Consider the following 72,089-nt stretch of genomic DNA (forward strand, 5'->3'; position numbering starts at 1 on the left):
GAAATTGTTGTGTATAATTACTCAATTTAATATTTATTGCATACCAATGCTTAAAAAAGGGAGCTTCAAATGGGTCACTATTAAAATGAGGCTTAAGGTATTTAAAATGACCACATGCTAAAGAAAAGTGACACTGATATTTAGGAAACTCATTAATATTAACTAATAATGATGTTTTAATCGTGAAAGATGTGCATAAGAAATAAAATTTACTTTTTACTAATAATTTTATTATTGCTCAATTTTATACCAAACTCAATTCCAAATAAAACCACCAACACAATATTTAAATTGTAAGGAAACAATATTTTAAACCACTCAATGAATGACCTTTATAAACTGGCCACTAACCTCGCTAGACAAGCAAATATCTTCTGTTCTCTTTTTATAAAAGAAGTTCTCCTTTTTGCTAAATATGGTAGGAAAATGGGAACATATCCCTTTAAAACACTCCCTACTGCCACCTCATGGTCAAACATGTGACACCTATTAGGTGAACAACAGGAAATCATCAGTATATGACCATTTTTGAATTAAGGAAGCTTGACAGTCTATTCTAGTTGAGAATATGGTAAAGGTCATTTCAAAATTGTAAGATTATATATAAGATTATTACTTTCTAGTAATGAATGTCATCAATAATTATGAATAGCATTTATTGAGAATTTATCAAATTCTGGGAATTTTTGCATTAACTATCTCTCTTCATGTACCACTCTCTAGTGGGTAAATACTATTATTGTCTTTATTTTACTAACCAAGAGAATTGACTTTCAGAGAGTTTAAATAACTTGACCTAGAGTATAAGCTATAATTAAGAATCAGTGTAAGTCTTTTAACTTATGTTATTTTTTTGTTATGATATTGAAACATTTTCTATATTTCTCCTGTAAATGAGGAGCCATGGTTCACAGTCATGGTAACCGATATTTTATTTTATATATAAAATGGAGGGAAAAAAGAAAACATTCTTCCCAAGACATGGAAGTCCCCAGAAGGTTTTCCCTCCTTTGGAAGAGCAGGACTTAATATTTGCAGGGAAAGACTCTCCCTTTGTTATGTAGGTACTGCTTCTGATTGGAATTAGCAGGCACCTAAGGCTAGGTCACTGTAAAAAAAAATACTCAGAAAAGTGAACTTCATTATTTTCGTTGAGAGAGTTAGGGCATTTCTAGGAGGGATTAATGACCAAGACCATCAGAAATAAGGGAGAGAAGCACTGTTTATCGAAGAAGAGCAGTAAAAGAGAAACTGGAGGTAGGGGGAAGCATCCATAAGGGGCAAGCTCCCAAATGCCTAGAAAACATTCTGGTCACTCCTAAAGGCCTAGATGCTAAGGAAGTGCCTTTCTATGACAGAAAAGAGCTCTGGGACCAAAAGTCAGTTCGCTTTTTAAAGTAATGCTCTAAATTTTATCTAGATCCTTTGTCATTCCCATTCAAGACAAGTGGCTGAGGAAGTGTTCTAAACATTGCTGGGGTTGACCTACCTGATTATCATTTAATACACATCTAACTTCATCTGTATTTCAGGCTACCAGGGGGCAGAGGATCTACTACAGTATTGATATTATTTACTAAGAGGATGTATAAAAATAATCTCTTCTGAAAGACAACTAGGGAAAAGGGGAAAATGAGTAAAAAGAGGATTTACATAAAACTATTCACTCCCAGTGACTATTTATGTACTTTCTCTTATAGTATTAATTCTCTTAAGAGCCAAACTTTCAGATAGATTTGTGTTAATTTAAATTTGCTTTATCTACCTGCTCACCTCCCATTCATTGTACCACCCTTGAAAATTTGGCTACTATACCTACTATAACTGCCAAAAATATTCTTGCCGGGTAACAATTTTTTGCTTTTTTTGTTTGTTTCGTTGGTTGGTTTTTTTTACTAAATCCAACGTACACTTCAGTTGTTACCTGTCTTGAAATCTCAGTGGCATTAACAACTCTCCTTGGAATATTCTCTTACTCAGGTTTAATAATAAATAAGTTTTCCTGCTTCACTTGACATTTCTTTAGCCGTTCCTTTTTTTCTATCCTTCATGGATAGATAGCACTTCCTTTCTCTCATCTCTTTGTTTTTCCTTTTGATTTAGACCCTCTTCAGCAAAATTCACCTAAGGCTATGGTTTCATTACATTTTGACTATACATTTCCAGCTAAATATATTAAACATCTTCACATGGATGCCTAGTGCCGCCTTAAACTTCATCTAAAAGAAAACTCATTATTTTCTCCATCAAAGCTTCTCCTCCAGTGTGTTTCTATAGCAGACTGATCTTAATCTCGTCCACCTAAGTTGAAAACAAAAAAATGCTCACAGCAATTTTGACTTTCATCTCTCTTTCTATTCCTTTAATAACCAAAGTCTGTGAATTTCTTTTGCTAAATAGTTCTCCAGTTTTCAACAACTCAACCAGTTTAGAGAGCTGTCATCCTTCATTGGAATTACTTCATCAGTCTCCCTCCAATATGGTCTTCCCGCCTCCAATTCAGATACTATACTGTATACAGAGAATGCCTCCAAAAACATGTATTTGAGGGGCACCTGGGTGGTTCAGTCGGTTAAGCATCTGATTTCGGCTCAGGTCATGATCTCACGGTTCGTGGGTTCGAGCCTCGCATCAGGCTCTGTGCTGACAGCTAGCTCAGAGCCTGGAGCCTCTTTCAGATTCTGTTTCTCCCTCTTTCTCTGACCCTCCCCTGCTCAATGCTGTATCTCTCTCTCAGAAATAAATAAAAACATTAAAAAATTAAAGAAAAACAAAAACATACATTCGACTGGATTACTCTTATTTATTTATTGGATTATTACAACATCCAAATGTGGCATGATCAGGGTTCTATTTACCTTTCCACTCTCAACTCTTATTATCATTTCATTTTTGCATATTTAACATCTATCAGTTATTAAAACATGCCACTGTTTCACCCTGGCTTCATCTCTTTGGAACACTTCTGCACTTTCTCTGAACTCATTGATGACATAGTGCTTATAATACATTTATTACATCATTTAGGTTTCATTTATTATCAAATAGGTATCATTTCTTCTCAGAATCCAAAGTCTTGGTCAACTTTAGGCCAAGTCTACCCTAGGTTAGAAGGCCTTCCAATGATACTTTTACACCCATTACACCATATTTTAGCTGTCTTTCCTTTCCTTGTTTGATCTAAGGAAATATCCATAGGAATATTTATCATTGTTGTACCTGATCTTAGAAAAGTGCCAGAACATTACAAGTATTCCGTAAATAAGTGCTGAATGACTAAATGACTGATATTAATATTTTTTAAAGATTTAGTAAAGCAGCATCAGGTAATTTACTTTTAAGAAAAAGAAAGTATTTAGCCTTTGTTAAAGATAAGTAAAAGGTTTAGTTTTCTTTTTAAGGAAGTACAAAAAAAATTCTATGCTGCTAAAGTGGGAGAATTATGCCTAGCTCTCCCTGTGGTGTCTAGAACATCAAACCAGTGAGCATAGACTCAGTCAGATTTTTAAAATTGCAAAATAAATAAATGAGTAAATAAATCATATAAACTAGATAAATAAAATCAAGGGACTGTCTGTATGTCTAAAAAGTACTCCACTAAGTTAATATATTATGAAGTTTGCAGTCTGCTTCCCTGAATGATTTCCAGGGAACTAAATGAAGAAAGCACCAACCATTACAAGATAAACTTAAGGATGGAACTTCAAACTATGAAGTGATGAAAAAGGCTTTGTAAGATTTATGGTTAAGATAGTATATATTGGTATCTTTGAATGCCAATTAAGTCTATAAAAACACATAGGAAAAAATGAATAGTCTATACAAGATGACTTTTCTGCTATGTATGTAACCAAAATATAAATTTTTTAAAAAAGACACAATAAATTTTGAGTCGGATCATTACCAGTTAAAATTACACACACACACACACACACACACACACAGACACACACACACACACAAGATGCTTAACCGACTGAGCGAGAGATCATACACACAGCCTCCAAATCTACATGTAAATGGTAGTAAAACTACGACTCAAACCAGAAAGAGTCAAGAAGTTCATATGCAAAGATAAAACATAATTCACACCACTGGGTTTTCCATGGCTCCATCTGAAATTCCTCCAGAGAATCTTAAGTCCATGTCTAGAAGCAAATAAGCCTGAGGAAACCTAAGATCCTCTTAAAAATGTTTTTAATGTTTTTATTTATTTTTGAGAGAGAGAGAGAGAGATACAGTGTGAGCAGGGGAGGGTCAGAGAGAGAGGGAGATACAGAATCAGAAGCAATCTCCAGGCTCTGAGCTGGCAGTCAGCACAGAGCCCAATGGGGTCTTGAACCCACAAACCATGAGATCATGACCTGAGGTGAAGTCAGATGCTTAACCGACTGAGCCACCCAGGAGCCCCAGGAAACCTAAGATTCTCTATCACCACTTAGGCAAAGGAAATACCACAAGACCACAGACAAAAGTGTAGACTAATCCTTCATAGCAACATAATGTGCAACCCTGTGTACTCAGGGAGTAAAATCTATTTAAAACTGCATTACACAACTACAGTATATCTACTCAGAAAGAAAACTATTTTTTTAATGGCTTGCTCACTGTCGCTATTTCCTTTAGCAACATACTTAGTAAAATTACATTTGTGATTATTACAAAGAAGTAAAAATATAAACACAGTCATCACAATAATAGCATTGAAAAAATCCTAAATTATTCTTTTTAGAGTAGAAAACACTAAAAATTGTGTTTTAAAAAAGGCATCATTCCAGTAAGACAAAGGTTTAAAGAAATTATAGATGTCTTTTCCCCCTTCACTTAATCATATTAGCAATCTAAGTAAAACCTTCTAAATGCTTTCTGGAGTTATTGATTCCCGTTGTAAAAATCTATCTGAACTATATCATAGAGTCATTAGCAGGTAATGTTATGCCTCACAAATTATGTACTGACAGAATTTACTGGTGAGGTAAGAGAATCAGGACTCATTGCCCATTCACTCAACTAATTGTTGCTACTGTGTGCATTTTAGTGCATGCAGTTTCTGCAAAACAGTTTTTAATGAGGCCATTAGTCTTTTTCTTATATTATTCCCCTAATTCCCTTCTATATTCTTTAAAACCCTAATCAGCAAAATCATTTACAAAACCACTTTATAAAGTGAAACAGTTAACTGTAATGTGGTATCAATGGACTTAAGTGTTATACCTTTAATATGTGTATATTGTACTATTCAAAGGGAGTCAAGTCCATATATTTATTCAGTAAATAATAATAATGGTCTTAATAAGGTATTATGCATATTTGATGAGCTTTTAATGTAAAACATATTTCCTAATATAGAAAATATACCAAAAGCCATCTTTCAATTCTAGTAATTATCTTTCCAAGAATCTTAAGAGCAGGAGCTTCCAAATTAATACTAATGAATTATACATCAATGAATTCTTTGGAAGAATCCCACACATCCAAAAGAGTTAATAATGAATATGAAATAGACATGCAAATGAACTGTGGTAAGGCATTAAAAGTATATAAATGCTGGCCAAAATAGTTAACTATTCCCAATGAAATAGGATAACTGCAACTCAACAGATTTAAATTCTAGGCCCAAGGGTAACAAAAATATAGATTAAAATAGGATGGTCTTCACTACAATTTTCAGACGAATCACTGTTTTATGAGATGACACTATACAAATAGTACTTCTAGGGCCTAATGCCATTAACAACCAAATAGCAAAATCTAGAGCCAATGTAAAACTCACATGAATACTTTATATTTTAAATAACACAAAATGCTTATAATCTTGGGTATTATGCTTTCATTTCAATAATATTGAAACTTCACTTTGGTTTAAAGTATTCCAGTGGGAAAATGTCTGTGAATATTTAAGCATTCATTAGATATGTGGACTCTGAATTCCCTTCTACATATTGAAAATCGAAATGATTTTACCTGAACATCCTAAACCCAAATACTATATGTGACTGTGTGTATATGTGTATCTGAATATAATATGAAGCAATATAATTATATTGTGCAACAATTGTGCCAATAATTAATAACCAACAAGTGAATTCTAAATCTATATATAACAAGTCCATATCTTTTCTCCAAGCTTTAGTATTGCATGCTCTTCATCTAGATGCCTTACCTATCTTCACCTTAACATATAAATGTTAAGGCCTCTTCACAGGCCTCCTATTTTGTATTCCACCCTTCTCCTTCTCCCATACATAATTTTTCACACAGATATTAGAATGAATAGAAAATTATATACGTATTTAACCAATATTTTGGCCAGAGTATGTGCAATTAAACCTACATTCCTGATCTTAGTCAACAAAATCATATAGGATTTGTCCACAGATGCTTCCAGTTTCATTTCCCTAGAACTCAGCCACAGCTATTTTAGGCCTTAGTTTCTTTGCAGATACTCCCCCTCCTTGCCTGGAATGCCAACCCATTTCCTGTTATTCTCTTCATAAATCATTATGCATTTTCAAGGAACACGATGGTCACCTTGTATACAGTATGTTGTCTGATACTCCACTCTCAGGAGAGTATTATTTCTCATGTAATACGGAATATTTATGTCTATCACATTAGCCTGTCAACTGCTTGATACTTTGTCTAGTTCACTGCTACCATTTCTGTTACATTGCCATATATATGATAACTGCTCAATAATTATTTTATAAAATATAGGCATTTTCACATTTCTTCCACATATATTCTATACTAAGGCCTGGAGGAACAACTCCAGGTTTAGGGGCTAAGAAGTTTTGGCTAACTCCTCAAGTCAATCACCTTCTGTGTCATAATGACACAGTGACTTTGATATTAGAAAAACTAAGCCTATCAACACATCACATTTTATGGCGATAGAAATAGACTGAAGAACAGACATTGCCCTAATACAGAAAAAGAAAAATTAAAAAGGTATTTTGGAGAGTTCTCTTGTGTTTATAACAGAGCTTCAGTAAATAATTCCATTTTCATATGTACAACAGCATTTGGAGATGCTGCTAACTTACCTATTCTATTACATCTAGGATTCGTTTCACTGAGTAAGCTTACATTTAAATTTAGCTTATTATTATTACTTTCACCAATTTCAACCAAAGAGAGCTGGAGAATCAATGGGCTGAGCTTACAATTTAAAAATAATTTCAAATACATGTCTTTTTTTAATGTTTCTATGACCAATCCAAAGTTATGTCCTCAGTGATCTACTTTTCCTTTCTGGACCACTTCTTCCCAAATTCTTCCCTTAAACATCCCCCAAATTAGTTCTGTCCTGATCCCTTTCTGCTTCATCTTAAATGCTTTACATTTTGATTTCATACAGCTGTTGTCATCATCACAAGGAGAAGTTCCATTTCCAAGGCAACTAAGAGTAGTAAAAAGACTTCTGTCTCATTTGGGTTTCTTCTACTGAACTGGTCAAATTCAGAACACCTCACGGGAATAATAAAAATGTCATTAGAATGTAAATATATTTCAGCATCTTTCTTGCTATTTTTCTGCTCCTCCACAAGATGTTTTAAGCTTGCCTAAATTTCTCAAAATAAATTACTATCTTCCAACTAAACTAACCTAAACTTTTATTAAATTTAAATAAATCTTACTCTGATTTATATTTTCTATTCAACAAATATGAGTCCAGCTTACTTTCAAGCTGGGCGTGAAGTTAACATACAGAAAAGGCCAAAAAAATTAGAATCGGTGTGAAACGGAGTTGGAAACTTGACTGCATATGCCTGATCACCTTCTCATTCTAAAATTCCTCTGTAATGTGAGTCAGTAAAACTTCTCTGTATTCTAACCCACCTCAAGTTTTGTTTTTCATTACCAGCAGTCAAAATTATTCCAACAAACACAATCTCAAAAATACTACCAGATAATAGATATACAGACGGATGATATAAATGTCTTATAGTAACACAATATCTGTGTGCCTTTCCATATCTTATCATTACATGTTTTAGGAATGGAGAAAACAAAAAATTATCTTGTTAAAAAGAAGACATAACATTTTTTTCAAGGACAGAACATTAAGAATTTTTTTTAATGTTTATTTACTTTTTTAGAGAAAAAGAGAAACAGAGCACAAGCAGGGAGAGGCAAAGAGAGAGGGAGACACAGAATCCCAACCAGGCTCCAGGAGCTTAGCTGTCAGCACAGAGCCTGATCGGAGCTCAAACCCATAAATGGTGAGATCATAACTTGAGCCAAAGTCAGACACTCAACTGACTGAGCCACCCAGGTGTCCCTGGGACACATTTTTAGAAGATTTTTAGGTTCCTTTTTATGGCCGAATGATATTCCATTGTATGGCCATACCGCATTTTGCTTATCCATTCATCAGTTAATGAACATTTTGATTGTTTCCACTTTTTGGCATTAGAAACAATGCTGCGGGGTATATCTGTACATTTTTGTGTGCCCATTTTGTGTTTTCAGTTCTTTTGGGTGTGTACCTAGGAGTGACCAGCTGGGTAATATGGTAACCATATGCTTAAATTTTTGGAGGAAATGCCAAACTGTTTTCCATAGTAGCTGCACTATTTTATACTCTGAGTAGTAAAATATGAAGCATCCAGTTTCTCTACATCTTCTCCAACATTTGTTATTTTTCATTGTTTCATTATTGGCAACCTAATAGGTGTGACACATGTAGAACATAAACTTTGAAAAAATATGCTAAGTGAAAGAAGCTGGACATAAAAGGTCTTATTTTATATTATTCTATTTATAGAAAATGTAGGTATTTTTATGTGAACAGATTTCAAAAATTTTTCTAATTGATATTTTCAAATAAATAATTTGTCCTTTATTTTTGTTTCTTTTTCTTTCCCTAATTTCATGTCATCTCTATATTTTCTATCTTTTTTTAGTTTGTAATGTTTACATTTACCCTACTAAATTGTATACTTACTTCTTATATTTTTAGCCTTTCTCTGATAATTAGCTAAATATTTCAGGCATTCCTTCTTAGGAGTGTTTTAGGCCATGTATAACATAGAACTTTCCATTTTTTAGTTGGTTATAGGTAAACTGCACTTAATTTCCTTTTAACTTTTGTATATTTAATAGGATTTCAAATTTTCAATAAGGTAGAGTTTTAAAATTTTGCTCTGTTTTTGTTACATTATGGTGAAAGAAAAATACATACATATGTGTACATATGTAATGTATATATATATGCATAGACTTTACTTTAAAAAAAGTTTCAGTTTCTCACCGAAATTGAAGGGAAAGTAAAGCTATTTCCCCAATAACTTCTGCCCCAACACATATACAGCTTTCCCCATTATACCAGGGTAGCATATCTGTTAAAATTGATAAACCTATATTGATATTCATACTCAAAGTCCAGAGTACATTATGATTCACTCTCGGTGTTATATATTCTATGTGTTTGGACAACTGATGAATGATATGTATCTATTATTATGATATCATAGAGTAATTTCAATGGCCCCAGAGTCTTCTGGGCTCTGCCTATTCATTATTCCCACTCCTCCTCCAATCCCTGGCAACCACTCACCTTTTTACTGTCTCCATAGTTTTGGCTTTTACAGAATGTCATATAATTAATATAGTATGTAGTCTTTTCATATTGGCTTCTTTCACTTAGTAATAATGCATTTAAGGTTATTCCTTGTCTTTTCATGGCTTGACAACTCAATTTTTTTTTGGCAACTCAGTTATTTTTATCATTAAATAACATACCATTGCCTGGTTGTACTCCAGGATATTTATCCATTCATCTACTGGAGGACATGTTGGTTGCTTCCAAGTTTGAGTAACTATGAATAGAGCTGCTATAAAAAACAATGTAAAGGTTTTGTGTGAACAATATTCTCTAACTTCTTTGAGTAAAAACCAAGGAGTAGGACTGCTAGATTGTAGGATAAGAGTATATCTGGCTTTGTAAGAAGCCACCAAACTATTTTCCAACGTGATGGTATCAGTTTTTACATTTTAACCAACAATGAATAAGAATTCCTGTTGCTCCACATCCTTTCCAGCATTTGATGGAGACAGGATTTCAAATTTTGGCCATTTCAATAGGTGTGTGGTGGTATGCCTTTGTTTTAATTTACATTTTCCTGATGACATTGGACATGGAGCATCTTTTCCTGTGCTTATTTGTCATCTGTATAACTTATCTGATGAGCAGTATATTAAGATCTTTGTCCTAGTTTTAAATCAGGTCACTTGCTTTCTTATTGTTGAGTTTAAAAGTTCTCTATTTTGGGTAATAGTCTATCAGTGTCTTTGGCAAACACTTTTCCAAAGTTTCTGGCTTTTGTAGGACAGAGAAGAAATTTTTAGTAAGTACAGTTTACCAATTATTTTTCTTAGCATTGTATCTAGTCATCATGTTATTTAAAATCTACATTTTGTCCTATGTTACCTTTAAGGGGTTTCATAGTTTTGCTTTTTAAATTCAGATCTGTGATCCACTTTTAGTTAATTTTTATGAAGGGTGTAGGCTCTGTGTCTAGAGTCATTGTTTGCATGTGGATGTCCAGTTGTTCCAGCCCCACTAATGAAGAAACTATCTTTGTTCCATTTTATTACTTTTGCCCCTTTGTCAAAGCTCAGTTGACTATATTATTTCTTGGTTCTTTATGCTGTTCCATTGTTCTGTATGTTTATTCTTGCAATAACACAGCACTGTATGGATTATTGTAGCTTTAAATAAATCTTGAAGTTGGGAAATGTCAGTTACCCAACTTTGTTCTTCTCTCTCAATACTGAACTAGTTATGTTGGGTCTTTGGCTCTCCAAATAAACCTTAGAATCTGTTTGTCAATACCCACAAAATAACTTCCTGGGATTGCACTGAATCTTGTGATCAAGTTTGGAAGAACTGATATCTTGACAATGCTGAGTCTTTCAACTCATGAATATAAAATATCTCACAGTTTGTTTAGTTATTTTATTTCATCCATCAAAGGATTATAGTTTTCTTCGTAGACATCTTGTCCACATTTTGGTTAGATTTATACTTAAGTATTTATTTGTGGGGAGTAGAAATGTAAATAATATGTGTTTTTAATTTCAAATTTCACTTGGTCACTGATGATATATAGGATAATATTTGACTTTTGCATATTAACTTTGTATCCTGCAACCTTGCTCTATCACTTATTAGTACCAGAAGTTCTTTGTTGATTTTTTGTTGTTGTTGTTGTTGTTTTGGATCATGTACATAGGTGATCATGTCATTTGTGAACAATGATGGCTTTATGTCTTCATCCCTCATATGTGTACTTTTTCTTCTCCTGTGGCATTAGCTAGAACTTCCAGTGTAATACTGAAAAGAGGCATTAAGAGGCGTAAGAGGCAAGGATGTCTTGTACCCGATGTTAATGGGAAAACTTCAAGTTTGTCACCATTACCTATAATGTTGGCTGTAGATTTTCTGTGTATATTCTTTACCAACTTGAGGAAGTTCCTGTCTATTTACAGTTATTGAGGGTTTTTATCATGAATGGGTATTGGATTTTATCAAATGATTTTCCTGTGCCTATTTTTATGACCTCTGAGGAAATAACTGCAATACCTCCTGAAGATTAATTCCTTCTACCTTATTTTTATATAAATCCATTAGAAAAAAATAACTAAATGGAAAAATGAGAAAAGAGTGTTTATAGGCAGGATAGAGAACAATTATAAAATTAAACAAAATAAAAATAAAGTTCTTCTAAATATAGGAAAATGCTGTGTCTCATTCATAATCTGAAGAATATATGAAATAAAATCACAAAGTACAATATTTTACCTATTAGAGAAAAATAAACTTTGCACACGTTTGGTAAAACCAAGTGTTTACTCAGAAATTAGACACTGCTATTCTTAACGTTGTCCATGTCCACTGTGGCAACATTTTGGAAGCTGATTTGGAAATAAATGTACCAGTTACAGGAGTAATCCACCAATCTAGGAAGAGGCACTACTTTGCCATGATGTAAATGAAAGAATATTTATGGCAGCATTGTTTCAATATCATCAAGTTGTAAATAAAAATAAATCTATCAAAATAGGACTAATTAAATTAACCATGGTACACGTTTAAATTAAAATACCATAAAAACTTTAAAGCAAATGATTCATACTATCTGTCCTGATATAAAAATTTTATAAAATATGTTATTAACTGGAAATCAGGTGACACAACAACATGTATAGTATTTTGTTTTAGCGGTACCTGGGAGGCTCAGTCAGAGGAACATCTCACTCTTGGTTTTGGCTCAGGTCATGATGTCATGGTTCATGGGATCGAGCCCTGGGTCAGGCTCTAGGATGAAAGTGTGGACTTGCTTGGGATTCTCTTTCTGCCCCTTCCCTCCCCAAAATAAATAAGGTATAAAATGAAATAAAATAAAATAAAATAAAAATTTAACATACATATATACAATTTCTAATTGAAAATGTCAGTGAGTTGATAAGGCAATTGTAGTATTTATTCTATTTTTTTTCTTTTTAGTATAAATTATTTTATTCCATTTTATACTATTAGCTTCTATCAATTTTATAAAATACAAATGGTGATTTAAAACTTTATTTAATTTCAATCCTTTTAAATTGCTAAGTAATTTCAAGGTTGGGATAAGGACTAATTGAATGCTTAAGTCAATTAAGTTTCCCCAGTTCATGAGCCGAACTCTCAAGATTTATTAAGACCCCAAAATAAGAAAAGCAAAAGACTACCAGGAAAATATTTTTCCTTGGAGAAATCACAAAAGTCATAACAATTGCTGGCAAATATGTAAAGATAAAGAAGGTATACACATAGGAAATTATCAAAGACTATTTTTTTTCTCCCCACAAGGAATATACTCTAATTACCTATTTAATATTAGGTGAAAATAAATGGAAATAGAACTGTAAAGAACTGGGAACACGAAACTATATATATTACTTATCATGAAGAAAGCTGAGTGACAATCATTAAAGATAACAGCATGCCATAAAGAAAAGGGGATTATACAAGTTGAGTCTTGGTATCATGTCACTTCTCTTTATCCTCTACAATGAGGAATGCAATCTACACACAAAAAAGACTCACAGTTTTAGAATATAAACTATCTGAATAGCTCCTTCCTCTTGGAAACAATGTGATAAGTGATTCAAAGGTGGAGATGAAGAAGTTGAAGATAAGAATGCTGCCAAATTATGCATAATATCTTGAGTTTAGCTTAAGAATGGTTAATATTATATAGAAAACAAAAAGACAGTTTCAAAACTCTGGCATATTTACTATAAGTAAGGAAATAATTTGAGGTTATTTCCCCTCAAATATCATAAAATATGAGGTTTATTTCTGCAGAAATAAGCTTCTTAGTATTTTTAACCTTAATGATTTTGTTCAAAATAGGCATATTTTTTATCAAGAAGCCTCTTCATAAAATCAGAAACCATCATAAATTCATCTATTTTCAAATATTATGGGTTGGCTAGTTTGGTTTTCCTAATACAGTATGAGATGCATGAGGAGTTAGGGAATCATTATTGATTGGCTTTCTTTTGTGAGAATTAACTTAGAACTGAAAACAAACATAGCTTACTATTTAGAAATCTTATTCAATAGAAATTACTACTTTCAGAAGCAGGTTTTTAGGTAGTTGACATTTGTAGAAAATTTATTTTGTTCTATGACATTTATTTTATTCTATCTCAGGCACTATATACATAAGGTGACACCCATTTGATTTATAACATGTCACTTATGCCTCTAAAAATCTTCTGCAGTAGGTAACATCATCCTTTATCACAGATGGGAAAACTGATTTAGAAAAGTAAGTAACTTTCCCAAAGTAATAATAGTGCTTGTAAGTAACAGTCATATTCAAACTCAGACCTTTCTGATTACAAGGCCCAAGATCTTCCCCTTGACTCTATAATGCCTTTTCCAGCGAAACAATTCTAGATCAGTAGATAAACTTATTAATAATCACCCATTGCTGATGAATGTTTTTATTTTTAAAAACATTTGTAGGGGCGCCTGGGTGGCTTAGTCGGTTAAGCGTCCGACTTTCGCTTAGGTCATGATCTCGCGGTTCGTGGGTTCGAGCCCCGCGTCGGGCTCTGTGCTGACTGCCAGCTCAGAGCCTGGAGCCTGTTTCAGTCTGTGACTCCCTCTCTCTCTGACCCTCCCCTGCTCACGCTGTCTCTCTCTCTCTCTCTCTCTCCTAGAAATAAATAAAACATTAAAAAAATTTAAAAAAAAAATAAAAAATAAAAACATTTGTATTATGGAAAATTTCAAACACATACAAAAGGGGAAGAAATAGTATTATTAATCCTAAGTGTCTACTATCACCTAGGGTCAAAAATATGTGTAAATATACACAGATTTAGTATTAAAATATTTTTTAATGTTTACTTATTTTTGAGAGAGACAGAGCATAAGCCCGGAAGAGCAGAGAAAGAGGGAGACACAGAATCTGAAACAGGCTCCAGGCTCTGAGCTGTCAGCACAGAGCCTAATGGAGGGCTCGAACTCACAGACCTGAGATGAAGTCGGCCACTTAACCGACTGAGCTACCCAGGTGCCCCAGATTTAGTATTAGATATTAAGAAATTATTGTTAATTTTATGAAGTATGCTAATTTCTTAATAACTTCTAGTATCCAATCTCTGTACATTATTCTAGATTTTCTAAAAAATGTCTTTTCTCTTGTTCAAATTTTTAGAATTTTTAAAAAAATATTTATTTATTTACTTAGTAGAGAGAGATAGGTAGAGAAAAAGGGAGACAGAGAATCTCAAGCAGGCCCTGCTCTGTCAGTGCAGAGTCCAACAAGGCACTCAGTTTAAAAATCGTAAGATCATGACCTGAGCGAAAATCAAGAGTCAGATGCTTAAACAACTGAGCTATCAAGACACCCCTAAATTTTTATAACTTTTATGTCTTAGGTCTTCCATTTACTCCACTTTTCTTCAAACCATTTATTAAAAAAAAAACAAAAACTGAGTTACTTTCTTCTAAAATTCCCCATAGTCTAGATTTGATTTCCTGTGTTCTTATGATATCATTTAATATGCCTCTCTATCTTTCATGTTTCCTGCAAACTGGTGGTTATAGACTTTATAAACTCGTTAAATTCTTTAAAAAAGAGTATTTTTTTAAATAGTATGTGTTCTTCCTAGTGTACATTATCAGAAAGCACTTAATATATGTCTGTAAACAGTTTGAATAACGTTCAGGGGTTGTCATACAAATCCATCTGTCATGAAGTTCTTCATCAACCTTTCACACAATAGTTTTAATAGCCATGATGATTTTACCTAGATGCATTATTTCATTACTTTTTTGAGGTATAATACACTTGCCATAAAATTTACTTTCTCAAGTGTACATTTTAACATTTTTAGTATATTCACAGGGTTCAGCAACTATCAGCACTTTCAAATTCCAGTTTATTCTAATGTGTTTTTGTCTCTATGAATTTGCCTATCCTGATTATCTCATAAAAGCAGAATCATAAGACATGTAATCTTTTCTGTCAGACTCCCCCACTTAGCATAAGATTCATGTTGGAGCATGTATCAGTACTTCCTTCACTTTTATGGCTGGCAAATATTTTATTGTATCGATATATCACATTTGGTATATTCATTGATCTGTTGAAAGGCATTTTAGTTGTTTCTACTCTAAGTTATGAAGAATGCTGCTGTGTATATTCATATACAATTTTTTATGAACATATGTTTTCAATTTTGGGGTATATACCTACTTGTAGAATTGCTGTGTCATAAGACAGCTTTATGTTTAACTGTTTGAAGAACTTTCAGACTCTTTGCCAAGTGACTATAGTTTTATATTATCTTAAATAATAAATCAGGATTCAAATTTTTCAAAATCCTCCTCGACACTTGTTACTGTATATCTTTTTAATCACGGCTATGCTAGTTAATATGATTGGTTTATTATTTGTTGATTTGCACTTTCTTAATGATGTTAAGCATCTTTTCATGTATCTACTGACCATTTGTAGAACTTATATGGAGCAATTTCAATTCAGATCTGTTGTACATATTTAAGAATTGGGTTGTTATCTTATTGTTGTGTTGTAACAATTCTTTATATATTTCAAAATACCAGTCCCTCATCAGATGTATGATTTGCAAATATTTCTCCCATTTTGTGAGTTGTCTTCTTTTTACTTTCTTGATAATGTTCTTATAGAACAAAAGTTTCTTTTCTTTTTAATTTTAATGAAGTCCAATTTATCTATTTCTTTTTCAGTTGCTGGTATTTTAATGTCATATCTAAGAAACCATTGCCTACTCCTTGGTCATGAAGATTTACACCTGTGAAGATTTAGAGTTTTGTTTTCTTATAAGATTTTTATAGTATTATCTCTTACATTTAGGTCTTTTATCTCAGTTAAATTTTTATAGTGTCAGGTAGGTTTACAGATTATTTATTTTGTGTGGGAATATCCAGTTGTTCCAGCATCATTTGTTAGAAAGATTGTACATTCTCCCAACCAATATTCATGGCACCATTGTCAAAAATCACCGACCATGAATGTATGGGTTTATTTCTAGACTCTTGATTTTATTCCATTGATTTGTATGTCTTTTTTTTAATCAGTATCATGTAGTTTGGGTACCGTAGTTTTTCCTAATTAATTTTGCAAAGTCTATAGTATTTATTGTGTGTGACGTGAAGTCTCTGCTTGGGTAGCTTAGTGGTAATCTAATGATTTCTAGAACCAATAAGTCTCCCAGTGTTGGCCTGTCAAAGGGCTGTGCGTGTGTACTTGGATATGCCTTTAATGCTCAGTCAGGTAGTTGACAACTATGCCTTAGGATTCACTTCCTACTTGTACAGAACCTCTCGGTCAATGAGACATAAGAGATCCACAGCTGTAGACAGGCCCTATTCAAACTCTATTATATACAGTAATAGAGGAGTTGGAAGTGAAGGAGGATCTACACTTACTGTATTTTCTTCTTTTCTTTTAGAAAGATTACACAAGCAGGGAAGGGGACAAAGGGAGAAGTGCTGAGGGAGAGCGCAAGAGAGAGAGAGCCTCAGGCAGACTCCACACTCAGCATGGGGCCTGATGTGGGGCTCAATCTGAGGACCCCGGGATCATGACCTGAACTGAAATCCAGAGTCAGACTCTCAACCATCTGAGTCTCCCAGGTGCCCCTCTACTTACTATACTATATTAAGTTCGCTGTTATCTCTACCTCATCTTCTGTCCTATGTGAAAAATGTGGTAAATGAGCAATTGAGAGCAAGTATTATGTAAAAGATTGTGATTCACAAAATATTGCTCATTGCTGTGAGTAAAACAAACTTGCAAATCATAAAACAGAGGGGAAGACATGTCCCTAAAACACTAATCAACTTGGTGAGCGTGTGTTTGAAACAATATTTTAAAGCAGAGGCTATGGACCATCACAACTTCTTAACTAACCCTATTTTGTGAAGTATACAGAGCTCATTCAAGGATACCCTCAAAACAGGCACCTTGTAGCCTAGGAGAATGGGCAGGTTTAGAAGAATTAGGGAAGAACTAGGGGAAAATTATCCATAGAAACAAAAAAAGATCAAAATGAAAAATTTATAGATACTTCCATAGATACTATAGATAAAATTTTGTCCTAAAAAAGTCTTAAGAAATAGTCACAGGCATTTAAAGAAGACAATATAACATAAATAAATACAGATGATACCTATCTCTATAGATAAATATAGAATAAAAAGCACACAAGTATTTTGACTAGTATGATATTAATTTCACTACCAACCATGAGTAAGCCCTTGTGGTGTAAGGTTTAAAATTAAGATTTAATATTAAGTGCTACTTTGACATGTTAGAGCAACATAGGACCCCAATGACCTAGCCACAAGTTACCACTTTTTACCAAAAATGCACCATTAGAAAAGGCTCTCCACTCAACTAGTTCCACTATCAACCAGACCAGCTATATACCAATAGGTCCTCAACCTAATGGGTATCACTTCCTTACCAGCCTGTGAAATTATTTAAAGAAGCCAGTTACACTCTTCTACAGAAACCAGGTATCACCTACCCTCTTGTTACCATAAAGCCAGTCTCCCATAATCCCTGCTTATCTACTTTGTTCCTGATTATAACCCCTGGTGGCTCTGCGTGGCTCCTTTTCTTCCCTGAGGCTGTGAGTATGTGTGCCTCATAAAACTGCTATTAATATATCCAACCCAGGTCATATGTTGTGTGTTCAGCCATCTCACACAATTTAGGGCAAGGAATCTTTAGCAATAGAATGAAGAGGATACAAACAATGCTGAGTGCTTCCGAGAAGACATACGTGTTTTGAGAGGAATATTAATTATTCTAGTGTTGTAGGTGATTGCTTGGTGTATATTTTTTATTTATGCTGACAAATCCTCCCCCATTGTCAATTATAACTGAAGTATTTATTTTTTTAGATAGAAAATGGGATATATAAAGAACACAATTTCTACAAATTCCCACCTTCCCATCTCCTTGCTTTATATACATATTCTGCCTGTGCCCTTGTTACTGTGGATGAGTGCTGACGATTATTAGAAAAAGCCAAGCTCTATACTTACATGCTACATTCCATCTCTTCTTACCTAATCTTCAGATTCTCCCTTCATATTTTCAATAAGCAAGCAAATATGTGATCATTTCTACCATGTTATAAACAACAACAACAACAACAAATTAAGAGTGTCTTTAGATCCTAATTTTCCTACCGGTTTACATCCAATTTCTTACATTCCCTTTATACCATTACTTTGCAAGAATTTTCTTACTTCAACCAGGCTTTCACTTCCATCAATACAGCTGTAATAATGATATCTATGAACTGCATGATGTTAAATGCAAAGGTCACTTGTCAGATTTAATGTTACTTAACAATATGGAACATGGTAGATCCCTCCTTCCCTGTTGCAACCTTTTCTTTACTTGTCAGACAAGATATCACATACCTCTTCTTGTCTTGCATATTGCTACTAGTTCCACTGAGTGAATCACTGATGGTTATTCCTTATCTTGCACTATCTGTGCACAAGGGCTCCAAAATTGCATTCAAATGTATTTTCTTTTCTATTTTAGTTATCTCATTTATCCGAGGGTATTAAAAATCTTTCATTTTCTGGTGATTCTCTAACTTGTATTTTAGGCTAGGATTTATCCAACAGACTTCAGGATCAAGTATCTGTTACTCAACATAGTCACGTGTATATAAAATAAACACTGCATAATTAAGAGATCCAAAACTAAACTTACTTCCCCCACTTCAGCCTTATCTTCACACACTCCCTTTTATCTCAGAAAATGGTAACCTAACACTTGTTTCTTTTTTACTTAAGTTTACTTATTTTGAGAGAGAAAGCATTAGTGAGGGAGTGGCAGAGAGAGAGGGAGACAGAGAATCCTTGCTCTATCAGCATGGGGCCTGAGGCAGGGGCTTGAACCCTCCAACTGTGCAACAAACCATGACCTGAGCGGAAATCCAGAGTTTGATGCTCAACCGAGTCACCCAGGCATCCTGTAACTGAACACTTCCAGTTAGTTTGGCAAAAAAAATAGAGCAAGAAATGAAAAATTTAGTCTTTCCTCAATCATGTTCTTTCAAAAATTCCCAGTGTCTCTACCAACATGAGGTAATTATATACTTATGTCTAAATTATTTTAAATTATGTCTAAATTATTTAAAATTTTTTATGTTTTATTTATTTCTGAGAGAGAGACACAGCATGAGCAGGAGAGGGTCAGAAAGAGAGGGAGACACAGAATCTGAAACAAGCTTCAGGCTTCGAGCTAGCTGTCAGGACAGAGCCCGATGCAGGGCTCGAACCCACTAACCATGAGATCATGACCTGAGCCAAAGTTGGATGTTCAACTGACTGAGCCACCCAAGCGCCCCCTTATTAAAAGCTTTTAAACGTACTCCATGGTTTGCATTCTTCCCTAACTCACTTTAATTCCTGTTTCACACTGTTAGTTAGATAGAAGAGATTTAGTCTATTCTCAGTGTTTGTTTTAAAATTTAAATCAGATGATCATTCCTCTCGTTAAAACCCTCAAATAAATTCCTATCATCTCAGATAATGATCCGGAGCCCTTATAATTTTATTCAACTCCTTTTATTTCCTTTAAGCTTGTATAAATGCTTAAAAGTATAAATACCTAAGAACAACTCTAACAAAATTGGTTTTAATGCAGGGCTATAAAATGACCAAACCAACAGTGTAGAAAACCCAGAAACAAACTCATACATATAAACAAATTTAACTTGCAATGGAAATAGTTAAGCTGTAATCCTTTAACAGGTCTTTTAGAATAAAATAAAACAAGAACATTTTAGTAAAATTTGTAACCCCCCAAAAGTGAAATAAAATTGGATTACCACCATACACACACATGCATGACCACACAAACCACACAGTTTCCTCATGGATTAACTTAAAAATAAAATTAAGATTTTAATTATAATATAATATCCTTATGAACTGATGAAATACTTCTAAAACAGAACACAAAAAATAGAAACCATAAAGAGGAAGTTTGATGTATTTAGCTATATTAAAATTAAGTTCATTTGTTCACCAAAAGACACTGTAAAAAGTCTTATAAGACAGACCTGATATTTTAGATACCTACCAATACATATAAATCATCCTAAAAGTAGTTTAGAAAAACAAGAATGTACTACTTTTTATACTCTCCAGTTTCCCAGCTGGAAACTTTTTTTTTGTTCTACATGGTCTAGCTAAAGTCACTCAGGCAATTTGACTTAGTTGGAAGCCCAGCTGGGATTGAAGCATCCTAGATAGCTATTCATCCTTCCGAATCTCTCCTCACTTGGCCTCTCCTCATTCTTGGATCAGTTTAGTTACAGCCGTTCATACTAGTCCTTATTTAGAGAACAAGTGATTATGCTACCTTTGCACGGTCAGGATACCGCAGCCATTTAACTTATGTCACTGGGCAGGCAGTGCCTCTAGCATGGCAGCTGGTATCCAACAGGAACATTGCAAAAAGACAAGTTCCCATGTATAAGTGTTTACCAAACCTCTGCTTGATAATATCCCATTGGCCAAAGCAAGTCAGTTGGCTAAGAAAAAAACAATATGGAAGGGTATTGTTAACATATGTGACTATGGGAGGCATCTTGCTGCACTACACCATGTTAACAGTCTATTGCAATCTTCTCTCTGACTCCTAATGACTCACATCTCTTCTACATATGCAAACTATACTCAATGCCCACACATTCCCCCAATATCTCATTCTACTGTGGCATCAGACATCATCCTGAGGTCTAGAATCTCATCATTTATATCATGTCCAGATGCAGACGACTTTTTGTTGTGAAATTCCTCAAGTGCAGCTCTCTCAGTATTACTTTGCAGGAGCAAAGGTCTTTAGACTGAGAAGGAAAAAGATCTCTGGCATTCTCATTTCCGACAAAAATTGATGAGTTTATGTGTGTCTGGGTGGCTAAGTTGGTTAAGCATCTGATTCTTGATTTTGGCTCAGGTCATGATCTTATGGTTGTGAGATTGAGCCTTGTATTGGGTTCCATGCTGAGCATGGAGACTGTTTCAGAGTCTTTCTTTCCCTCTCTCTCTGTCACTTGCTCACTCATGTGCTCTTTCTTTCCCTCTCTCATCTCTCAAAATACATAAACATTTTTTTTCTTAATTGATGAGTTCAAAACAGAATACACCATGATGGCTGGTAACCAGTAGGGAAATTTCCAAGAGGTTAAGTTCCCATAAGAAAGTGCTTATAAAACATATGTTTACATCATCTTCATTAATAACCAAGTTGCCAAAAAAATGCAATGGCCAAGCTCAGAAACAATGTGGAATGGCACTGCACATGGTATATAAGTTGACCGTATTTGGTACATGTATATACTAAACATACAACAAAAGATAAATGTGCAGAATAAAGAATATCTACAAAACAACAAGAACAAGCAACTTACTGAGAAAAAAAAAAACAGGTAGAGGAATTAATAGGAATTTTGAAGAATATATTAACACAAACTGTCCACACATGAAGAAATGATATTTAAAGTAATCAACAGTGGGGCACCTGGGTGGCTCAGTTGGTTGGGCATCTGACTTCAGCTCAGGTCATGATCTCATGGTTCGTAGGTTCAAGCTCTATGGGCTGTGTGCTGACAGCGCAGAGCCTGGAGCCTACTTCAGATCTCTGTCTCCCTCTCTCTCTACCTCCTGCTCTCTCTCTTTCACCATCTCTCTCTAAAATAAATAAAATTTTAAAATATTAAAGAAATAATCAATAGAAAACACAACACAGCGGCATCAGACATCAGTCAGTTAAGTATCCAATTATTGGTTTCAGCTTATGGCATGATCTCAAAGTCTGTGGGTACAGTCTCACTGTCAGTGCAGAGCCTACTTGAGATTCTCCCTTTCTCTGTCTCCCTCTCTGTCCCTATAGCTACTCACTCTCTCTCAAAATAAATAAACTTAAAAAAAAAACTAAAAAAAAAAAAGAAAACAATACAAACTAAATCTACAATGCAAGGGAGGATATATAAGATATATGATATATGAGATATATGTACTTTTCATCCCCTATTAAAAGGGAGTCAAATTTTTAATAAACTTTTTCAAAAAAATTGACATTACTTTATGGGTGAACATGAGCATATCCTAGGATTCAGAAATTATATTACTAGGTTATAATGACCTTTAACAACCTATACACATGGCATGGCCTAATAAATATATTTATAAATGTTTATATTAGCATTCTTCTAAAAAGTAAAATTCTTGGGAGAAATTTGAATATTCACCAAGAGTTAAGCACATTCTTAAAATATATGAAATATTTGCACAATAGAATAATATATGGCAGTTAAACTGAATGAACTATAAGGTATACTTTTATCAGTCGGTGCTCTCTTCACTTCAAAAATATAACATTGAGTAAAAGAAACATGTCCCAAATGAATGTGTGACATGAACTTATATATATGTAGTTGAAAATGTTATATAGTGCTTAGGAATAATGATATATGCAATAATCCTATAAAGAGACTTAATGAATCGAACACAATATTCAGAATAATGGTTACTTTGCAGCGAGGAAATAAGAAAAAAGCTCTAACGGGGCCTCTTAGATTCTAGGATATTCCACTTATCAGCCAGAATAGAAGATAACATAAATTTAAAAATTACTGCTCACTATTTCTCTATTATTTTTCATGCAAGTTCTTTTGTTTATCCTTTAATTCACAATCACACTATTTAAAATGATAGATTTTGAAGGCAAATAAGATCCAACATGTATATAACTGGTCATATTGGAAAGCAAAAGAAAATAGAATACACACATATATGAGGAGTTAAAAAGACAATAAGGACTTGAGATACGTCATACTGAAGTACCATTTACCAGGAAAATATGTAAAATTAAAGAGTTTAAAGTTATAGAACCTAAAAGAGAAAGAAGATTCATGAACGTATGAACAGGGAAAAATGTTATTTAAAGCAGGCAAAATTCTGGCTTAATTCATATTTCTCTACAGCAATATTCAAGAGCTATACTGTAAAGTAGAACCTATAGTGTTTTTTTTTTTAAAAAAACAATGTAAACCAAGAGTTTTATTTCCTACAACTCCATTCTAACAAAAACTATAGTATAAATACATAAAATAAATATATAAATGGTTGAATGAATAGATGGATAGACAGAAAGAAAGCAATTAAAATCAGCCATTCAAGTTATCGCTAAAAGCAAAGGGTCAGGGGTGACTGGGTGGCTCAGTTGGTTAAGCGTCTGACTTCTGCTCAGGTCATGACCTCATGGTCCGTGGGTTCAAGCTCCATGTCAGGCACTGTGTTGAAGGCTTGGAGCCTGGAGCCTGCTTTGGATTCTGCATCTCCTTCTCTCTCTACCTCTCCCCTGCTCACGTTCTGTCTGTGTCTCTCAAAAATAAATCAACATTAAAAATAAAAAAAAGCAAAGGGGAAGAGGAAACCAAACTGAAAGGATACTTGTGGTCATTGTATGAATTCAAATAACTAAGACTAAACAACTTTGAGAACTCTTTGATTATATAAAATATAATTCATTCCTGTTAGCAAAATAAGTAATAATAATAGAGTAATAACAGCAGTGTAAATCTTCTAATTTCTTCTTTTAAGAAACTGTAGTATTTTATAACTGTTACAAGCTTTTTAACATTAGCAGCTTTATAACTTTTTATAATATTACAAAAATCATGATTTTCACTATAACTTTCCCTGCTTCAGATCAGTCACTTTCAACTCTGGAACATTTAAAACTCCTGATAATACAGCCACACCCTCCTACATCAATTAAATCAGAACCCATGAGGGAAAAGCTCAGGCATCAGTAATTCCAGTGTTCCCTCTGTTGACCCAGTGCATAGCCACAGAGGTCTGAGAATGTTTTCTAAATTTAAATAGATTTTATAGTAATTGTATGCCTTGTGATAAAAAAAGATTTACCTGAAATTCATTAATTTCTGCACTTTGTCTTTAGCCCTTTGGTTTAAATGCAGTTGCATTTTAATCATTTTTTTCTAAAACAGCATTCTTTTTGTATATCTTTCTATATCAACCTATATTATCTTCATCTTGGTATCTCTTTATGTGCAGTAAAGAGATAGTCTTTATAATGTAAATGAATTTTGTCAGAAACTATCTTCAAGTGTTAGAATTCTGCTGTGAATTTTTAACTTTATGTGCCTTTTCCCTATTGCTTGACATTTTACAACACGTATGCTTCACTTTTAACAAAAGAATTGATCTATTTTAACTTTTATTTTTGAAGTGTTGAATTATTTCAGTTTCATATTGTATGTTAGGTAATTTCTCATATCTAAATTTACACTTCCAGTTCCTCTTTGAAAGATTAAATATCCACTTACTAATAACTGAAAATATAATTTTGTTAAAAGTATTTGACAGTAAAATATCTGTTTGTCTATAATTTGGTGTCTAGTTTTTATTTGCATGAAACTAGAACAAGGCAACAGAGGCCTGCAGTTTAACATTTCACAGCTTGCACTGGTGAAAATATATGTATCAATGATGTGATAGTTAAATGGGTATACATCAAGGCTAAAAGAAGGAAATGAATATCCATAATTAAATTTTTATATGTTATAGCTTGCGGTGGTGAAATAAATATCTGTCAGTGACATGAATGCTAAATGGTTATGTGTCAGCATCTAGAGTACAGAAATTAATATCCTCAATTAAATGTCTATATGTTATGTAATTTTGACACAGAAATTCTTTACAACTGGAAATTCCTTTAAGAGTCTTTCTATCTTAGAAAAGATAAGATCTGTGTAGTTGCTCCTTTTGAAAACATAGAAAGGGTGAAGCGCTGAGGGAATTGAATTTATAGAATGCTTGTGATTTTTAAACAGTAAATGACCCATAAGTCACTTCACATCTCCTTTATGATTTTAATTTCCTACTACACTAAAGAAGTTGAATCTCTTCCCTTTCATTTTTAGCTCTTTATATCAGTCATTTTTGACCATTTTCATTCCATGAAAAGTTAATAGGTTAGAAAAAGCTACGTAATATCATAAAATTAAGAAGAATCTTAGTAACAAAATTAATCAAGTTCTAATGAAAAAAAATGTTAGTATATTACAAACAATTTTTCTGTATAGTGTAAATGCTGTGAAGATAATTTAAAAAATTTTAAGATACCTTGCTTCTATAGAGAAATGATACGCAAGTATTAAAGTATCTTTCAGGGCTGCAGAAAACTGCTTCTCCCTGAGAACTCTAGTGGACATTTCAAATAGCCTCGCCAAAGGTTCAGTCACAACACAGAGATTAATCTAGAGACACTCTTTAGTTGATAATCTTTCAGAGTGTTGTCTATTTTAGAAATGGTTTGGAAACAGCAAATGGCAAATTCAGCTATAATAGGTTATTTAAGATTCTTCTGGAAATTCTGTAAGGGTAATGTTTATTAACTAGGAAAAACAAGTCAATTGTTACTACACTGTAAGAATAAGCAGGTATGAGAAATACTAGAAATAATGCAGTTTCATTATCTGCTGATCCAAACAATAAACACAAACGTTTAACCAGACATCAATTATGAATTGTTATTTATTCTCATTTGGCACTCACATTAGAAATATATATCTTCACAGCTAAATTTCAGTATACAGATGTACAAACATGCTCATACACATGTGCATGGTAGCAAGTTGCTTCAAACTTTGTTTTCTTAACTTACAGGAGAATCAGCATTTGCAAATTCTAGTTGCCATTATCAAATCCCTCTTCCCTCAAGATTTCTCCATTTGGAGCACAAATCAAGCTGTTACTTTGTGCTCACATCAGGCAGTGTGTGCACATGTATCCTGGCAACCACATGTGCTGTTGCACTGACCCCCTGAAGCACCGATGAGAAGAAATTGCTAAGGTCAAGAAACAAGTTGTAAGAAAAAACTGCCATAAGTAATAATATATTTCTGAGTTGTTTTTTTGAACCAGTAGCATTCCCACCAGCTGAATCAATAAATTCTTGATTTTAGAGACATTTGCCTTTACTCCCTAAATAATAATGAGGGATCACAAAAATGAAATGGGCTTTTAATTCTATGACAGTGTAATATAGCTCCATACCCCTGATATCAACACTTTAAATTCATTAGCTGAATATTTCTTTTACTCTAGCTTGGGGAGTTTTTCCATTATTATGATTCATATACCAACATATATCTAAACACTTTGAAAATATGAAATGGTTTGAATACACTGACTAGCTTGTAGATGCTGAGCATGCTAAACTGCTGTTGATACTGATCTTAATTACCCCAGCATCCACTCTGGACAGACTGACCTCTTAAGTGTGTCAATGATGATGAAAAATTATCCAGTCCCATTTTACCTTCTTATCCAAAATATACACTTCTCTGATTTGCTGCTTACAAGTTGGGAGGGATCAGTAAGAGACTGCTAAAATGCCTTCAATGGGCCACATCCTATTTTCAGTCTACCTACAAAACTAAAAAATATTCCCTAAGATTTAGCTAGACACATTTTTCTATTACCACTTCAGCCTGTGAACATTAAAAAAAATACTGATTACATGAAAACTGCAAATGTTAGTTAATATTTAGAAAACTTGGCTTTCAATGTAATAAAAAAGATAGAAAAGATAAAATAACTGAAAAAATTGGAAAGAGAACAGCGTAAAAAAAAAGAGATAAAATAAGGATAGAAATCAATAAAATAAAAAAAATCAATAGCAAAGATGTAAAAACAAAAACAAGTAGTTAAAGGGCCCATGGGTGTATCAGTCAGTTAAGTGTCCCATTCTTGATTTTGGCTCAGGTCACGATCTCACAGTTTCATGAGTTCAAGCCCCACTTTGGGCTCTGGACTGATAGTAGAAAGCCTGCTTGAGATTCTCCTTCTCTCTCCTCCTCTACCCTGCTCACACTCTCTCTGTCTTTCCCAAAAATATATACATTAAAAAAATAACTTAAAAAATGTAGTTGAGAAGATTAATCAAGTTTTTTGTGTGTTGTTTTGACAAGACTGATGAATAAAAAGTACAGAACCAAAAACGTCAAAATTACTGATACAATGATTTAAAATACAATAGTATGAAATTTATGTGTTAACAAATTTGATTAGCTGAAATGGATACATTTCTTACAAAAGTAATGCTGAAACTAGAGAAAGAATAATAGAAAGTTGCAATTACATAGACTTGAAAGCTCCTATTTTTTTTTAATAATTTAGGATTTTTCCTTCCAATTTACTATGGTTCTAATGCTAAAATGGACATGTTAATTTCTTAACAGTCTTTAAATTTCTGAAGCATGTGAGATGATAACCCTTTAATCTAGTTTGAACTTTACAAAGTATATAATAATATGTGTTTATATTTTGAATCCTATAATTAGTCATAGATAATATTACATTGCTCTTTCAAGACTTCGGCAGAGCACGGAAATAAATGTTGTATTTTAGAAAAATATATATGTATATATGTATATATGTATGTATATATATTTCTAAGTATATAATTGTTTCTATGTATTTGTGTGTGATATATGTCACATACATATATATACATATGTCGTNATTAATATTTTAGTTAGTACTAAGATATACTAATTGGGGCAGCCTTGAAAATACAATGAATGAGTAATCCAGCTGCTGCAGTTTAATATTCCTAACTTTTTGCAATTCCACGTTTTCCTAACTTTTGATATTCCACATTTTTGCAAGCACAGATTGCTGATGGGCTGCTCCCAGCCAGGATTCTGGTGCAACAGGGATACTAACACAAATCTGTTTCTCGTATAAACAAATTTCTCTACTTACCAGCATTGGCTTGAAGACTTCCTAAAGGCTTCGCCAAACCTGACTCAGATTACAGTAAAGGTAGATGATCCAACTTTTTTTTCTCTCTCTTGCACTCAGGATCAGACTTGGATTGTCCTCTCAGCCTGTCCAGACCTCTTTTTCCCTCATATAGCCTTTTTTTTTTTTTTCCTAAAAAAGTCCTGAAATATTTAATCATGTCTTGGTGTTGATTTCTCAGGAAAACTGGGTTAAAACTTGCTTGGTCTCACATGTACCACTAAGTTATGCTAATCATTACCAAAGCCCAATCAGAAGTACTTCTAAGTAAATTCACAAGAAAAAGATTAGCAAATGTGTTTTATCCAGTTTTTATTGCATTTCAAAACAGTTACTTGTTAATACAAAGAAGAATGTGCACTGAGAATTTTTTTTTTCTTTCTCTAAAGTTTTATTTAAAATTCCAGTTAGCTTACATATGGTGTAATATTAGTTCCAGGTGTAGAATGTAGTGACTCATCACTAATATACAACACTGAGTGCTCATCACAAGTGTCCTCCTTAATACACATCCCCTGGATCACCCCCCTCTAGTAACCTCCTAGTTTGTTCTCTATACTTAAGAGCCTATTCCCTGGCTTGCCTCTCTTTTTTTCTCCCCTATGTTCATCTCTTTTATTTCTTAAATTCCATATATGAGTAAAATCATAGGGTATCTTTTTCTGACTGACTTCACTTAGCATAATACTCTCTAGCACCATACACATCATTGCAAATGGCACGATTTCATTCTTTTTGATGGCTAAGTAATATTCCATTATATATACACGACATCTTCTTCATTCTTTCTTCAGTTGATGGACACTTGGACTCTTTCCATAACTCAACTATTGTAGATAATGCTGTTCTAAACACTGCAGTACATGTATCACTTTGAATTCGTATTTTTGTATTCCATGGGTAAATACTTAGTGGTACAATTGCTGGATTTTAGGGTAATTCTATTTATAACATTTTAAGCTACCTCCATTCTGTTTTCCACAATGCCTGTACCAGTTTGCATTCCTACCAACAATACATGAGGGTTCTGAGGGAAATTTTATAATGCCCTCTAGCATCAGTCTAAAGTTTACAACCACTTGGTATCAAGAAGTATGGATTGTTTATGTAAGCAATCTAAAGTTTATAATATATTATTAACTCTAAACACTATAAAATTAATTCAATATTCAATAAAAAGAAAATTAATATCACCAGTGTTCGCTAAATTGCAAGACCATCCTAATTATCATATAGTGTTCTCTTGAATTTTTGAAGATTATAATTGCCTTTGAAAATGTGTTGAAATTTATAGAACTTCTTAGAACTTCTTTCCAGAATAATGCACATAAGTATAATTTTTCCCTAGTGTGTGTGTGTGTGTGTGTGTGTGTGTGTGTGTGTGTGCGGGCGCACGCGTAGGGTTACACAGCCCTTTGTCTTAGAGATAGAAGCATACCTCTTTCTAAGTCGGTATTATTTTTCAATGAGTACATTATAATGATGAGTGCATTATACTTAAATAGCACCATTAAATTATATAAAGTATGAAATCAACTTTGTTTATTTAGCCAGTTTTCCACTGCAGTATTTTAAAAAGCTTTGGATATTATTGTAGTTAAGCATTTGAGTATATTAATAATTATTTGCATAGGATATATTTCTAGCATTAGAATTCCTACATAAAAATATGCTTACTAAAAGTATAAAAATACAAACTACCTAAGAAATTAAAATAAAGTACTTGTTTACCTGAGCCCTCAATGTCACTATTTATAATTTATTTTAGCATTAGTAAATTGAAGGTGAAATGTTATTTTATTGGTTAAATATGTATTTCATTGATTTTTAGAGAGGTCCACTTACCTACCTATTTTTTCCCATAGTATTTACTGTTGTTTTCCTTTGTGAATTTCCTCTGTACTGCATTTGCTCTATTTCTCTATTAATAAGTTGAATTGCATGAATGGATTTAGAACAATCTATTCTTGCCTCTATGGAGTGACTTCAATTGTCTATACTGTGTTGTTTAATTACATTTGTTAATATTTAATAAAGTTGAACATCCATAATTAGATTCATTTTTTATTTTTCAATATTTACTTTTGCTAGATTATTGCATTAGTGATTTGCTGGCTCATTAAAAACAATTTATGCCTTTAAAGGGTTAAATTTAGTTTCATTCATCCCTGCAATTTTCTCTGCCTGGACTTCTCTGAGAAGTATCATGTTGCTTATTGTATCTTTCATACTTCTACTTCTCTTAAATTTTATATTTTTTCATGGGTTCTTAAACCCTAATTTTCCAAAAGTCTTTCATCTAGATGTTACCATAGATTTTTCAAGTACTCTCTTCTCAGCTCAGGTTTATTTCTAATCTCAAGAACTATATTTTCCAATTTCATTAGAAAGTCCCTATAAATTGACAAACAATTTCTAAGTAATAACAAAACAAAATTCTGTAAATGTTAGAGTACTGTGAGTGAATTAAAACGGTGACATTTGATAAAAAAATTTGAAAACTATTTAACCTCATTGTTTTTAAATATTTGATGCTTACAAAGATTAGTCTGTGATTTAGTGTACTATAGTGTCTAAAATTAAAATGAGGCAGCATAAAATCATAGATTTCTGTTTGGTTCTGTTTCTCTTTTGTCACATCATAAGTTATTTTACTTATATACTCACTTATAACACAAAAGAAGTGAAGAATATAGTCTCTGAAGTGTTTTATAGATTTGTAATTGCCAGAGTTGAATGTCCCTAATTTTATAATGAAAAGTAAAATTAGAAGTATGTTCTAGATATAGATTTGTGTCATCTGTACTGATAGGATAGTAGATGGCTTGGTATAATATCAGTTCTTTGGGGAAAGCATAACAAAAGGATTGTAGATGGGCCTAGTATTCAGTAATACTCACACTATGGGAAAAAATAGAGGAAAGCTAGAAAAGGAAAGAATATGTTTATACGTTTGCTTTGATGCAATGTTAATGACATTAATAAAGCTCACCTTAAAGCATGTTTTTTCTTAATTTTTAAAAAGTTTTATTTATTTTTGAGAGAGAGAAAGAGAGAGAGAGCGTGAGCAGGGGAGGGTCAGAGAGAGAGGGAGACACAGAATCTGAAGACAGGCTCTCGGCTCTGAGCTAGCTGTCAGCACAGAGCCCGACGTGGGGCTCATACCCACAAAGCATGAGATCATGACCTGAGCCAAAGTCAGACACTTAACTGACTGAGCCACCCAGATGCCCCTAAAACATGTTTTTAACAAAGATGAATTATGTTTAATTAAGTCAGAAAATCAGATAACAGAGATAATCAATTCATGTTAATAGTTTAAAACTTACAATGAAAGTCTCACACTATTTCTTAGATTCATTTATTGATAAGCTCATCCTCTGCTATATTTTATATATGGATCCTATAGAAGATGTATGGATGTCAAGAGGAAAGAGGAATGAACTATATGACAGGAGACTTCCATTCTTTCTTTTTAAATTATGGAAACAATACAACTGATAATATTTTGCATTTAGGCCATTTCCCTTCTAAAAGCTTAAAGCAGGCACAAATATTAAACTGGATGTCCTTTTTCTTACCTATCCAACGAAGCACAAAAATATAGCAAAACTAAAAGAGATATTCTGATTGCTTTTCTGATAAATCCTAATCATTGACATACTGTTTTCTTCATCATAAAACAAGCATTATTTTCTTTAAAAACTGCAAATGTATGTTATCATTGTTCTCTAGTCACTAAGTGCAGGTATTTGACTACTGTCTTGGTTCTCGGCTGATGTTTGTGCATTTCTGTGTGTGTTGAGGCAAGGGATATTTGGAAGATGAAGTGTTGACAAAGGGCTACTGACATTCATCTTTAGAGCACCTCTAGTGTATTATTAATAGGGACATTTAACAGAGACCTGAGCTCTTATTAATCAAAATAGCATTCTTATCCAAAAGCTCTTTGGGAGAAGTTATCAATAAAGAATTTTATTGCAACAGAAATTGTGCCAGACCATTAATATAAAACAAATATAGATAGCACTTAACGACTGAAATTGGAAGTGGATGGGATGTCATTATGAGAAAATGGATTGAAAAATGCTGAATCTCACTAATCCAATTCTTGACAGGCCATAATTTGCAACAGTGACTCTACTTATAAGAGTGTTCTGTGGTAAAGTATAGATGGATGAAAAAACGTAAATTCTAAACATTTTCAAATTGTCATACCTAACTGTCTGCTGTAGCTTATTGCCTTAGCCTAGAACTCTACCTTGGCTTTTCCTCTAGAGATAAAACTTTTCTTAATATGAAATATTTACATTAATATATTTAAACCATAACTACGTGTTGCTTTCTAATTAACTGTTGCCTTATTCACTTAATCTGTAATCCTAAACTACTTGTTAAAACATTTATTCTATAATTATCACATGCACACTCTCTCTCTCATATCTGTATTTCACTAAATGAAGATTCTTTCTGCTGACAGTAACAGAAGCCTATTCAACCAACTTAATAAAAAAAGAGTCTGATGTTTTTCAAAGAACCTGACAAAGATGTAACTCAAATCAAAATCTACTGGGGACCACATATTTAGATGTCATCAAATCATTATTTCTTTCATTTTTTTCTTGATACATTTCTACTTCATTCTTCACTTTCCCACCGAAAGAATCTTCTACTTCTTAATACAGATGGCATAATAGTCAGAGGTAAGAAATGCTGTACTGCTGGCACTAAAAACAAACTTCTTTTTCTTGATCCATTTCTCTGTATCTGGTTCTCTTTCTCTCTCTGTCTCCATCTCTCCCCTTCTCTCTGTCTTGCCTCTTCTTCCTTCCCTCCCTCTTTCCCTTTTTTCTCTTCCTTTTCTCCATGTCTCTCATTCTTTCTTTCCCTCCATTCCATGGAACCCTTAAACTGGGGATAGGATTAGCTCAGATTGTGGCAGGTATCCTTGCTGAAACAATTCCAGAAAGAAAATATTGCTTAATTTTAAGTGGCTACTTCTTTGGGTAGAGACCAATCAGTAACATTTCTAAGACAAGGCAGATAAATTTGAGTGAAGGGACTGTTCTGCAGGCACAGCAACTAGTCCATGATTTAAATACATTCGATAGTGCTTTGTGAAATTTATACCCTTTTAAAAATATCCTCCAGATTTCTCACTTCTTCTGTTATATTAATTATACTAGTATATTCAAGTATATTAATTATAATTAAGTATATTATTTTTCAAAGTTATATATTAATGATATTAACTTCCACTTTTCTCTTAAAATTCTTATTTACTTACTTATTTTTTGAGAGAGAGAGACAGAGTGTGTGAACAGAAGAGGGGCAGAGAGAAAGGGAGAGAGAGAATCCCAAACAGGCTCCCTCCTGTCAGCACAGAGTGTGACCAGGGGCTCCATCCCATGAACCATGAGATCATGACCAGAACCAAAATCAAGAGTCAAAGACTAACCATCTGAGCCATCCAGGTGCCCCTCCCATTTTTATGTTAAACTTCAAAAATATACTTCTGGTGATAAATATTAAATATTTTATTGTTTCACATATGTCTTTATTGTCTTGGGGTTTTTCTCAAGTTCTCCAGTTAAATTTTCCTTTTCCTTTACAATTTTTGTTTTCTGATTTTTTATACTTCTTTCAATGCCCAAAGTGGTAACCTAGTGCATCATTTAAAATCCCAAACACACTGTACACCAACTTTGCTGAAGCTGCAGTTTTAAGATGAGCCTTTGGGGTATTTTTTGTTTTGATTTAACAGGNTTATGTTAAACTTCAAAAATATACTTCTGGTGATAAATATTAAATATTTTATTGTTTCACATATGTCTTTATTGTCTTGGGTTTTTTTCTCAAGCTCTCCAGTTAAATTTTCCTTTTCCTTTACAATTTTTGTTTTCTGATTTTTTATACTTCTTTCAATGCCCAAAGTGGTAACCTAGTGCATCATTTAAAATCCCAAACACACTGTACACCAACTTTGCTGAAGCTGCAGTTTTAAGATGAGCCTTTGGGGTATTTTTTGTTTTGATTTAACAGGAAAACTTAACAGGGTCATTCATGCAAAACTGTGCACACCAAACTAAAGATCTAATTATGCTTTTCTACAGCAAACTGTGCTTTGCTCCAGATGTATGCTCTTAAATAGCTCCTTAATGTTCTGCAACTCCAAGTAATGGCATTCTGAAACTTTCATTTTTTCCCTCATAAAGTCAGTTTATCAACTTTAGTCAAAGAATAAATGTGTCTATATCATGACACAATCTACTAAGTCAATCATGTTTATGCTTGATTCTGGGAGAAAGTCAAGCTTGTGTCACTTTGATGTTTAAGTGGCATAAGAACTTGCAAAGATATGAGGAGACTAAATCTCTCTGCCAATACAGAAATACAAATGGGAATATTTTCAGAACATTGCTATGGAGGTCATAAAACAAAATTTAAAAAAAATATCACACCAGGTTAAAATGCTTGGTGTCAGAAAAATACAAATAAGCCTCCACTGAATGCTTTTTCTTCCTTAATAAGGCATTTTAACTTGCAATGACCATACTTGTGTGTATATTTTGTGAGTGTGTGTGTATGTGTGTGTATATGTGTGTATGTGTGGTGGGTGTGTAATAGTTTGTTTCTAGTACACTATTGGTTCTTTCATTGGTTTTGCTCTTTGCATGTTTCAATATTAATCCACTATAAAATACAAATGATTTATTGTTACCAAAGTACTCTCCAATACAAAATTCTCTACTGTGACAATTTTGGAAATGCATTTAAATATTCCTGATACAAAAACCTTAGCAGTGAAATCAGTTAACCACAAATTGATCTTGTAATTATAAATGCTGCATGTAGAACTCAATACATTTTTAATGCTCAAATTAAGACACACTAATTACACAGTAACTGCCTAAATAAATGGCATATAATTTAGAGTTATGCCAAAGAGTGCTGCTCAGATTTAGATGCTTCTAATAATGGGGGAAACTTGTTCACTGCTGGTAAAATGTTAACTTTGATGAACAAACTGATGATTACCCAAGAAAAGATCTACTAATGGAAACACTGAGTTCATACAGTTTAAGGTGTCTTTTTTTTTTTTTACCTATTTTGAAGATTGTTTTTCAACTCTTTCAGTTTCTTATTAATTCATTCAGTGTTTTATAACAAAGGGGGATTCCAACTTTGAGTAAGATCTTTTCTAAAAAGTCAAATGGAAACAGTTTTTAACTGTTTTAACATTTTTAACATAATTAATTATGTTTAAACTGTTTAACATAATTAATTATGTTCCAGAGTGGGGTAAACAAATATCAGTGTATTTTTACATGTTGTTTGTGAAACTTACGAGTTTTTAATGCAAATCAGTGAAAATATTAAAATAGTAGAAATAAATAGAAAATTTGAATGGTGATATAAAAGTTACTATCAATTCTAATTCTTGAAAGATAAAAGAGTTTTTATTAAAGGAAAATAAAAGAGGTAGATGGAAAAGAGGTAGATGGAATAGAAAATGGTAGATGAAAGTAAAAGAGATTCAAAGGGGAAACTCTAAGCAACTTCAAAGTTTAACACATTTACTATCACATGCTTTTCTTTTTTAAAAAAATTAATGTTTATTAATTTTTGAAAGAGAGGGACAGAGTGTGATTGACGGAGAGGCACAGAGAGAGGGAGACACAGAATCTGAAGCAGGCTCCAGGCTCTGAGCTATTAGCACAGAGCCCGACATGGGGCTTGAACTCACAAACCGTGAGATCAGGATTCGAGTTGAAGTCTGAAGCTTAACCGACTAAGCCTCCACTTGCCCCTTCACACACTTTTCTTTAGGATTAAATTCACTTAAGTTATATGACTTTCATTTTCTTGATATATACTTGGCATTAGCTTTCTTTTGTGTTTTTCTCCTTAAGAGAGATCATTTTTTGACTCACAAATGGGATAAAGATAAAAGGTTAAAAGAGGGAGAGGTCCACAAAAACCTTCTGGGAATAACTAAAGAAAAACTGAAAGAGAAGGTAAATAAAAAATATTGTGCACATAAGTATGAAAAACTGCCTTAACTGAACTAATTTAATTGAATTGTAAGTGGATTAAAAAAGAAAATGAAGTAAATTTTAAGTGCAAATTGTCTTAGAATAGAAATAAAGTGGTTAAGAAGGACAAATTAAATAGTAGACAGGCCATTACTTACCAGAACCACTGAATTGTCCTTCAATCAGGAATAGGGATAGAAGGATCTCAAAATCCCCAAAGCCAGGGAAGGGTGGGATCATCTATTAATGAAAATGAAGATTATGTCAGATATTCATTCATTATTGAGTGTAGAGTGCTAGAATTATCAGTTTCTTTCTTATATTTTTTCTGAGCAGCTTCTGAGTGGAATTTCTGGGGGAGTGCATAGGGACCTTCAAGACCTAGTGTTTTGATGTTTTCCTTCAGTTGCAAAGTACAGAAATTCCTTCCAAATAATTCAAGTAATTAGGTAATTTATTGACCAAATGCAGAGAAAACCCAATATACTTAGAAGCAGAAAGAACAGGCTTCAGATTCTGTAATCATTTTCCATGCAGTTAAGGCCAGGATGAGGTCCCATGATATATTACCACTTGCTTTCATAAAAACTATGTATCAGACAATTTTACTAAAGAAAGAAATATGGATATTTAGTCATATTTCCTTCCTTAGTAAAATTGTCCGATACATAGTTTACATATCAATAAATATAGTTAATATGAATGCATAACGTTAAGAGTACATGACATTAAAAGTATCCAAATATCAAATAAGAGAGAATAGATTTAATTACTAGCTTTAATTTTTGTAAATGTTAATTCATGCCTCAGTGTATTACAGTCTGTTCTCTCTTGCTACATCAGAAGAATTTATCCCAACTAAATTTACTAATGATTTTGTAATTGATAGTGCCTACTTCCTATGTTAAATTTTTGCCTTCTTGGATTACAGAGTAGCATTTGGCAATGGTGGACTTCCCACAAATATTAAAGACTCTTGTGTTTTCTGTTTTCTTCAACATAACTCTTCATAAGTTCTCTATTTATCTTTTCTTTCTTTATGTCATTTTATTTGTTCTCTTTTTATCTTATGAGGTCCATTCTACTTTTGATTGGAGTTCCATTTAAGGTTGTGTTCTTTTCTTTTTTTTTTTTGTTTTTTGGGGTTTTTTTGTTATCTTTTTTAGAGAGAGTGTGAGCAGGGGAGAGGGGTAGAGGGAGGGGGAGAGAGAGGGGAAGAGATTGAGAGAGAGAGAGAGAGAGAGAGAGAGAGAGAGAATCTTAAGTAGGCTCCATGCTCAGTACAAAGTCTGATGCGGGGCTTGATGCCACCACCCTAGGATCATGACCTGAGTCAAAATCAAGAGTTGAATCCTCTACCAACTGAGCCACCCAGGTGTCCTGAGGTTATGTTCTTTTCTAACTCAGAATATTTCATTAGGTAATCTGATATACCTTCATGATTTTAAACAATCAGATATCACTAAAATGGCATTCAAATTTTGGAGTGTATGTATGATTGATTATGTATGGGCATTGAGTTAAAAGTGTGTAGATCTCACCAGATTGTTTTTAAGTCTATGAAATTTGGAACCACATCTCTATATTACACTTATCTTCAAAGTCTCAAACTCATGTTTTGTGCTCCCTAGCATAACCATCAGGGTAAACTGAAAACACTGCACAATCTCATTTTTGCAAAGTACAAAGCTGAATTTATTACCTGTTCAAAAATGCATTCTCTACTTTATAGTTCTTTAGACTTAGTAATTTGAATAACCTTCCAGTCTACTCCTATAGTGTAATTATTTAGTGTTAAAATTTAGATGTTTTCCTTTGCTCTCATACTCTGATTTGTTTAATACCGAATGTGAACCTTACATATATCCATTCCCAATTCTTCTTAGGTAAGGACCCCTTTTGTTGCTTTTTAAATTACTAAAATAATATTCTCCCTAATCATCCTACTCCAGATTATCTTTCATACTGACAGTTAATAACAGAAGTTCAATTAATAGAAACAAAACAGAACAGAACATCCCTTAGTCTGTATATGGCAGACTCCTCATAGTTACTTCTCCAGCTGCTTGTGTATCAGACCTTATAGTGAAAATTCATGAATTCTCACCATTCTGTAAATAGTCAAGCCTTTCATATTGTTTCAAAATGAAGTAACCTACATTTTTACTGTTGCAAGCTTTTACCTGTCCTTTAAAACTCTTCTCAGTTCTTAGGTTTTCAGTGGAACTTCCCCCAATCCCAAAATAAGGTTGGCTGATCATATACAATACAGGGTCATATAATACATATCTAGTATTTCCCTGATTCACACTTAAGACGCCTTATACTTATATTAATTTTCAGGTTATTCTTGCTTATCATTTCTCAATTTCTCAATATGAACTCTTTAAAGGACATGGTTTCTCATAATCTCTAAAAGTGTTAAACCACAAAATCATACTGTGCCCATCAGGTACTTAATCAAACATGGAGAAGGGAGAGAAACATAAAGAAATATCAAAGAATTAGTGTCTGTGGCTCTCTTATCTTGAACATAACATCTCACTTTAACTTGTCCTAGAGACTTGCTCTAAATGATGCTTATGTTGTATATTAATTTATTTCATGAAACAAAAAATTCTTCTATCATCCCTTTAAAATTAAAACTCAATACAATATGATGAATGTTTCAGTTTGATAAGGTTAAGATCTTAATTATCATTTGAACTGAGAAATTTACAGGTATCAATACATATATATAATTAAAACTAATTCAAATATAGGATAATTAAGGATTTACACAGAGTAGATGCTTTCCTGACAATCACATAAAACTCACTGGCTTGCTCAATGTGCCCTTTAATATCTGTATTCTCACTGGAGTACTATGATCTGTGCAGAGAATGTATTATCAGTGCCTAACATCTACATCTACCATCAACAGAAGTGAGAATACATTATGAAATAAGAATGAAGAAATGGAGAAAAATTCATTCTAACTGATTCTCTAAGTCTCAACAATTTATATATGTAAATCTCAGAATAAAAATGTTTAACCATTATCTTTTTTTAACATAGGATTAAAGACATGTCTTTTTTCGGTGACTTTTCAGACAAAAATTTCATAGTAAAATACATATATATATATAGATATTCTAACTGACCTTTATAAAATATTCCACAAAATACTCAAAAACAAAAAAAGATGGATGTATAATGTCTTTTTTTTTGGATGTGTAACTTCTATAAAGTAAAATTACATTGTAGTTAATATTTCTCAATTGTTATTATAACTATATACTTACATACTCTCACTACTGATGAAGCCCAATAAGATTAAAGTCCTTAAACTGGAAATGTTACATGTCAATTGTTCCTTTAAAATGTTTAAATTATTGATTGATATTATTTTATATGCTTTTACCTAGAGCATAAGCTCTTTTGATGTAAAAATACAAGACTATGTATTTCCTTTGCATCTTTTCTGACTACCTCCAAATACTTCACTTAGATATTAGTTTTGGGTAACTAAAGGGACAGCAAACATCTTCTGTAAAAGGCAATGTAGTAAACATTTTAGACATTACAAGCTACATAATAGGGGTTGCATGTTTTCTTCAACTCTTTAAAATATAAAATAATAACATTAAAAAAAAACTTAAATGATCTTGGATACAATAATGACTTCTTAGATAAAACACCAAAGGCATTATCCAGGATAGAAATCTTTGACAAACGAAACTTCATCAATATTAGAAATTCTTATTTGCAACAGAAAACATCAAGAGAATAAGGCAAGCCACCAACTGATTAATAAAGTATTTGCACAAGATACCTCTGATAAAGGATTGATATAAAAAATATATAAATAAATCTTAAAACTCAACAATAAGAAATCAGGGTGATGTCAGCATCATGGCAATAAAACTTGTTTATCTTCTGTCACACTTTTTAACGGCTGAAAATCTGCATCCATTCACAAACAAAAGTACCTCTAGGAATTGTGAGATCCAGCAGCATATGCCCAAGGACCTGTGAGAACACTTGCCCATCTGTACATTGGGTACAATGTACATTAAGTCCAATCCCTCACAAACTGAAAAAACTGAGGATGGGGGAACACTCCCAAATATATCTTATGAGGCCATCGCTATCTTGATACCAAAGTCAAGTAACACTACATTACAAGAAAATGAAACTATAGATCAATATCCTTGATGGATATAGATGTTACGATTCTAATCAAAATATTAGCAATCAGTTCAACCAAACGATCATACACCATGACCGAGTGGTGTTCATTTCTGAGATGGAAGAATGGTTGAATATACTTAAATTAACATGGTATGCCACATTAAGAGAATAAAAGAAAAATCATATAGTCATCCTAATAAATGCACAGAAAACATTTCACAAAATACAACATGCCTTCATGATAAAAATCTTCAACAAACAGAGTATAAAAGGAGTATACCTTAACACAATAAAGTCTATATGCAACAAATTCACAGCTAACATTATACCCAATGGTGAAAGATTGAAAGCTATTTTTCTAAGGTCATAAATAGTACAATAGAGTGCCCAGTGTTAGCACCTTATTGAACATAGTACTGGAAGTACTAGCTAGAGCAATAAGACAAGATAAATTTATAAATAAAAGGCATCCGAATTTGAAAGAGGAAGTTAAAATTGTTGTTTGCAGATGATATGATCTTATACAGATCTCCTTTGACTTATTATGAGGCTATATAACGAGGAATTGATTACAAGTTGAATGTTGTTAGGTCAAAAAGACATTTAATACATATAACCTACTGAATAATACAGACTAGCGTAGCTGACCTTAAATGTGCTCAATAATCTTACATTAGCCTATACTTGACAAAATTATCTAACACAAAGCCTATTTTATATAGTGAAGTGTTAAATATTTCAGGTAATTCTTTGGGTATTGCACTGAAAATGAGAAAGAGAATAGTTGTAGGCATATTATAGTTGTAAGTGCACTGGCTGTTTACCTTCCTGGTTGCATGGTTGAGTGGCATCTGCCTCTCACTGCTACTGCAGAGCATATGAGAGAGTATTGTAGTGCATATTGCTAACTTGGAAAAAAATCAAAATACAAAATGTGAAGAGTGGTTTCTACTGAATGTGTATTGCTTCTGGACCACTGCAAAGTTCAAAAAATTATATATCTACTCATCATAAGATGGGGAACAACTGTATATAGAAAATCATAAAGACTCAAACAAAAACTGTTAGAAGTTTCAGTGAATTCAGTATAACTGCAGGGCATAAAACCAATATGCAGAATTTCTTTATTTTTTAAATTTTTTAATGTTTTATTTATTTCTAGGAGAGAGTGAGAGAGACAGAGCAAGCAGGGGAGGGTCAGAGAGAGAGGGAGTCACAGACTGAAACAGGCTCCAGGCTCTGAGCTGGCAGTCAGCACAGAGCCTGACGTGGGGCTCGAACCCACGAACCGCGAGATCATGACCTAAGCAAAAGTTGGACGCTTAACTGACTAAGCCACCCAGGCACCCCAGAGTTTCTATACATTAACAATGACTTCTCAGATAAAGAAATAAAGAAAACTATCCACTTACCATAGCATCAAAAACAAATACAAATAATACTTAGGAATACATTTAACCAAGGAATGTGAAAAATCTTTACATCAAAAACTACAAGAATTTGATGAAAGAAATTGAAGACAGCAGAAAGAAGTGGAAAGATATCTTATGCTCATTAGAATAATTAATATTATTAAATATCCCAAAGCTATTATGTCCCAAAGTACATTAAAATCTCAATGCTCCAAAGTATATTAAAATATCAATGTTCCAAAGTACATTAAAATGTACTATCCAAAGTCTTCTACAGGTTCCAAGTAATCCCTATCAAAATTACAAACGTATTTTTCACGGAAATAGAAAATAAAATCCTTTTTTTTAAATGTTTTACTTATTTCTGAGAGAGAGAGAGAGAGCATGAGCAGGGGAGGGTCAGAAAGCAGGGGAGGGTCAGAGAGAGAGGGAGACACAGAGTCTGAAACAGGCTCCAGGCTCTGAGATGGCTGTCAGCGCAGAGCCTGATGTGGGGCTCGGACCCATGAATCGTGAGATCATGACCTGAGCCGAAGTTGGCGCTTAACCAACTGAGCCACCCAAGTGCACCGAAAATAAAATCCTAAAATGCATATGGGACCTCATAAGACCCTGAATAGCCCAACAATCCCATTAAAGAACACAGCTGGAGGCAACACACTTCCTGATTTTAAACTACATTACAAAGCTATAGTAATTAAAACAGTATGGCACCAGCTTAAAATGAACACCAATTGGGTGCCTACATGGCTCATTGGTTAAGTCTTCAGCTTTGGCTCAGGTCATGATCTCAGAGTTTGTAAGTTCGAGCCCAACATCGGGCTTTGTACTGACAGCTAAGAGCCTAAAGTCTGCTTTGGATTCTGTGACTGACTCCCTCTTTCTCTCTCTCTCTCTCTCTCATTATCAAAACTAAATCAATATTAATTTTTTTAAAAATGCACACAAAGACCAATGGAATCAGAAGAGAAAACCCAGAAATAAACTCTGGTATATATGGTCAACTCACGTCTGAAAAGGGAGTCAAGAACATTCAATACGAAAAGAAGTTTCAACAACAATAAAAAACCTGAAAAAACTGGACAACCACACACAGAAAAGTGAAATTGAATGCCTATCTTATACCATTCAATAAAATTAACTTGAAATGGATTAAAATTTAAACATATGTCCTGATATACAGAAATGCTGATGCATAGGAGCACATGTACCCCAATGTTCATAGCAGCACTCTCAACAATAGCTAAAATATGGAAAGAGCCTAAGTGTCCATCAACGGATGAATGGATCAAGAAGATGTGGTTTATCTATACCATGGAATACTCCATGGCAATGAGAAACAATGAAATCTGGCCATGTGTAGCAACATGGATGGACCTTCAGGGTGTTATGCTGAGCAAAATAAGTCAGGCAGAGAAGGACAAATATCATATGTTTGCACATATAGGAGGATTAGGAGGAACTTAACTGAGGACCATGGGGGAGAAGAAGGGGGAAATGGTGGGGGAAAGGGAGAGAGGCAAACTATGAGAGACTCTTGAATGCTGAGAACTGAGGACTGATGGATGTGAGGGGGAGGGGAAGATGGGCATGGAGGAGGGCACTTGTGGGGATGAGCACTGGGTGTTATATGGAAACCAACTTGACAATAAACTATTTGTAGAAAAAAAACCTAAAAAGTGAAATACAAGTAAAAAAAATAAACATAAGTCCTGATAGTATAAAACTTCCAGGAAAACAAACAAACAAACAAACAAAAACACAGATATGGAAGATGTTCTAAGACATGAGCTTTAGTAATGATTTTTCAGATGAGACACAAAAAGCATAAGCAACAAAAGCAAAAGTGAACAAGTGAGACTACATCAAACCTAAAACTTATGCACAGCAAAAGAAAACATCAACAATTTAAAGGCAATCTAAGAAATAGGAGAAAATCTTTGCTAACCATATACTGGATAGGGGGGTAATATCCAAAATATGTAAATAACTCATTCAACACAACAACCAACAAACAGTCTAATTTAAAAATGGGCAGAGAAACTGAATATACATTTTTTTTTTCAAATAGGACATGGAAACAGCCAAAAGGTAGATTACAAGATGTTCAATTGTCACAGACTAGGAGCTGGAGTTCTCTCATGTCCAGCAAGAGAGCAGATGCAGAACTGCTCTAATATTTGGGAGCCTAATATTTGGGAGGAGACAAGAGCCCTGAACAGGGGTTTCATGTCTGTTTATTGAGCACACAAGATAATAGCCATGTGGTAAGCGTGAAGAAAACAAGATCGGACACATGTGGTGAATGTGAAGAAAACAATCAGATAGTAATGATTAACCTTTGTGACCAAGAAGCAAAAGGTCTGGGGGGCAAGTGGAGTTTGTGATAATATATTGGCATCAAATGGAAAGTAATTTCCTGCAGGTGATATAACAAGTTACTAGTGATCACATTACAATATCTTGCTAGCTAACCTCAACTGCATTCACCCTCAGGTAGTGGCTTTCCACACTAAGCTTTTTTCCTAACTCATTTATGTAAGTAGAACATATTTCCCCACAGTTCCCCCTTTTCTGTTTTTTTTTCGTTTTCTTAAGTTTATATGTGAGGACTGTCGTGACAAGCTTCTGATCCTTCTTTTGCTGTTAGGTGGTGTGGAGGATGATTCATGGCTAGGATCCCCATTTTTAAGAAGCCTATGAATCACCATTGCCTCATTAATGAATACCAGTGATAGAGATCATGGCCATGAGATGAAAATCAGGGGCATATGCAATACCATTGTGTTTTAAGAGGATGTCAGCCTAATTAGACAGGGAGGGTCTCACCAACTGAGAGGGAATCCTCAGAGGTCCACAATCTGAAAGAACACAAGCATATCCTTGACTCCAGGTAAGAAGTTTAAACCAGCGCCATAGAATGAAAGGGTTTATCTAATTCAGAAGAATGTAGCTCAGCTGCAGTTTGTCCTTGAGGGTCAAGATTTGAAAACAGAAGAGTAATCATAGCACAATCAAGGAGAAGTTGAAGTTGTAATGTAGACAGCTATGGATAATTCCCCACTTTTTAAACATATTTTAACGTTTATTATGTGTTCATTCTATCATTGCTTGGCCTTGTGGATTATAAGGAAATTTCATTTTGTCTGCCATTTCTTTCTGCATTTGTTTCCCACATCATTTCCCCCTGAACAATTTTGACCCTTAAAATCTCTAAGGTTGCTGAGGGTGGATGGTTGTCTCTTCTGTAACTTCTTCCTGCTGAATAGGGACATAAAGATGTCCTTACTTATGGATAAACACTGTTCAGTTAGGGTAGGTATAGGGGAGTTATGAAAGGAAAAGAACTGAACTCTTTCAGTGGAAATGGAGACTTTGAGTAGAAAGACTCATCTCTCTATTGGAAGTTATACTGGTGAAGAAGTTTTCCAACAAGAGTCACAAAACTATGACAGAAAGACTCAAAAATTGACATCATTAAAAGATCTAATGCAATAGACAAAGAAATTCAGTTATTTCTGTGGCACATAACACTTCAATTATCAGAATATTAAGTGATGACCTTATATCACAAATATTAAAACTAGGAATTGCACATAATCTCTAGAATAGTTACAGCATTTAGTCAAATGCAACCTAAGGCTTGCTATTTGTTTGACAAATGCTTCCAGAATAACTTAACATACCAGAGAAGCCCAATGGGTCAGAAAGACTTCATTTACAGTTTAAATATTGGGAAATTTGTTTAAAGAAACCACAGAAAGTTATAAAGCACAAAGCATGTTTACCATCAGACCCTAATATCCTTAGTTTCTCTAAAACAAGAAGCCAAAAACAGATAAGCCTTGTTTAGTAATCAATGCTTTAGCATCCCATTCTATTTAGAAAAGGCCTAGGTGTCCAACAAATTCAATCCCAATTTATCATGCAAGCAAAACTTCTTAGGTTACCAAAACTTTTGGAACCTATCCTAACAATTACTGATGAAAACTATGAGACAAAGTTAACCATTACTTCAGATCATAACATGAGCTTATTTGACCTTCGATAAACAGGTCTATTTCAAACCAACAAAGTTACATTCAGATCCACCTAAGACAATTTGTTCCATGGTTAATTTTTACCCGGAACACTGGTAGGAAAATCTGAAGTGGCTGGTCTTTACTCCTTGACATCTCGGAGACAATGTTTAAGTGTTGGGAAAAGGTTTCCATAGCTAATAATATTGGCACATAGTTATGAAAGTTGGGTAGAGCCAGTTCAGTGTATAAAATATGTTCCCAGTTTTTTCCAGTTTTCCAAAGACAAGAAGCCTTCTGAGTTTTCCCTGAGGTGTCTATAAACATCATAAGGACATTCTTAATAGGTTGTTGCATCGGGGTGAGGATGTCATCAGAGGGAATCTTTTGTTCCTTTAAAAGGTTAGGTTTTTCCCACTGACAAAGACAGGAGTTAGTGTTCTCTGGATGTAGGGGTTCTGAAGGGGCTGGCTAAAAATAAGGAGGCTTACGTTCCTTGGATTGATACTTTGAGGTAAACAAGCATTGTTGAGGATATGGAGATAAAGTAACTCTTGTTTACTGATAGTGGGAATGTATATTGGTTCATTACTATGAAGAACAGTATGGAGTTCTGTCAAAAATTACAAAAATAATTAAAAACTGTTGGTACCATATGATCCAGCAATCCCAATTTGAGGTATATATTCAAATAAAATGAAAACAGGATATGAGAAAGATATCTGCACTCTCATGTTTATTACAGCATTAACAACATGTGCTGCCAATGGATGAATGAATAAACACATGTGTTATATACATTATTATTCAGCCATGAGAAAGAAGGAAATTCTACCACTTGTGAAATATGGACAGTACTTGAGGACATTGTGTTCAGTTAGGCCAGAGAGAGAAAGACAAATCTATATCTTATCACTAATATGTGGCATGTAAAAAAGCTAAACTCCTAGACACTGAGGGTAAAATGGTAGTTACCAAAGGCTGAGGTTGGAGGAATTGGGAAGATGCTATTAAAGGATACAAACTTACAACTAAAAGATTAATAATTTCTGGAGCTCTAAGGCACAGCATTATGATTACCGTCAATAATACTGTATTATATACTTCAAAGTTATTAAGAGACTAACCCCTGCCCCCAAATTTTACTAAGAAATAACTGACATACATCCCTGTATAAGTTTAAGGTATAGAGCACGAGCATTTGATTTACTTATATTGTAAAATGATTACCATGATAGGTTCAACTAGCATCCATCTTATACAGACACAATTAAAAAATACACATAAAGAAAAAAAGAGAAAAGAGTTCCTTTTGGTATGAGAACTCTTAAAATTTACTCTCAAAAATTTTCTTGTATATTCTCTTCTCTGTCTGACTCATTTCACTTAGCATAATTCCTTAAAGGTCTATCCATGTCATTGCAAATGATAAGATTTCCTCATTTTTTTATGGCTCAATAACATTGCATTTCATATATAAACCACAAAATTATTAATCCATTTATTCGCTGATGGACACTTAGGTTGTTTCCATGCCTTGGATATTGCAAATAATACTGGTGTGAATATGGGGTGCGGATTTCTTTTCAAGTTATTGTTTTCATTTTCCTTGGATATATTCCAAGAAGTGAAATTACTAGATCATATATGGTAGTTCTATTATTCTTTTCATGGTCCTCCACACTGTTTTCCATAGTGGCTGCATCAATCTACAGTCCACTCAACAGTACACAGGGTTCTCCTTTCTATTCGTCCATAGCAGCATTTATTATCTCTTGTTTGTTTGAAGATGGCCATTCTAAAAGGCATAAAGTGATATTTCATGCTGGTGTCAATCTGCATTTCCCTTATAATTAGTGATTTTGAACTTCTGTTTATGTATCTGTTGACTTTTTGTATATCTTCTTTGGAGAAATGTCTATTTAGGTCCTTTGCCTATTTTTTAAATTAGGTTGTTTTGTTTTGTTTTTCCTATTGAGTTGTACATGTTTTTTATATATTTTGGGTGTTAACAACTTATCAGGCATATTGTTTGCAATTTTTTTCCTATTATGTAGGTTGTCTTTTCATTTTGTTGATTGTTTCTTTTCTTATGCAGAAGTCATTCAGTTTGTTGTGTTCCCACTAGCTTGTTTTTGGCTTACTGCATGTGCTTTAGGTAGAATATCCAAATAATCATTACCAATACCTATGTCAAGCAATTTTATTCCCATGATTTCGTCTAAGTTTTTCATGGTTTCTGGACTGTAATCCATATAAGGGATTGAAGTGTTGTAAGGTCTGAGTTCAGTTTTATTTTTTAAAAATATGTGACTATCCAATTATACCAGCACCAATTATTGAAGAGACTGTCTTTTCCTTACGAGGTATTCTTGGCTCTCTTGTCAAATATTAGTTGACCATATATACTTGAGCTTATTTCTGGGCTCTCAGTTCTGTTCCATTGGACTATCTGTCTGTTTGTATGCAAATAATGTACTTTCTTGAATGACTATAGCTTTATAATATAGCTTGAAATCAGGGAGTGTGATGCCTCTTGTTTAGTTCTTCTTTTTTAGAATTCCCTTGGCTTTTGGGGGTGTTTTGTAGTTTCATATATATTTTAGGATTATTTTTTAACTTCTGTAAAAATATCCATTGGAATCTTGTTAGGGATTGCATTAAATCTATAGATAGCTTCATGTATTATTGACATTTTAATTATACTAATTCTCCCAATCCATGAACAAAGTATGTCATTGTTTATTTTTTTCTTCTTCAGTTTCTTTCACCAATGTCTTATAATTTTTAGAGTAGAGATTTTTCACCTCCTAGTTAAATTTATTTCTAGCATTTTAATTATAAATGTGATCAATTACTTTTTCAGAAAATGTTATTATATAGAAATGCTACTGATATTTGTATGTTAATTTTGTATACTGCAATTTTACTGAATTTATTGATTATATCTAACCGTTCTCTGTCTTATTATATATATAAATCATGTCATCTGCAAATAGAGACATTATTTTGAATATGTGATCCCATTCTCTCCTAGCCTGAAAAAATTTGTCTAGAAATCTGCCAAAAGTCTTACAGAAGTTCTCTTGGATATAACTTTTCTTTTGCTGCTCTTAAAATTCTTTCTTTGTCTTTAAATTTTGGTAATTTAATTTTAATATATCTCAGTATAACCCTATTCATATTCAACCTATTTGGGGTCCTTTCAACCTTTTCAATTTAGACATCCATTTCTTCTCCAGGTTTCAGAAGTTTTTAGCTATCATTTTCTTTAAATATACTTCTACCCATTTCTCTTTTTTCTTTTCTGTCTGGAATTCTCACAATAATGTAATATTAATCTTTTTCATTGTGTACCATAATTCCCATAGGTTTTGTTTAGTCTTTTTCATTCTTTTCTTTCCTTTTTTCTTTTCTTTTCTTTTTTTCTTTTTTCTCTTCTCTTCTCTTCTCTTCTCTTCTCTTCTCTTCTCTTCCCTCCCTCCCTCATTCCTTCCTTCCCCCCTTCCTCCCTTCCCTTCCCTTTCCTTCCCTTCCCTTTTTTTCACACCTCTAACAGTTAATTTTCAATATTCTATCCTCCAGGTAACTTTTTTTTTTTTTCCTGCATGGTCCAATAGACTTTTGAAAGTGTCTATTAAATTCTCCACTCTAGGATTTTTCAACTCTAGGATTTCTGTTGTTATTATTGGTGGTGGTGGTTATTCTTTCTTTGTCAAACTGCTTGTTTTGTTCTTGCATTGTTTTCCTAATTTTGTTTAATTGTCTGTGTTTTCTTGTAGTTAACTAGACTTCCTTAAGAAGGTTATTCTGGATTCTTTGTCTGACAGTTCACACATTTTCATTTCCTTAGGGTCAGTTATTAGGGCTTTATTTGATTCCTTTGGCAGTATCATACTTACCTGATATCAAACTGTAATCTTTGATTCTTTGTGTTGATATCTGTGCATTTGAGTAATTGAGGCTTCTCTTCTAGACTTTACAGGTTTGGTTTGGCAGAGACAGTTTTTCACCAGTCAGCTCAGTTGGGGTTTCCAGATGTGCCCACTGCTGATCTCTTTGGGCAGGTGAGGCCTGCTATTATGAATTTTGGGTGAGGTAACTGTTCAACCTCTGATGATAGGGATGGGAGCTGCGCCACTGGCAGAGAACATTTGGATAAGACTGCTGGCTTGGTTTCCAACCCTAAGGTAAGATATAGGATGGGTTCCTGGTTGCCTGGATTCTCCAGTCAGACTTACTAGATGGTGAGGACTCAGCATTATATTCAGTTGGACATGGGGGCTATGAATTAGCTTACCTGCTCTGGCAGGGTAGCTGTACAGGTACAGGAACCTGTATAGCCCATTTTTTGAGGATCCAAATCAGTCCAGAGTAAGCAGTGAATTCCCAGGTCAGCCGATGACCCCAGTTTGGATCTGATAATGGGCTGTACCCTCTGTTTACGTGCCAGTGTACACAGGGCTACTGAATGGGCTATGCAGCTTCTCATGTGCTCTGGTTAGGTTCTCTGCTCAGACAGGTTGAAAGCTGTATTTGGTGATGATCAAGGCTACAAATTTGATTCTTGCTCAAGTACAAAGCAAGAAGCAGTTCTAAAGCCAGTTATTTGTTGTATTAATCCAAGTTATTTGTTGTATTAATCCAAGCTATCTGCACCACAAATTCCCTGACTAACAGGGCCACTGTCCTTGTGCTGTAAACTAAGCTCTGCCTTCCTGTCAGTTCAAACACCACTGGGACAACACAGCTTCCAGAAGTTGCTGTCAGCCTTTCTGATCACATGGGGCTTGAAGATACTCTCCAATGAAGGTGGGGCTATATCTCAAGAAACTTGCCTTGTGGGAGGTGCTTCAAGCTATTCTCAATTTCCCAAACAGGGTCTCTAAATGGGACAGACTGGAAGCTACCCTCAGTCTTGGCTATGGATTAATTGCCCTGCTTGTGTGAAGCAGGAGAATACTCCACATCCAGTACTGGCTTTGCTCTGGGGTTATCAGCAAGGGTCTCCATCCTCATAGCTCAAGGGCTGCTGGGCTACACTGTTTCCAGGATTTGTTGCCAGTCCTTCTGGTCAGATGGAGCTGGAAGACACTCTCCACAGTGGGCAGGACTGTGATTCATCTCCTTGCCTGGGTGTGGGCAAACTGATCTCTAGGGCCAACAAAGCTCCCTTGTTTGAGAATCTATAATCTACCAAGGTCTTTGGTTATTATGAGCCTCTGACTTGGTTCTAAAGATAAGCAAAACCTCTGAAGTTACTACTTGACCACTGCAGTATTAGTTGAGTCTGCCAAGATTCAGATTGTGGCTAGTACTTCCTCTCTTTTCTTTCATAATCAGACTCTCAGGGGTTGAGCCCTAGTTCCCTCTGTGATTCCCATGGCGTGAGATCACAGTAGGGAGTCTCACAACGTGACCCACAATGCTGGGTGAGCTGGTTGTCCCCCTGGGCTTTCTTTCCCAATGGAGGAAGCAGAGGCTCAGGGGATACCTCTACTGTGGTGTCCCACTGGCATTGGGAAGGGCAATGCAGTCAATGTGTAGCTACTTCTCTTATTCATCTAATGCAGTCTCTCTTGGTCTCTGTGCCACATGGGATTGATTCAGCCTCAGCTTCAAGTCCTAGGATTTTCTCAGTGGTGCTTTGTTTTTAAATAGTTGTTAATTGTTCATGCATGAGAGAGCAAACTCAGGAATAAACAATGTCACCATCTTAGTGATGTCTCCCTGAGACTAGATCTGAAATGTTCTCATTACCATAAAGAAATGGTACTATGTGACCCAATAGGGGTATTAGTTAATACCATAGTAGTAATCATATTATATATAATTGTATCAAATCAATAGGTTTTACACCTTAAGCACATGGAAAATTATATATCAATTATATCTCAAAAAAAGAAATCTCCGAGCCTAACAATCAACTCCTATAAATTTACTTTTAATTACCTCTTGAAGTATATGTTAATGACTCATTACTTCTAAAAATAAATTATATTTACTCTGCACATAAAAAGTGAAGAAAAAAGACAACTTGATCTAAAAATAAGCCAAATATCTTAAAAGATACCTCACCATAGAAGATATACAGATGGCAAATAAGCATATGAAAAGATGTTTCACATCACATGTCCTCAGTGAAATGCAAATTAAAATAACAAGATACCACTACACATCTATAAAAATGGCCAATATACAAAATACTGTGGTCACCAAATGCTGGCAAGAATGTAGAACAATAGGAACTCTCATTCATGTTGGTGGGAATGCAAAATGATAGTCACTTTGGTAGACAGTATGGTGATTTCTTATACAACTAAACACTTCTCACCATAAGATTCCATGACCACCCTCCTTGGTATTTACCCAAAGGAATTGAAAATTTATGTTCACACAAAAACTTATACACAGATAGTTAGAGCAATTTTATCTACAACTTCCAAAATTCGGAAGCGATGAAAATGCCCCTTAGTAGGTGAATGGATGCACTATGGTATATCTGACAATGGAATATTATCAAGTGGTAAAAAGAAATGAACTATTAAGACTTGAAAAGAAATGGTAGAATCTTAAATGCATATTACAAAGTTGGAGTAATCTAGAAGAATATGGAAGGACATAAATTACTAATTTTCACATTTTATAGGGATGAAGTATGCTGGTGGTATATGGTATAATATTTTATTACTGACTTTTATAATTAAATTAAAAAGATTTTTAGAATGATAAGAATTTTTAAAGGTTATGTACTTCTCAAACTACTACAAATATAAATCAATAAAAGCAAATGAATTTTTTATGAAAATAAAGTAAACCCATAGAAATCAAGGCTCAGAAATAGAAAGCATAAAATCAAATAAGTGTGATCAATCATATCATCTTGTCTAGTATGGTCAAATGATATGAAATTCTGTATTATGTTCCAAGGCTTTACAACTTCAAGTTGAGTATTTTACACACACACACACACATACACACACACACTGGAAAACTAAGATCCAACTTTAAAAAGTTATATAAGGAAAATTCATATATATAGGAACTGGATTGAACAGCAATAGCACCTGGAAAGTAAGATTTTGTTGTGAAAAATGTTTGTGAATGATTAATAAGGGTTATCTCAATAGCACACAGACCCACTGAAGAAAATAAAAATATAGTAAAAAGCACAGTGCCAACAGAGAAATTTAGAAAAAAAGGACTGCGTAATTGTGGAGACTTTTCCTACTGTATCAGAGTATAAATAAATGTATAAATAAATGCATAAATGCATAAATTAATTAATTAAAAAATTTGTTTAATACATAACTTTTTCAACAGATTCATGTCAAAACCTTGTCCTACAATGTGAGAAATTTTATTTCCAATTGAATACCCTTGGGGAATTTATATGTTTCTTATAATTTAGGTTAGAAAATGTTTTAATAAGTTGGAAAATTTAACCATTTAAGAAACACCTTAAAGTCTCAATGGAAAAAACTAGAAAATCATAATGATAGGATCCACAATAAAACCACCAACTTTGAAATTGATAAGTAAAAGAATTATCTCTTTGCTTTGCATGAGTCCCTATAGTTTGGATCTGTTGCTTTAATTATCATAATTTTGCTTGCAGAACTGACACTCTTGCAGGGACAAGAAAAGGTCTATAATTTTGTAAAAGAAAGGTCCAACCCAAATAATGAGAAAAAATCGCTTTACTGAAGAAAAATAAAAGTTGTAAAAACATAAATACAGTTCTGGTCTGTGAATTTGCCACATAGAAGACTGGTGGAACACAGAGCTGAATGAGACCCTTTTTGTGTGCATCTTTGTTCACTATTTCCTAGTTCTGTGACATGGGCCAATCACCCTACCTCTCTGAGCTCCACTGTTCTCTCCTGTCACATGAAGATATTAATGATACTTGCCTTGTAAGGTTATTTTGAATATCATGTGATAAAATGTATAAAAGGCTTACAGTGTTTTTTGGCCCATATTATTATCTTATTTGGTTAATTCCTGCCAAGTCAATTAACAGTAAATTTAGTAGTATTACAAGCTTGCTCTCATCTAGGTTATGTTGGTATCTTGGCAGTTGGAATCTTGTTTCGAAATGCAGTATCCCAACAATTTTGAAGCTGTTTCAGTCAGATGATGGCACATTAAACACTGACAATAAGTCTCTATTTCTAAGATAACCGGAGTTACTCTGGTTTATTTTATGTCTGAATTAAATATTTTTTCTCATTTTTTTCAGTTCTGTGCACTACCAAGTATACCTTCCATAACATGATTTCTTCTTAATTTTTAAATTATTTGATAAATTGTAAGTCAGATTTTATAGATCACACAGAATCCTAATTAGCATCAAAGTTGGTACCAGATAGGGTTTTGACAAGATTTACTTAAGAAAAGTGGGGTATTCAGAAATGGTTATTAAGAAACAATAAAAGACATTGCATGGGAATAGCCATAGGCATAAAATGGTAAAATATGTCATGAAATCATGTAAGCAAATTGATAGTAAAGCTCACAGCGAGGGGATACTTGTTTCTCCACCAATTTAACACAAATGCTGTCATTTGGGGCTGATAACACTGACACCATCCATTAGGTTGGATGATTTAGTTGCACCAGAACACTGGATAAGTTAAGGTGACAAATTCAAATCCCTTAGACATAACCTAGACATTGCCCCAAGACATAACCATGCTGAAAAAATTATTTTATGGCAGTGCTGATAGAATTGGGAACATAAACATTCAGCAAAAGACACAGACGCAGACACAGACATAGATACAGTTTCTTGCCAAAGCAGTCTACCTATTTGATTTACAACCTTATACTATCTCTGCTGGGAAAATTACGGGAGACTAATAATTATAATAACATTAGGAAGCTTTGGAGGACTAGGGCATAAGAATAACTAAACTTCCTTGAAACACTACCCACTGCATCTCTCTTCTTGCAGAAGCCACTCTTTTTTCATAAAAGAAAGTTCAATTTCCCCTGAATCTTCACTGTTTGTTCTTAGCTAGGAGGCAGAATATAAGCTCAACCATTAGTGATGGAGAAGGATTAGGGGAAATGCAGAAAGTTTAGGGAACAGAAAAGGCATACAAGGAAAAAATACTGCCAAAATTGGCTATCTGGCATTTCAAAAGCCTGAAGACTATTTGAAGAAATAGACTTTTGAATGTGCTCAAGAATGTGTGATGAACCAAAAGCTTGAACCAAACTGACTACATTGACACTGGAGCACCCTGCAGAGATTCAGGCAGCTGCCTTAGGTTCTAGTAGATTTGAAGGTTGGATAGTACGAAACAGGACGGACTGTAAGTAATCCCAGTTATGTGCCATCCAGTAAGAGAGCTCTATTGGTCTAAAACAATATACTGCAAAGATTTTGGGGGACAAGGGGCCTAAATTTGGTCATCATGAGTTTTCCACCTACTCACTCCTCTTAAGTCTCCCTGTAGGTATTCCTCCAGCACTTTCCTCTCTTCCCCTGGGATCTACTAGTGTTAGGGAAGAAGCAAAATCTAAATTAACTATGCCAAATTTGCAATTAGCTTTAGGCTTGGAAGGCCAGGAGAGGGCAACAATTGAATATGGTTTCCTTATGTCAGCAGGGGGTAGAAATACCCACTGAGGCTGAGCACAGAAGGTACAGGTTAATTACAAGAAAGAGTATATAACAGGAAATGGAGGTGAGGGGCAGGCATGGGGAAACAGGATCATTGGGAATGATCTGATTCATGGAGATCTCTTAATAGTTAATTAATTATGAAATTCCCAGAAATAAAATCAACAAGAAATTCATGGACATCTTAAGTAATCTGTATAACCAAAAACAAAAAACAATAGAAAGAACATATGGATAACTAGATGTCTGAAGACAACCCTAAGCCATAAACAGTCTTCCCCATTCTTTAGACCTGAGTTATTTCACAGTCTGTCTTTAAATGAATCGTTTTTCTGATTCCTTTAAGAAGGATCTAGAAAGAAGCCATAAGCATGTATGGCTTCACCTTCATTCCATCACTAAGTTACATATAATCACTTATCTAAGGAACTAGACTTAGGTCTGTGAACACCTCAGGCTTTATGCGATGATCACACACTGGTTCTGAACTGATTCACATGTCTGAGGACCTACAGATGTTATCATATTATTTCTCATAAAAGAAAGATATTTAAACTAAATTTGTAATTTGAAAATTGAATTGCATTTTATTATCATTGGTATTGAGACAAGAGACACACTGTCCTTGGGCACACAGGGATAAGTGACCCCTTGTTAACAACAGTGTAACAGAAAGTACTGGACCTTCTAAAATACCCACTCCCTGGAACAAACTGCCCTGAACCATATCCTGATTCAGCAGCTGCATAGTAACTCCTCCTCAAAAGTTCCCACCACTGTAATGGATAAAAGCTTTCTTTCCCAAAGCTTTAGTGGCCTCCTCCTTAAAGAGCCCCTCCTGGGAAGTGGGAATTTTTTTCACTTGTTTCATTCTCACCCTAATAAACTTGGTGCCTGTGCTGCCCTTAACCTCGTTCATCAATTTCATTCTTCCACTCTGTCAGAACACAATCCCAGGTTGTAAAAAAGTGGTTACAGTATCATCGTGATATGTGTTCCAAAATAATACTTGGGGCGCCTGGGTGGCTCAGTCGGTTAAACGTCTGACTTCAGCTCAGGTCATGATCTTACAGTCTGTGAGTTTGAGCCCCGCATCAGGCTCTGTGCTGTCAGCTCAGAGCCCGGAGCCTGCTTTGGATTCTGTGTCTCCCTCTGTCTCTGTCCCCTCCCCGCTAATGCTCTGTCTCTCTCTGTCTCAAAAGTGAATAAACATTAAAAAAATAAAACTAAACATGTTTATGTACAAGTTAACAAAATATTTTCAAGGTACCCAATGTGCAAACTTTTCAGTTATATGTATTTTCATTTAAGCTATCATCATAAAACATACATGATTAAAAATTACAAATTGACCATTTCTCTATTTCTTCTGAAAACTGAAAATGTGAGGTTGAAGGCAAAGGTATAATCAATGGCATCAAGAGCCACAATGAGTGACTCAATAAGATATGATTGGATAAGTTTATTCAACATGTATTTATTGAAAGTCTACTAAATGCTAGGTATAGTATTCTAGGTGCTTTATTTTAGGGAACAAAATAAGCAACAAAAAAAGCCCTTTACATTCAAGAAAGAGAGTTTTTTCGCGAAGAGACATGGACAACACATTACAACCCGTACTGCACTCAAAAGCACTAAATGCTACGGAAAAAAAAGTTATGTAGTAAAGGGAGAAAAGGTCTAATAATAAAAAAGTTGACAGGGTTAAACAGGGGATCACCGAGGATGTGTCATCTCAGCAAAGACTTGAAGTTAGAGACAGCAAGCGCAGCAGTTATCGTGGAAAGAAAAATCTGGGTAGAGAGAATGACAAGAGCAAATTCTTTGGGCCAGGGTACAGCAAAGAGGCCAGTAAAGACACTGATTAGAATGAGATAAGAAGGCCAACAGAGGAATATACTCAAATGGAAGTAAATATGATATTTATTTTAAAATAACCCTTATAGAAATCTTTTCTCAGTTAACTTAAAATAAATGTTTGATCAGAATTTACCAAAAACATGTGGCTATAGAAGCTATAGCTAAAGGAAATAATATTTGTGTGTGTGTGGGTGTGTGTGTTTATACACTTCTAATGCTCATTACCATTCAGTCAGAAGCAAGATACATTTTTAATTACTTACCTTTCAAAAAAGTAGCATATATTCATCACTTCATACTGGCATGTTGAGTAGCAAAGACCAGTATATTTATAGAAGCGTCACAGTTTTAAAAATACTCTAGTCTGCTTTCTGTTACAAGCTTAAAGCAAATCGGTAATAATACCATTCTATAGAAAATTAAGTTGTTTCAAAGAACAAGGTACAAATGACATCTTGGTGTTCATTTGTTACTTGTGGTACACTGACACTGACCATAAGTAATTCTTTTCAACAGAGGTAAAATCTCTTAAATAGTTACAAATAATAGGTAGAAATAAACAGATTTTTAAAAAGCATAAACATATAGAGGTAAATCAAAGCTATGATATGAGGCAAATACATTTTAATTGGGCTTAGTGGGTAGGAAAGTACCTGAAATATAGTATGAAGTTAGAGGGATTCAGTAAGCTAGGGAAAAATAAGTGGATCTATGTTAAGAAAGGTTATGATAAAATAAAAAGTAATTTCCAGAGGAACTCACCTGTGACAAAATTGACAGTTCAGCCTTTTTTTTTTTACATCATGTGATAAGAATGGTTATAACAGGATGATTCTGATCAAAACTTATAAGGAGCCAAGAGGAAGCAAGATACCTCTAGATTTCTGCGAGTCAGGTTACCACCCTACTGTACTATAAGGCTACAACAAATTTAGAATACAATAATTTTAAATTAATTATTACATAAAAGGTTAAAAATGATAGATTTAATACAAAAATTCCCAACATATACTTGTATTCTGCCCTCTAGAAACCACATGAAAGCTATGTAAAATCACACACACACACACACACACACACACACACACACACGTAACCATAAAGTGCACCCTCTCTTCCTCCTCCTTTCCTTTCTCCTTCCTTCCTTTCTGGCTTCCTTCTTTTCTCCTTTGCTTTTTAAAATTTGGCTTCAATTAATATACCATAGGTTTAAAATCTGCCAAAACTGGATAGTTTTATATTTTACATTATTCACAAAAGAAAAAGATAGTCAAAATACATTTTCTCAAATTATCTTAGCTGTGTTTATTAAAAGTAAAGAAGTAGTTTTTCTTGTTTTTTTTTTTCAGTAGTTTTATCTGACACATCAGTAACAACATTTATTAAAACACTGGATCGACTTCATAGGCAACAATCTAATTAAATGCACTTTGTCCCTTTCTGCCCCAAGCAGATATCACCATGTTCATTTTCTTCATGCTCCTCAGTATACCCAAAAAAGTATATGGAGTAGGAAAAAAAAAGGAAAAAACATAAAACAAATCTAAAACAGAACCTAAGAGACAATTTCGCACATCTGTTCCTGCGGGTGTTCTTTCATTCTTTCTCATTTATAATTAATGAAAAATAATGGTGCTGACACAAGTTAATTACTATGAAAAATTACAGTTTATGCTATTCATTATAATAATGGCAAATTACTCGAGATTTTCAAACACTGTTCCTAAGCAATTAGAAGTGTTCATAAGGAGTTCACCTGTGAAATTTTTTCATCTGCGTTTGCATTCTGTGAAGTGAAAGAACACCCAATGTTTTTCATTAGCAGCAGAGATAACACAGCAAGAGATATTAATCATAGAGTCCTATACCTGGGAAAACATTTAAAACAAATTGGGATTGTGTAGTTGAAGCAGAGGTCAAAACAATACACAGAGATATTTATTACAACCAAAGTTTTCTTAACGGATTCAAAGGGACTATTAAATCTGTTCCATTTAGTAACAATTTGGTATAACTAATTAGAATTACTATCTTGTCCTAGTTTACCAAAAATATTAAATTACTGATTTTAAAATTAGAATTAATATCTATCTAATTAGCACATGCAAATTAGGAGACTGTCCCTTCTCAAACTTGCTTTGCTTATAGACCTATAAATTGTAACACTAATGCAATAGTCCTCAGGTTATTAAGAATAACTTATGACCAAAAAATACTAATTAGGCCTAATATGCCTGTGTAAAGGAGCTAAGTGAAAAACATCCCTGTGAAATATTTGGTCTGCTGTAGTTTCAATAGTAACCTAAAGAGGGAAAAGCTAGTTTTGTCTTATTTAGCTTAATGACAAAGTTCCTGTACACATTCACCATATTTTGTTTCATTTTTTATTCATTCAAGGTAATACAGAAAAAATAAAAAACTCAAAACACTGACAAATGCTCTATATTATTTGTAATACTTGCAATTAAAATATATTTTAGGAATATATTAAATCAGGAATAGACCAGCTGCTAAGAGTAAAGGTAAATATGAAGCTTTTTTGAAGAGACAAAAACATAAAAATGTATAAATGTTATTAATTACTTTGTGGTCAGTAATTGCTGTTGAAATTAGTTTTGATAAAACTGTTTAAATATATTCACCACTCTATGCTGCACCTCTTAATCTTGTGATTTTTTTTCATTCCATCACTGGAAGTCTGTATGTCCAACTCTCCTTTACCCATAAAAGGTATAGCATAGGGAGTACAGTCAATAATATTAAAATAACACTGTAGGGTGACAGATGGTAGCTACACTTGTGGTGAGCATAGCATAGCTTACAGAGTTGTCAAATCACTCTGTTCCACACCTGAAACTAATATAACATTGTGTGCCAACAACTATACTTCAATTAAAAAATAAAAACTAATAAATAGAATATTCAAAATTCTTTTAAAGATTCATCTGTAATATTTCTCTCCACAGCCCAGTATATTGTCAAAGAAGGATTTACAAATATAAAATTATGTTGTAGATCTTGAGGCAATACCATATAACAACTCCCCTCCTACAAAATATTAACCACTGTTCTTTAGATGATATTATCATTTTTTATTCACATGTAAAAAGCTTCAAATCAATGAAGAAAATTGAGTGTATTTAAAGAAAATAAATGTCTTTACTTAGTAAATCTTATAACCTTAGCATAACTGATTAGAATATCTGAATTTAGAATTTTTTTAGGCAAAAAAGAAAGTTGGTTGATTCATACGACTGTATTGAATACATTTTTTTTCTGCTTTCATATATGTGCATTGTAGGTGGTAAAACTAAGTCATCAGCACTATCTCTCTGTGTTTCAGTTAGGCTGCTTATCTTTGGGTGTGTTCGTTTCTCATCATGGTCTTTCCATATGCTTGCCATGATGAACACTAACAACTGCAATGTGCATAAATCTTAAGATTTCCAAAGCTGGTGGGTGGGTGGTGTCAGAATAAAAAGGAATAAAAACTCCTGCCATTTTCAAAAGTAACAGTAAATTGAAATGGACTTACATATTGTGTTTGACATATAATTTCAAATTCATAAATAGGTAAGACTAATTTTGGGGGCACCTGGGTAGCTCGTTTGGTTGACCATCTGACTTCAGCTCACGTCATGATCTCATGGTTTATGAGTTTAAGCCCCACATCGTGCTCTCTGTTGTCAGTGCAGAGCCTGCTTCGGATCCTTTATCCCCCTCTCTCTCTTCTCCTCCCCCACTTATGTGAGTAGTCTCACTCTCTCTCTCTCTCAAAAATAAATAATATTTCTTTAAAAAAGTAAATTTCACATCTTTTAAAATTAGTTGCATATACATGGATATTTCTTGGTATAATACCAATAAAATGATGAATTCTAAGTACCATTTTGCCTACTATGTTAGGTATATTATGACCAACATATTGTTTTGTCCATATACCAGAGTATGATGCAGAAAATATCCTCCTATTAGTGAAAACATAACTGATAGACTTGTTAAGCAAATTGCCTGGGATCAAACAATGGCAAGCAACTAACCCAGGAATCACACACAGATTTGCTTTATTACAAATCTATTTTATAATATGTTTCTAGTTCCTATTTTGAATAAGCTATATTTAAATAGAATAAGTAGCAAATCATTTTGCTAAGGAGGATAATTACATTCCTCTTATTAGGAGAAGTCTTAAATCTTTCTTTCCTAAGAACATAAGATTATACACAGATAACTGAAAGTTGTTTTGTCTTATATTTTAGGCTCTACTTATTATTACAGATTATTTGAAAAAATCTGGTGGTGTATAACAGAAAGTATGTACAAAAGGGGGCTTTATAATTTGATGGTTCAGAGATGGAGATTATCATATATGTTAGTAATATTCTTTTTACAGACACTGCTTTATATGGCTAATTGTCTCTCAAGTGAACCAAATTAAATATTTTAATTTTGTGAAAGCATTATGGAATTATAAACTAAAAACTATATTTTGAAACCAAGGACAACTGTCAAGTCATCTGAACATTTTATAAAATTTTACATTATGAACTCTGTATTCATTCTATAAATTCATTTTTCTTTTTTTAATGTTTATTTTTAAAATTTTTAATGTTTTTTATTTATTTCTGAGAGAGAGACAGCATAATCAGGGAAGGGTCAGAGAGAGAGGGAGACAGAATCTGAAACAGGCTCCAGGCTCTGGGCTAGCTGTAAGCACAAAGCCAACGTAGGGCTTGAATCCACGAACTGTGAGATCATGACCTGAGCCGAAGTCGGACGCTTAACAGACTGAGCCACCCAGGCGCCCCTATGAATTCATTTTTCTATAGGATATGCTCCTTCATAAATTTTTTTCTCCTTTTTAATTTAAGAATTCATGGGTTCAACAATATGAAAAGTAATCATGTAACATATACTTGTATCAATTCTTTCTTTTTTAAAACAATTTAAAAAATTTTTTAGTGTTTATTTATTTTTGAGAGAGAGAGACACAGAGAATGTGAGTGGAGGAGGGCTAAAGAAAGACAAAGATACAGAATCCAAATCAGGCTCCAGAGTCTGAACTGTCAGCACAGAGCCCGACATGAGACTCATACCCACAAACCAGGAGATCATGACCTCAGCTGAAGTCAGACACGTAACTGACTGAGCCACCCAGGCACTTCTACTTGTATCAGTTCTTTTACAACTCTTTCAAGGTGCACCTGGGTGGCTCAGTTGGTTGGGCATCTGACTTCAGCTCAGGTCATGATCTCACAGTTTGTGAGTTCAAGCCCTGCTTTGGACTCTGTGCTGACAACCCAGAGCCTGGAGCCTGCTTTGGATTCTGTGTCTCCCTCTCTCTCTGCTCCTCCCCTGCTCATGCTCTACCTCTCTCTCTCTCTAAAAAATAAATAAATGCCAAAAAGTAAAATAAAACTCTTTCAATATATGGATGTGATAAAATACAAGAGGCAATTTAAGTATACAAAATGTTAAAACTCACCTAGAAACCTTATAAATCAAACCCTAGAAACTCAGATGTGCAAAAAAATTTTGCAATGCATCATTTTCTTTTAAATGAAAATAAATCTGAATCCAGGCAACTATTTCATTGTGTTGACAGAACATTTTGTTTTAGTCATCTGGGAAGGTGCTCAAGGATCTAGGAGAAGAGGTAGTTATACAATTATCAATAATTAAGAAAAAGGTTTTGAGTCTCCAATCTATAATAGTCAGTCTTGTGGAATTACTTTTGAAGTCCACATGGCCTCTGAAAGTGGCACTTCTAACTCTCTGGAAGATATGAGCCTAGGGATGTTTCCGGGGGTGGGGGGTGGGAGCACTAGGCAACTCTATCTTGTAGAAGGGTCGGAGCCCAGAGGACACAGACCTGCTTTCAGTCACCAAGATATTAGGCACTGTGCTTGGCTGCATCCAGAGGAAGGAGTCCTTATTCTAATGCAATATTAGGTGCCATAGGTGTAGGCAGCAGGCCTGGTATGAACTCCCTAAGTGCACCACCCAAATGTTTAGCTGAAAGATACTGTATTTGCCCAAATTGCCATTATCAATCATGATATAGGGCTCTGCTTCCTGGAGAGCCTCAAGATGTCTGCTTTCAGAGTCTTGAGGCATCTATCCACACTCTTCCAGAAGCTTCCATAACTCACAATGTATCTCCTCAGAGGTGATTTGTTTACACACACCCCAAGCAAAGAAATGTGCCTTTAAGCTTTTCTACTAAATCTTACAAGATAAATACTCCCCCAAACTGTCTTGAACTAAGAAAGTCAGTATTTTCTTCATGATAACTATATATTACACACATTTTTTTTTTTTTTTTTTTTTCACANGACTAATATGTAATGAATGCCTACTGTTTTTTAGGTGCTTAATATTACGCCATCTCTTCTAATATCCTCACTATCCCCAAAGTGTTATATTTATCCTTTTTGGAATATGAGGAAACTACCTTTCAGTGAAATGGAATAATCAAATCAATTTATGCCCCACTGCTAGTTCTATCTGAACCTTTCTCACAATTTCTATCTGAACCTTGTTTTGTCTCATGAAAAGCTCTGTATTTCCACTTTACAGTAGAAATTATTTATTAATCCCCTACATTATTTATTTGCTATGTATCAAACACAGATTTTTACCATGACACTCAACTTCTTAAACATCTCCTGTGTATACAATTGTTAGATATAAAGTCACAATAGCCTCTCCTGGAATGCACTCTCAATCCATGGACAGATGTCTTATCCATAACTCTCAATGAACAACTTCTGTGGAAAATCCCCCCATCTGACTCCTGGACTATACCTTCAGCTTATGTAATGTAGACAACCCTGGAAGAGAGCACAATCACAAAGGAAAGGAAGAACAGCCAAGTCCTCCCTTACCCAGATTCCTCTATTTTTTATTTTTCGGACACATCTGACAAATATACCACATCAGAGTCAAAAGGTTGTCTTTCCATGTATTTTAGAGATTAGGAGTCCAGGTAATAAGATTTGGAAAATTTTGAAAAGAGATTTTTCTCAATCACTCCATAAACAAATTTAGGAGGAGGAGAAGATAGACAGAAGTGAAAAACCATGCAAGAAGGAACTGAAAAGATGGGGCTATCGACAACAGACCAGTGGAAAGGGAGAAGGGCCCAAAGACTGGCACATGCTTGTAGAGCTGGTATTACAAAGCCTGACACAGAAGCAGGAGCAGGGCTGTGTGGAGACCCCTGGGGTCCTAGCAGAGAAGACTGGTTGCCTTCTGTGAGATGGGCGTGGGGTTAAGGAATGATCTGCTGAAAGGCAATGAGGTTCTGGCAGAGTTAAAAACTTAAGTAGAGAGGTCAACGCCATCTGAGCAGGAGATCCAGGAATGGGAAAACTAAGAAAATTATACGGAGCTGAAGACTGGGCACAGACTAAAAGTGTGAAGGAGGGAATGCTGAGGGAAGTGATAAGAACAGAGAAGCTCTAATGGCAGGAGCACGGGCTGCTCAAAAGCTTACATCCAGAAAAGGAATGGGATCCAAGGCTTTAGAGGAAGTAGAGTAGTTGGAATTTTTACTTTCATGGGAGAACACAGGGGTTTGAAGGTAACAAGCCAGGACACAAGTATAGGAAGTTTGCACAGAATCTTCCAGGTCCAAAAGACATGAGAATAAAATGACTCCTCTAATTAGTACTGTATGGAACCACATGCCATGTGCCTCCTCTGATTTATTCATTATGCCTTAGGTTTCATTGTCTGAGGCTAACCAGTCACTATGCGTATTGCACAGCTGGGCTATACAGCCATAAAACCAGGGTCTCCGGCTTCTATCATTTCTTCTGGACTTGTATGAAACAATAACAACAGGGCATAAAATCTGTATTTTTAAAGAACTCTCTAAAATGGGTCAAGTGATTCCACTTGTAATTTTAGGTGAATTAATTCCCCATGAAGAAAAGTTTAACCAGTGCGACCTGAGAGGCAGAAGGAGCCCAGAAGATGAATTCTCTTTCCCACCTTGCTTCCATAGACTACTTTATGGCATGGCTCCCCTTGATGTGAGCCCAGAGGTCTTAAATGTACCATCTTAGACACAGCTGAAGACTGTATCTCCTTCCAACTTCCTTAAACTGGTAGCCAGTGCTGTGATGTATGACTGCATTAGCTGACATTCTTTCTTATCTCAGTACTCTTTCTTTTCTCCATCTTGGATTTGCACCTCTCCCCACCCACAAACAACATTGTAACTTAGACCTTTGGTTTGGGTCATATTTTTAGAAATCTCTTGATAAGGCAACTGTATAAAAACTATCTTCTCCCATATCTGAGACACATTTCAGAAAACATAGCAATGCACCATGTTGATTCCTATAGATGTAATGGAAAATAGTAATCCAATATGGATTCAAGTTTCAGTATTTTTATCTGTCATGTGGCTTTTCAGTCTTTTGTCTTACTGTTTTTAACCTCTAAAAGGGACAATATCAAAAGATGATTTAACTACGTCATAGAGTTTTTAATAATATAAAAGAGTCAATGTCTATATTACAAAGGGAATTCAGTCAAAAGTTTTCATAAATAGATCTTAATTCTATCAGATTAATTATATTTGATAGTTTTTAAATTAATATAATATACAGTATTGCCATGTAGAAATATTTTACTTTATACTGTGAAGTCTGAATGTAAAATTGGAACCATTATAGAGAAATGGCTGACTTACATAGCTTGCCACAACCTTATTCAATATGTAACTGTTATCTTTTTCCAATGTAAGAAATAAAAAATGGAAGGAAGGAAGGAAGGAAGAAGAAGAAAGGAAAAAAAGGAGGAAGAGTGGAAGAAAGGTGAAAAAAGGACGTGAGGAAGGGAGGAAAGAAGAAAAGCTGGGAGAAAGGAAGAAAGACAGATAGGAAAATACAATAAATTTACATTGAGAAGGTAAGCACCAAGAAAATGTAATAAATTTGTATTGAGAAGGTAAGTACAAGGAAATACTGTTTTGCTTATTTGTAAGGGAAAAGCAGATTCTTAATTAACTGAATTTTAATTTCAATTTTATTTTATTTTTATTTTCATTGTATTTGAGACAGAGAGAGAAGCAGAGAGAGAGACAAAGAATGGTAAGCAGCCTTCATGGTCAGTGTGGAGTGATTCTAACATGGGGCTCCATCCCATGACCCTGGAATCATGACTTAATATGAAATCTAGAGTCTGATGCTCAGAGAATACTCAAATGACTGAGCCACCCAGGTCCCCCCTGAATTTCAATTTTAGAGTAAACATTCAATTTGAAAGTAATCCTATTGGTTGACATCAACTGCAATATATTATATACAAAAATATATTGTATTTCTGTTCATCTCAATTTTAACTTTTCACAAATATATGATTCATTTTTGATTAAAAATGAAGGTTTAGGAAAACACATCAAGTTGTAATAGAAAAGGTCTCTTTTCTATTCTAAATAAAGGTTTCTTCATTAAAACAATTTTTACTTATACACAGGATCTAACACCACCTTCTTGACTGTAATAGTTTTATGGTATTCTCCCAGACCATAGATACAGATGTAGATACAGTGTCATTAAAGTTAATCAAGGAATTCTAAAATATACCATAGACTATATTTCTAATTCTACACTGGCTTCAGAAGCATGATATGTAAGGGTGCCTGGGTGGCTCAGTCGGTTAAGCGTCCAACTTCGGTTCCGGTCATGATCTCATGGTTCGTGAGTCTGAGTCCTGTGCCGGCGTCTGTGCTGATAGCTAGCTCAGAGCCTGGAGTCTGTTTCAGATTCTGTATCTCCCTCACTCTCTGACCTTCCCTGCACATGCTGTCTCTCTCTCTCTCTCTCAGAAATAAAGCATTATTTTTTTTTTTTTTAAAGAAGCATGATATGTTTAGTGTTCCTCGTTCATTTAAAAAGAAAAACAACTAAAAGCAAAATATGCTCTCAGGAACAGAAAATGACTATAGAAGCTATTTCTCTGAACTTCTGCTCTAACCAAACATACACTATTATACGAAAACTTGTCCATTCCAATACTTAAGAGGGTTTATCATTAAACTGTACTTCCTGCTATCTATTCTTTTACTGTAATAGAAGTCTATATTTATCTTATTTAAAATTTTTATCTAATGCTCAGAAAAGTGCAGGAAACACTAATTATACAATTATTTCTGTATACTAGAAAATGTTCATTTTTAAAATATGATACAGGTTTGCATTTATCTAAATTTCCCCAGTGGGAGTATCAAATAAGAGCTATCAGATAGTATCACTATCCCTGAATATTTTTGGAGACTGCTCCAAAATCAACATTTTCAAATATGGCAATAAATGTACCAGTTTAAGTCAGACTAAAAGAAGATACCCAAGAGTTTATCATTACTCGCATTTAAAACTTAAAAAAATAACAAGGACCAAACTCCAAAACTACCTAATTGGCTTTTCCATCACGGTGTTTTTCTCTGTCTTGAGAGTCCCAAATACGTGAGCTTAATTCTCTGGAGTTTATAATCAATTGTGGCTACAAAATACATGGCTTAATTTTCCATTGAATTTTAATGTTTTCCTTGGGTCTCCCCATTATGCCTTCTCGAACTGGTTTTATCACTGTAATATAAAGAAATTAAATTAAATATGTAAATCTTTGGCAGCTTACAGGTTTGTTTTTCTTCTGAGCTAAATTAAAATAGCATTAAATTTAAAACTTGTAAGTAAGTTTAGTTCAAATCTTGAAGAACTGAGTTTCTATGCAGTATACCTTATTTTTAATGTCTCATTTTAAAATTTAGAACATGACACTTTCTAATACTTACATTAAAATTAAATATATCAATCCATAGTCCAAATAAGGAAATATGAAAGGATAAAAGTAACCATTTACTAAAAGACAGAAGAAGAATGTAATTTATGTGGACATACAGACTTTGAACATATGATGGCTGATACTCTGTGCTTTCAATCAATCGTTGTGATGTTAAAGCCATCTTCCAGTTAATACATAATTTTATTTTTGTTATTTTTAGTATGCAAAAAAAAAGAAATACAACTAAACAAGGTTATGATTTGATGCGAATATGTTTAGGGATTTAACACAATGATGGCAGTTTTAAAATATCTCTTAAAGAACAAATTAATGTACTATACACCACTGGGTTTTAGACATTTACCAGTTACAGAGCAGGGTATAGTTCTATGTTTTTAAATATAATTTTAAAATCTCAAAATTTCTTTAGCTGTATAATTAGAGTACATATTGACATATATTTTATGCTCCTAAATGAAACAAATATTAAAGAATAATAAAAATAATTTTAAAGGGATACACAAGGCAAAAAAAATAATTCCAAGTCATTTAAAAATCAAGAGAGAGGAGGGGCGCCTGGGTGGCTTAGTCGGTTGAGCGTCCGAGTTTCGCTTAGGTCATGATCTCGCGGTCCGTGGGTTCGAGCCCCGCGTCGGGCTCTGTGCTGACTGCCAGCTCAGAGCCTGGAGCCTGTTTCAGTCTGTGACTCCCTCTCTCTCTGACCCTCCCCTGCTCACGCTGTCTCTCTCTCTCTCCTAGAAATAAATAAAACATTTAAAAAAAAATAAAAAATAAAAAATAAAAATCAAGAGAGAGGAAATGATTTGTTTAGGTTAAAAATAAAGTGTCTCCACAGCTGACACCATACTTAATGGCGAAGAACTGAAATCTTTTCCTTTAAGACTGGGAACAGAACAGGGATGTCCACCTTCACTGTTTCTTTTCAACATAATACTGGAATCTAGCCAGAGAAATTAGGCTAGAAAAAGAAATAAAAGGTATTCAAATTGGAAAGGAAGAAATAAAATTAACTGTTTGTAGAGGACTTGAAAGCCTAAAGATTTATAGGAAAGACTAAAGATTCCACACTAGAAACAAAACAAAGCAAAGTGAAACCAAACTTGTTAACCAACTTCAACAAAGTTACAGGATACAAAATCCACATGGAAAAATTAGTTGCATTTCTTTACATCAACCCTGAACAATCTAAGTAAATCAGGGCAATTCCATTTACATACAATATCATAAAAAAAACTGAAGGATAAATGTAATTATAGTTGTAAAAGATTTTTACAGTAAAATCTACAAAATGCTGAAAAAATTTAAAGAAACCATGACGAAATGGAAGGTAGCCCATGAAAATGGTCTGGAAGACCTAATATTATAAAGACGTAAATACTATCCAAAGCAACATACAGATTCAATTCAATGCCTATTAAACTCCCAATGTTATTTTTTTTTGCCGAGGTAGAAAAAAGTATTCTAAAATTCAAGTGGAATCTCAAGCCACCTCAGATAGCCAAAGTAATCTTACACAAGAACAAAGATAAAGGTTTCACAATTCCTGATTTCAAAATTTACGATAAAACTACAATATTCACAACAATATAGCATAGGCATAAAGATTAATAGATTAATTAGACCAGTAGATTAAAATAAGAGCCCCAGAAATAAACACATATGTAGTTAAATGAGTTTCAATAAGATCTTGATACCAAGATTATTCAAGGACAGTATTTTCAACAAATATCAGGGAAACTTGATATTCACATGCAAAAGAATGAGTTAGTTCCTTATTGTCACACCACATACAAAATTAACTCAAAAGTGATCAAATAATAATATGTTAGAGCTAAAACTATAACATTCTTATAAGAAAACATAGCGGGAAATTTTCACGACATCATATCTGGCAACGATTTCCTGAATGTGACACCAAAAGTACAGGCAAAAAGAAAAAATAGATTAAGTTTTAATCTATTAAAATTAAAATTTTGACTAAAAACTTAAAACGTAGGTGCATCCCAAGGAAACAATCAACAGAGTAAAAAGACAACCTAAACAAGGAGTACAAATATTTGAAAATCATTTATGTGATAAGTTAACATCCAAAACATATAAAGAATTCCCACAGCATGACAACAAAAACAACCCTATTTGAAAATGTACGAAGGACTTGAATAAACATTTCTCCAAGGAAGATATACACATAGCCACTGAATGCATGAGAGGATGCTCATCTCTAATCATTAGGGAAATACGTTAAAGCTATAATGAGGTATCACCTCACACCCATCAGAATGACTAGTATAAGAAAAACAACAGCAACAAAAAGTAAGTGTTGGTGAGGATGAAGAGACAATGGAACCTTTGGGCATTATTGGTTAAACTGTGAAATGATGCAGCCACTCTGAACCTATTAATTAAAATTTAAAAACAACGTAACCCACCAATTCCACCTTTACCTATATATCTAATATAACTGAAAGCAGTTTACTTGAATAGGTATTTTTACACCCATGTTTATAATAGCATCATTCACATTGGTTAAGGGTAGAAGCAACTGAAATGTTGATTTTAAGAATTATTTTACAGGTGCCTAGGTGGCTCAGACAGTTAAGTGTCTGACTCTTGATTGCAGCTCAGGTGATGATCTTGAGGTTTGTGAATTCCAGCCCAGCACTGGGCTCTGTGCTGACAGTACAGAGCCTGTTTGGGATTCTTTCTCTTCCCCTCTCTCTCTGTTACTCCCCTGCTCATGTTCTTCCATTCTCTCTCCTTTCTTTCTCAATAAATAAATATAAGTAAATAAATAAGAATTACTTTAAAGCTATAGTAATCAAGAAAGTATGGTATTGCAATAGGATGGGCAAAAATGTTATTGAAACAACTAAGATTCTGGAGACAGATATATACACAGCTGGTTTTTTAAAAGATGTCAATCTAAATAATACATTTTGGGAAAGAATGACCCTTTCAATAAATGACACTGGAACAAACGAATATCCAAATGAAAATTTATGTATTTAACAATTTCAACAAAAACTTGACCTTACAGCATACACTAGGTACAAAAATTAATTCTAAATGTAAGATCCTAGAGTTAGGTGTTAGAGCTAAAACTGTGAAGCTTTTAGAAGGAAAATAATCTTTAAACCAATCTTATATATCTTGGTTTAAAAATAGATTTCTTTTTGGGCAGAAGATATGAACAGACAGTTCTCCAAAGAGGACATCCAGANTTTCTTTTATAAAAAAATTTTAAGTGTTTATTTTGAGAGAGACAGAGAGTGAGGGGGGAGGGGCAGAGAGAGAGGGAGACACAGAATCTGAAGCAGGCTCTAGGCTCTGAGCTGTCAGCACAGAGCCCAATGCGGTTCTCAAACTCACAAACCAGGAGATCATGACCTGAACAAAAGTCAGACGCTTAACAGGCAGAGCCACTCATGTGTCCCTTTCCCTTTTTTAAAGTTTATTTATTTATTTTAAGAGAGAGTTAGTGGGGGAAGGGCAGAAAGAGGGGAAGAGAGAAAGAATCCCAAGCATGCTCCAAGCTGTCAGTGTATGGAGCCCGATGAAGGGCTCGAACTCAGGAACAGTTAGATCATAACCTGAGGTGAAATCCAGTATCAGATGTTTACCCAACTGGGCCACCCAGGCACATCTAATAATAGATTTCCTAGATGAGAAAAAGAAGCATGAACTACAACAAAATAATAAATTATAAAATGA

This window comes from Crocuta crocuta, unplaced genomic scaffold (genome assembly GCF_008692635.1).
Source record: "Crocuta crocuta isolate KB4526 unplaced genomic scaffold, BGI_CrCroc_1.0 scaffold131, whole genome shotgun sequence".
Classification (NCBI taxonomy): domain Eukaryota; kingdom Metazoa; phylum Chordata; class Mammalia; order Carnivora; family Hyaenidae; genus Crocuta; species Crocuta crocuta.